This window comes from Salvelinus sp. IW2-2015, linkage group LG21, assembly GCF_002910315.2.
Source record: "Salvelinus sp. IW2-2015 linkage group LG21, ASM291031v2, whole genome shotgun sequence".
Taxonomy (NCBI): Eukaryota; Metazoa; Chordata; class Actinopteri; order Salmoniformes; family Salmonidae; genus Salvelinus; species Salvelinus sp. IW2-2015.
Window position 1 is genome coordinate 1,846,197 of NC_036861.1, and position 72,089 is coordinate 1,918,285.

The 72,089-nt window shown below is 42.9% G+C and overlaps 3 protein-coding genes and 1 long non-coding RNA gene across 11 annotated transcripts; 3 read left to right on the forward strand and 1 right to left on the reverse strand.

The window, feature by feature from the left end:
• Nucleotides 1-5,910: 5,910 nt before the first annotated feature.
• Nucleotides 5,911-46,306, forward strand: hap1 (huntingtin associated protein 1). Of its 8 annotated transcripts, none has more exons than XM_070433800.1 (17): nt 5,914-6,084; nt 18,745-19,092; nt 19,456-19,647; nt 36,171-36,247; nt 36,488-36,604; nt 36,954-37,051; nt 37,207-37,315; nt 37,403-37,481; nt 37,711-37,841; nt 38,132-38,206; nt 38,446-38,657; nt 39,009-39,248; nt 41,462-41,826; nt 42,090-42,296; nt 42,758-42,866; nt 43,612-43,670; nt 44,436-44,519. In XM_070433800.1, the coding sequence occupies exons 2-16, from the start codon at nt 19,032-19,034 to the stop codon at nt 43,649-43,651; spliced, it is 2,112 nt and encodes a 703-aa protein (XP_070289901.1). In that variant the 5' UTR covers nt 5,914-6,084; nt 18,745-19,031; the 3' UTR covers nt 43,652-43,670; nt 44,436-44,519. The 8 variants fall into 8 exon arrangements, with proteins under 8 accessions (XP_070289902.1, XP_070289901.1, XP_070289899.1 ...); XM_070433798.1 differs by lacking the exon at nt 43,612-43,670 and adding an exon at nt 44,066-44,192; XM_070433799.1 differs by lacking the exon at nt 44,436-44,519 and having other exon boundaries at nt 43,612-44,158.
• Nucleotides 46,307-46,486: 180 nt separating this feature from the next.
• On the reverse strand, nt 46,487-47,188 carry LOC111982483 (cholecystokinin-like). The gene is made up of 2 exons (XM_024014052.3): nt 46,847-47,188; nt 46,487-46,663 (listed from the first exon to the last, which is right to left on the reverse strand). Exons 1-2 carry the CDS (start codon nt 47,118-47,120, stop codon nt 46,593-46,595), a joined length of 345 nt encoding a protein of 114 aa, XP_023869820.1. The 5' UTR covers nt 47,121-47,188; the 3' UTR covers nt 46,487-46,592.
• An 8,888-nt stretch (nt 47,189-56,076) lies between these two features.
• Nucleotides 56,077-61,799, forward strand: LOC111982316 (keratin, type I cytoskeletal 16-like). Its single transcript, XM_070433773.1, has 6 exons — nt 56,077-56,709; nt 58,005-58,133; nt 60,102-60,184; nt 60,401-60,557; nt 60,902-61,057; nt 61,659-61,799. Exons 1-6 carry the CDS (start codon nt 56,401-56,403, stop codon nt 61,797-61,799), a joined length of 975 nt encoding a protein of 324 aa, XP_070289874.1. The 5' UTR covers nt 56,077-56,400.
• Nucleotides 61,800-62,451: 652 nt separating this feature from the next.
• Nucleotides 62,452-64,077, forward strand: LOC139022726 (uncharacterized). Its single transcript, XR_011473765.1, has 2 exons — nt 62,452-62,543; nt 62,659-64,077. It is a non-coding gene; the product is annotated as an uncharacterized lncRNA (long non-coding RNA).
• Nucleotides 64,078-72,089: the final 8,012 nt, after the last annotated feature.

Consider the following 72,089-nt stretch of genomic DNA (forward strand, 5'->3'; position numbering starts at 1 on the left):
TACTTTAAAGTATTTTACTTAAGTACTGTACACCACTGCGCACAAATACACTCCACAAACGTCTGTGACTTTCACCATGGAGACAGCCCACACAAATACACTCATACAAACCACAAACATCTGTGACATTCACCATGGATTTAACGTAACCAGGCACTTTTGCTTTGTTTTTGTTGTCTGCTTTTTCTGCTGAGGAAAATCACACAGACTTCATCCAAGACAGTGAGGACGGGGTGTTGTTGCCGCTAGACACCCATCTAAGGTCATGAGATAGGGAGAAGGAGAAAGTGCAGGAGACAAGATAAATCTGGATCCATAATTTTAACCCACATTCACGCTCTCATTCGTCTTTTTGAAAAAACCTTTCTCAGTGGGCACAGAGAGAGTTTTAGTACCTTGTGGATGAAAATTCAGTGACACCCTGCATGGTGTTAGGAGTCTAGAAAGGATTGAGAATGCGGTTACGTGAGGAAAGTGACAGAGAGAAAGTAAGCATGTGGAAAGTGTTTCTCTCTCCCATGCTGTATGACAGACTGAAATAGGTCAGTCCATATCCTGCCTCGGGGTGTATTGTTGTCAGGCTAGTAGCTAGCTGTCCATTGTGACAGCCATATTCTATCCCCCTAGACTGGATGAGACAGGGGCCAGGGTCGGTGGCACGGGATATTGGGTCAGTGCTGCTGATTATATAGGCCATCCGTCTGGGTGTAACAGCATGTGTGTGGTTGACAGATGAATGTCTGGGCTAATTGACGCTTCTCGTCACAAATTTACGCTTCTCTTGTGTACTTTGTGACTGTGTTGCCTAGCCTACTCTTAGTAAATTGCCGCTGTGAGTGAACCTATTAGAACCTAACATGTAAACCTATTAGGAAGAATGTATCAACAACTTGCTGGTCAGGGAACCTGCAATTCCTCCCAAAGTTGAGATTTGGTTTGACCGGTTCATTCGTGAATCAAAACTTAGACTTTAGCTCAAGAGATCACATGATTGTTCATATCACAATAACTCACTTTAAATTCATTCTGATGCTGTGTAACATGATTACAATTGTGTATTACAATAATAAAAGGCCCTTCATTTGTTTTAAATCAGTTCTATATCATTAACTCTGCTAAGCTTTCTTTACAGATTACTGGATATTGTGGATAAGTGGCCGTAGGATTTTCAGTGAGATGAATGGTCCTATTGTTTAAACACTGCATGCCTTGTCCTTGAATATTAGCCAGGAGGAATTAAAGTGTGGGGTTCATGTGGGTTTCTGACTCGGTCTTGCCACCTGTTTTGGGGCCTTCAAAGACGGGTATTGACTCTTTGTTAAAATGGGACCATTGAGGTAGAGTTTCAAAAGAWTTTCTCCAGAATCAAAAAYAGAACATCCATCTGGTTTTCTTGTATGGGCAAGCATAACACACCCTGTTCCTCTGTCCTCTCTCTCTCTCTCTCTCTCTCTCTCTCTCACGTACCCTTTCTCTCAAGCTGGCGAGGTTGGGTGACATGAAAAATGTAATTGGACACAAGCAAACAAAAGAACAGAACCTTTTAATATCCTCTACAGACAGGGATTATGGAGGTGAGCAATGTTCCGCTGTAAAAGCTGAAACACTTGCGACCGAGGACAGTGTTGGCCACCCAGTGGGTAACACTTCCTCCTATTCTCTGTTCTCCTAACAGCGTCTCTCTTACTCTCTAAAATCGATCATACCTCTCTCTCTCTCTTCTCTCCTCGTCTCTTTCTTTTCTTTCTTTCTTTTCTTTCTTTCTGCGTTCACAAACGCATGCACGGCACACACACCACAATGCCTCTTCTACGCGATATCCAGATGTTATTCATTGGCTTGTAGTAGGGCTTGTAACTGCTCTGAACTTTCTACATAGGGGTCATCTGAACATTCTGATGACTGCATTTGGGTGCCAGTGACAATCATAGCCCCTCTCCGACCTCAAAGCAAATGGACGCAATGAATCTCAGTGTATATGACTGAGTCAGTCTTTCACTCCAAGGTCACTGGTCTGCTGCATATGATGTATCCTGCCTCACAATACTCCGACTGTTCTCTTGCTTTACACCCGAAGGAAATGGCCCCATTTTCCCTTGGGAGAGGATGAGGCCGGGACGACCAGCCCAATCGGCCCTCACTGGCTGGATTGATGGAGAGTGTTGTAAATTATTAATGCTCGGTTTCCCCAGATTGAGACACTGTAGTCTTGTGTTTATCATTGTGGAATGATGAGGGGACAGTGGGAAGCTATATAGAGTATCTCACACCACAGAACAGAATTAGACTACTCTGCTACTTTAAAACATGTTCGAGTGATTATAGTGTGAGAGAGGTTCAAGGACCAATGCTTTTTTTGGTGGATTAATATGGATAATAATATTGTCTATAAAGCGGATTGTTTAGCATGCAACAGCTATGACAGAGTACGTGTGATAAAATCTATAATGTCCTTTGTAACTCAGTTGTAGTAAGGCATGGTGCTTGTAACGCCAGGGTAGTTGGTTCAATCCAGTGCCAACCATATGTAAAATGTATGCACGCATGACTGTTGGCTTTGGATAAAAGCATCTGATAAATTTCATATTATACACTATGCTCAAAAAAATAAAGGGAACACTTAAACAACACAATGTAACTCCAAGTCAATCACACTTCTGTGAAATCAAACCTGTCCACTTAGGAAGCAACACTGATTGACAAAAAATTTCACACATGCTGTTGTGCAAATGGAATAGACAACAGGTGGAAATTATAGGCAATTAGCAAGACACCCCAATAAAGGAGTGGTTCTGCAGGTGGTGACCCAGCACGACCACTATTCTCTATGCTTCCTGGCTGATGTTTTGGTCACTTTTGAATGCTGGCAGTGCTTTCACTCTCTAGTGGTAGCATGAGACAGGAGTCTACAACAACACACAAAGGGGCTCAGGTAGTGCAGCTTCATCCAGGAGGCACATTTCAATGCGAGCTGTGGCAAGAAAAGGTTTGCTGTGTCTGTCCAGCGTAGTGTCCAGAGCATGGAGTGGCGCTAATGATAGGAGACAGGATGAACCAGACCTCAGGAGAAACGAATCCGCCGAAGGAGGCCAGTAGGAGGGCAACAACCCTAGCAGCAGGACCGCTACCTCCGCGAATTAATGAGCACAGGAGATGCACTGCCAGAGCCCTGCAAAATGACCTCCAGCAGGCCACAAATGTGCATGTGTCTTGCTCAAACGTTTAGAAACAGACTCCATGAGGGTGGTATGAGGGCCCGACGTCCACAGGTGGGGGTTGTGCTTACAGCCCAACACCGTGCAGGACGTTTGGCATTTGCCAGAGAACACAAAAGATTGGCAAATTCCGCCACTGGCGCCCTGTGCTCTTCACAGATGAAAGCAGGTTCACACTGAGCACATGTGACAGACGTGACAGAGCCTGGAGACGCCGTGGAGAACGTTCTGCTGCCTGCAACATCCTCCAGCATGAACGGTTTTGGCGGTGGGTCAGTCATGGTGTGGGGTGGCATTTCTTTGGGGGGCCGCACAGCCCTCCATGTGCTCGCCAGAGGTACCTGACTGCCATTAGGTACCGAGATGAGATCCTCAGACCCCTTGTGAGACCATAATGCTGGTGCGGTTGGCCCTGGGTCTCTCTTAATGCAAAGACAATGCTAGAACCTCATGTGGCTGGAGTGTGTCAGCAGTTCCTGCAAGAGGAAGGCATTGATGCTATGGACTGGCCCGCCCGTTCCCCAGACCTGAATCCAATTGAGCACATCTGGGACATCATGTCTCGCTCCATCCACCAACGCCACGTTGCACCCACAGACTGTCCAGGAGTTGGCGGATGCTTTAAGTCCAGGTCTTTGGGAGGAGAATCCCTCAAGGAGACCATCCGCCACCCATCATAGGAGCATGCCCAGGCGTTGTAGGGAGAGGTCATACAAGGCACGTGGAGGCCACACACACTACTGAGCCTCATTGTGACTTGTTTTAAGGACATTACATCAAAGTTGGATCAGCCTGTAGTGTGGTTTTCCACTTTAATTTTGAGTGTGACTCCAAATCCAGACCTCTATGGGTTTGATAAATTTGATTTCCATTGATAATTTTTGTGTGATTTTGTTGTCAGCACATTCAACTATGTAATGAAAAAAGTATTTAACAAGAATATTTCATTCATTCAGATCTAGGATGTGTTATTTTAAGTGTTCCCTTTATTTTTATGAGCAGTGTATATAATATATAATATATATTATTATACACTGAGTGTACAAAACATTAAGGACACCTGCTCTTTCCCTGACATAGACTATCCAGGTGAAAGCTATGACACTTGTTAAATCAACTTCAATAGTGTTGATGAAGGGGAGGAGAACAGGTTAAAGAAGGATTTTTAAGCCTTGAGACAACTGGGACATGGATTATGTATGTGTGCCACATTCAGGAGGATGAATGGGCAAGACAAAAAAATCTAAGTGCCTTTGAAACGAGGGTATAGTAGTAGGTGGCCGTGTATGGTTGTCTGGTTTGTGCAAGCGGCAATCTGATGGATTTTTCACTATAGCTAATTGGTAAGTTTCCCGTGTGTATCAAGAATAGTCAATGCATTGCTTTGTGTTCTTACTGTAACATTTCTGTACATGACTTTAGCCACTAGAGGTAGACAGTAGCCTACGCACCAAAACACTCAGACATTTCAAATACTGCTTCTTACCCCATATATCAGTGCCGCCATGTGTGTGTGTGTCAGTGGAGGCTGCTGAGAGGAGGATGACTCATAATAATGGCTGGAATGGAATCGATGGAATGGTATTAAAACACAACAAACACGTGGCTTCCACGTGGTTCATACCATCCATTGACTCCATTCCAGCCATTTTTATAAAGCGTCCTCTCTCTCAGCGTCCTCCCCACTGGTTGTGTTGTGTGTGTGTGTGGTGGTGTGTGTGTTGTGTGTGTGTGTGTGTGTGTGTGTGTGTGTGTGTGTGTGTGTGTGTGTGTGTGTGTGTGTGTGTGTGTGTGTTGTGTGTGTGGTGTGTGTGTGTGTGTGTGTGTGTGTGTGTGGTTAGGGTCAGATGAGATGCATTCGCCAAGGGGTTTGGTGGTTCTCTCTGGGGGTTAAAATAGTCTAGCATTTGTTGCTCCAACCCAGTGTAGGCATCTTAAGGAGTCTGGGAGAATCTAGATATAGAGTAGGAGAGAGATGATGCTCATCTTTAGAATGGGAGAAACATCAAGCCCATAAGAGTTCCTGCTGTTTTGGGAGGAGTGATACAATTTCACAGCAAATGGGTCTTTCACAATTTTCTCACAATATATATCTGTACCCTTGAATATGATTAAATCCTTCAAAAAGAAGTATGAATATAACCATAAATAATATCTAAGAAAGTCAATAAACAGCCTCAAAATGTAATATAGGAAGTAGGTCAAGCTTATTAATAATTTCCATGCTTGTAGTCTGCTGCATTCAGGTTGACTGCCTCCTTTAACCTACTAGATGAATGCCTGATATGTCAGATATAGTATCACCAAAATGATCCATGGAGCAGCAGGACATGACTAAAATACTTTTCATGTGACCGCTGGTTTGGACTGCCTCTAATTTGAACATGGCTGGGCTGCAAACTGCAGGGGCAGTTACTTTTATGACGTACCCAGGGAACTTCCACTGGAACTTTTTAGGTGGTGTGACACTGTCCTCAACTGGGTTGCTTTTCTATAATATTTTTTTGTCTGTTGAAATCAAACAACATGGTCTGTGTGTACATCTTATATCTACATTTGGAACACATTCTCAACACATAATACATACAATGTAATACATACAATTTCACTAAATATTTGTCATATTTGCGCATGAATGCGAAATTGTTGTGGTGTTCATCATGTCTGTTACTGTTCCTGGGGGCCACTGGTTCAAAGTATTCTCGCTAAGCAAGGAGGTTGCCCGTGAAACTACATGTTCCATAATGCTTCGCTTCCAAGATGACCAAATACAGACGGACCCAGCGCTTTGACAGATCGAAGTCCGGAGGAAAAGTTCCTGTCAAGTTTGCCGACAACGACCTTGAAGAACTTGGGTTAAAGCAAATTCGTAAGTCTCTATAAACTTGTTATCGTTTGTCACAGTATTATCTGTTGATAGTTGTATTTTGGTATTTACCTTCTAAACAAAGCAACGGGTGACCAACTTGATGAAGCGATGTTTCCATAGGCTCACACAGGGTGGAATCAAATGGTAGGATCCCTGCCCTTTTGTTGTCGGTGGAAATGCAAAACGCCTGTGCTCTTTGAAAATGTTCTCAAAAGAAACACTTATTTACCTCAATGAAGTAGGACAAATTAACTCATTGTACACGACTGTCACCCCTTTTCAGTTGCAGCATAGAGAAGTAATTATCAGCAGAAAAGATGAAGAGAGATGTAACGTTAGTAGTAGGCTACAATTTTATGGGTACAGTCCATGTGTCCTGTAGCGGTGCTTCCGTACCAGTCCTCTGTCAATGTGGTCATGTGGCCATGTTTTGAAAAAATTTGTTTATCAAAATAGGTGTATATGACCCTATTCTATCATCTACTGCATATTGATAATGTTAAACAACTGATGTTGGTCCTTGGAACCATCCAACACCACCCTTGACACTGACTATACCAACCCTACATATTGATGGGTGTTTGCAATATACTATAGCACCTTGATACAGATACAGTCAAGCGAGTCACTGTGTGTCAGATCCAGTCACCTCACTCTTTGAACGTCATAATCACTGTAGCCTAGGCTGTCTTGACTGCATCCTGTTGTGTTAGCTCGGGGACACAACAGGAGGTGGCGCTCTCACCACCAGTTTTGATGACTAAATAGAAATGTCCTTTTATGGCAGCCCTTATTACTCCGAGCTGTAACTTAGAACATGCTTTTTCTAAGTTGTGATACTTTTCCCATAAATGGCCTAACAGTTCATGACCAGCCAACTGGTTCAGAGTCTATGCCAAATAATGAAGCCTCTGGGATCACAGATCTATGATGTATTCATCCATTTCATATTCAGTGCCTTCCTTTTATTGTGCATAGTCTGATGCTGGCCTACCATATGCCATCGGCATGTAGCCGAAGTGTCCTCGTTTCCCGCTTAGTTTAATTGTCAAACTACAATGGGCAATTGTTTCTAAAACCTATAAGCCAGATTTAGAGAGCATTTTGGGCCCAAACAACATGAGCTAAGTTTATCTGCTGACTGTTGGTTGCACGTCACTGGTGTGATTAGGATCCGATTTGAGCATCATTGATTGATAATCAGTTATCTTCTACTTTTTAGAAAAACAGATTCATTATCATAGCTGTAGGTAATAGATGTTGAACTGTAGCGTAATAAACTAGTGCATGGGTAAGGCATTTGATTTGGCAAGTGTACGGCCGTGTGTAAAGCAGAAAGTGAGATGTCTGATTTGGCTAGTGTACGGCTGTGTGTAAAGCAGAAAGTGAGATGTCTGATTTGGCTAGTGGTTGTTGTGCTGGTGTAGGCAGCTGTGTGTAAAGCAGAAAGTGAGATGTCTGATTTGGCTAGTGTACGGCTGTGTGTAAAGCAGAAAGTGACTGATCTTGTTTGGCTAGTGTATTTGGCTGTGTGTAAAGCAGAAAGTGAGATGTCTGATTTGGCTAGTGTACGGCTGTGTGTAAAGCAGAAAGTGAGATGTCTGATTCTGAGCTGAAGCAATTGTATGGCTCTGACTCAGAGCACCAGACTGAGCCAGAGATAGTATGACAGAGAGAGAGGGGAGAGGGAATTCCTTGCCTGCAGCTGCAATACGACAGCGTGTACAAGTGCTGACATCACAGACTGTCTTCCACTCTCATTCTCTCTCTCTCTCTCTCTCTCTCTCTCTCTCTCTCATCTCTCCTCTGCTCCTCTCTCTCTCCTCCTCTCTCTCTTCTCCGTCTCTCGTCTCTCTCTCTCTCTTCTCTCTCTCTCTCTCTCTGTCTCTCTCTCTTCTCTCTCTCTCTCTCCATAATACAACACAATCTCTTTGTCTGTCACACACCCTCTCTTCGCTGTCCCTCCCCCACCTCTCTCTCCATTATAACCCACCTCCTCCCGCCTTCTCTCATCCTCACTCTCCCTCCCTCTCAGCCAGATCACCCACCTGGATGAGGCTAAGGTAGCTGACAGGAGAAGCAGCAGCTGTAGAGGCCATTGGTTTTTGACTCGGGCTCACTCACTCTGTAAGGAGAGACTGTCCTAGCACTGTACCTGCGTCCAATCAATGCAAGGATACTCCTAGCAGCACAGGAAGTAACTGTCATTTACAACAGTAAGTGATATACTCAGTTAGCAATACACGAATAACCTAAGTTATTAGCATTATTAGCATACCGTCTCTGTGTCTATGCTGCTGTAGTTAGCCTCTGACTCCGTTTGCGTTCTTATCCCTGAGAGAGCCGGCACAGAGGACTTTGTGTTTTTGTTCTTCCTCCCTCCTGCAACTTTGTAATGTCAATACATTGGGGCAGACTAAACAAATTGACTGCAAACTAGAGATGTGTGTGGTGTGTGTGTGTTTGAGAATGCTTGTTGCTTAATGAAAACATTGCAAACATTGACCAGAAGTACAGTAAAGAGGTCTGTATTTTGAAGATCATAGAGGCTTAGGTTCACTTCATAGCTGATGTATGTGTTGTCATTGTGTATTGTTTGGCCTTACTAGGTTGTGTAAGAGCCAGTCAAAAGGGCCTGTAGGCCTGTTGAACCACAGTACTTGCAAGATGGGGTTAACATATACAAGTTCGATATTTCACACTGATGCTGTGGTTGTACTTTATCAACTGTTTAGACTGTTATTATGATGGTATGGTTTATCTATCCTAATGTTTGTGGCTATGTTATTTATAACGCATGAGTTGGCTAATGTTGTGGCTATGTTTTATTATAAGAATGGAGTTGGCTAATGTTGTGGCTATGTTATTATAAGGGCATGAGTTGGCTAATGTTGTGACTATGTTTATTATAAGGCATGAGTTGGCTAATGTTGTGACTATGTTATTTATAAACATATGAGTTAGCTAATGTTGTGACTATGGTTATTATAAAAACATGAGTTGGCTAATGTTGTGGCTATGTTATATAAACAAATGAGTTGGCTAATGTTGTGGCTATGTTATTATAACGGCATGAGTTGGCTAATGTTGTGACTATGTTATTATAACAACATGAGTTAGTAATGTTGTGACTATGTTATTATAACGACATGAGTTAGCTAATGTTGTGGCTATGGTTATTATTGAAGGCATGAGTTTGGCTAATGTTGTGGCTATGTTATTATAACAACATGAGTTGGCTAATGTTGTGGCTATGTTTTATAAAAATGAGTTGGGCTAATGTTGTGGCTATGTTATTATACGGCATGAGTTAGCTAATTTGTGGCTATGTTATTATAACGGCATGAGTTGGCTAATGTTTGTGGCTATGTTATTATAACAGCATGAGTTGGCTAATGTTGTGATATGTTATTATAACAACATGAGTTGGCTAATGTTGTGGCTATGTTTATTATAACAACATGAGTTGGCTAATGTTGTGGCTATATGTTATTATAACAACATGAGTTTGGCTAATGTTGTGACTATGTTTATATAAACACAATGAGTTGGCTAATGTTGTGGCTATGTTATTATAACAACATGAAGTTGGCTAATGTTGTGGCTATGTTATATAAACAACATGAGTTGGCTAATGTTGTGACTATGTTATTATAACAACATGAGTTGGCTAATGTTGTGGCTATGTTATTATATACAACATGAGTTGGCTAATGTTGTGGCTATGTTAATATAACGACATGAGTTAGCTAATGTTGTGACTATGTTTAATATAACGACATGAGTTAGCTAATGTTGTGACTATGTTATTATAACGGAAATGAGTTAGGCTAATGTTTGTGGCTATGTTTTATAACAACATGAGTTGCGCTAATGTTGTGGCTATGTTATTATAAAACATGAGTTGGCTAATGTTGTGGTATGTTAATATAACAACATGAGTTGGCTAATGTTGTGACTATGTTATTATAACACAATGAGTTGGCTAATTGTGTGACTATGTTATTATAACAACATGAGTTGGCTAATGTTTGTGGCTATGTTATTATAACAACATGAGTTAGCTAATGTTGTTGACTATGTTATATAAACGGCATGAGTTAGCTAATGTTGTGGCTATGTTAATATAACGGCATGAGATAGCTAATGTTGTTATTATAAGGCATGAGTTAGCTAAGGTTGTTATTATAACGGCATGAGTTAGCTAAGGTTGTGACTATACAGGTGCATGTCACCATGTTCTCTTTCCTTGGGAGGCCTATATAGAAAAATATTCAATATATAGAAGTGTAGGGAAATATGTGTTTGGTGTGTGAGAGTGCAAATGTCTGAAAGGATTTATAGCTTCACCTGGCGGGTATGACTGACAGATGTGGTTGGCAGCACATTGCAGAACGTGTGTGTGTGTGTGTGTGTGTGTGTGTGTGTGTGTGTGTGTGTTGTGGGTGTGGTGTGTGGTGTGTGTGTGTGTGTGTGTGTGTGTGTGTGTGTGTGTGTGTGTGTGGTGTGTGTGTGTGTGTGTGTGTGTGTGTGCGCGCAACACATGCATTTGTATTTGTGTGTGGCCACTTAGGTTGATTATTGACCTGTGATACTGTCTTGTGAGCTGGCAGAGTGGTTTATTAGTAATAGCGTCTTCGACTTAAAAAGGGCCAGAGAATGTAATACGGTGTGCGGTCGTCCAAGGTATTTGTGCAGAGTCAAGTTGACCTGAGTTGATTGCATGTTGTGTAAAGTCTCTTTTAGCCTACGTCGCAACTGCAGAGCAATTCAACACTCGCGCAGCACAATGTGTGCATGATAAAGGATATAGTGTGAGCATTTGGCGTTCCAACTACCCAACCATCAGTGCACTCTCTTCAAATGCAACCATATGGATACATAGCAACTCTCGTCTGTTAGCATATTAGAGGTAGAATGCCACTCTGTTAAGCTTGAATGGTCCTACTTGTCTTCTTAATGCCGAGTTGTGAATGACATTACATTGATGAGAATTACCACTTGACAGACATAATGATGACAGTGTTCGACTCTCAATCCTTCAACCTCTCTCCTCACTTGTAGCTTTTGTTCACAGACTCTTGTCTCTATCTACAGGGTGTGCAGGCTTTTGTTGCAGCCCAACACTTAAGTCAACTAATTCAACCGATCAAGGTCTTTGTGAGTAGTAGATTGGTCCGATCACGACAGCGGGTATGTTAAAGCTGGGCTGGAACAAAAAATCCTGCACACCCTTTAGTGTATTAGCTCTGTAGGAGCAGGGCTAGTGACCTCTGGTCTACACAGAGATTCAGCTGAGACCGAGAGTGTGTTGGTATTTAGGTTTAGGTATTTAAGGCCACTTTCTATTCATACCGTAGTTGGAGTCCAGATATAGCTGCTCCAGTTGTCTGGGTGACTAGTGGGTTGTGAAAATAACTGGTCTCTGTCCAAGTAAAGGTTCTCCTGATACAGTGCTGTTGTCTCTCTCTCCCCTTCTGTCTCTTTTTGTGGCTCTGTATCGTCTCACTCTGTCCCCCCCCCCCCTCTTTATTTCTCCACTTTCCCATGCCCTATACCTGCCTCTGTATCATAGCTGTATTCATTAGCTTGTAACAAATCTTCTGGATAGAGGTCATTTTAAAGATAGATGCTGGTGTCTGTGTAGTGTCTCTCTCTAGCTTTCTTACGATTTCTCTCTCTCTCTTTCTCTCTCTCATCCACTCTCCTGTTTTGTCTTTCTCTCATACTATACCAAGCGTTTCCATTTGCTTTGTGGAGAGTTATCTCTCACCTCATATCCTGCCTTTTGTCATGACTCATGACAGGCTTGGTGATTTGCATTTTGCCTTGGTTTGTACCCGATCAAGACCCTGCTCCTATGATCATGTCAATAGTATCTGTGGCTTCATCTCTGTAGATCCAGAGGCTTCAACGTTTGTCCAGACTTTGGTTTTGTCTGTACCATCCATATGATCTAAAAGAGACAAACGGGCATAACAACAGACGGGATATAGACATCACACGAGTCATTTTCAAAGCATCCAAATAGTACATATTGTTAGATAGGCAGAGCCAGGAGAATAACTGAAATGTCGCATTGGAAATGCACAAACAATGATCTTCAAATGCTTTGTCGCACTCCTTTCCCCCTCTATTCCCGTGCCAGAGTTGAAACAATATACATTTTAAGAGACACCACACCTTTATCAGTGAGGTGGTTGATAGACTGGGTCTTTATGGGAAATAGTACAATGAGGAAGTTAATGGTTAACCAACCAGTGCTCCCAGTTTTAGTTAATGGTGACTGCAGGTTTGGGGGAGGTTGCTTCATAGGAATGAGAGTGTCTGTTAGAAGACCTATGTAGACAGGGTGTAATAGATGTGGTGTCTGTTGGATGGTATCTGTCAGTTTGTCTTCAAAGGGCCAAGGACATTCATTTGTTTTGTTATTCATCCAGAGCGACTTACAGTTGTGAGCACATACATTTTCATACTGGTCCCCCGTTGGAATCGAACCCACAACCCTGGCGTTGCAAGTGCCACACAGGACTATCTGAGCCACACAGGACTATATGTCACGGCAGTCTGTTTCCAGGGTCGATGGCTTTGTCAGCGGTTTTGATCAGGTAAGCAATAGCAGGGGGAAGCTTCTTGCAGCCACGGCGGCTGCTGACTGGGGAAAATATTAGGCTTTGAGGTGATTGGGGGGAATTTGGAACATATATCACTTTCCTCGTCCTCTGAGAAGCTTGAATTTGTTTTATTCTATTGGAATCAGGAAACTCTGCTTACTTTAAAGGTAGACTCAGCGATTTGACGAACACGCCGAAAGTAAACAGCACGGTGGGCCAATTTCCGCAACAACTGAGAGCGTTGAAGTGTGAGGCTCAACTTCTCTGCTGTTTTGGTGCCCTGTCTACCACGCTTTAGCAGCGTGAAGCGAACCCGTGCACATGTGCAGATGCTGTGTGTGACTGTGTGAGAGCGAAGTCTCGCGTCTCACTTATCTCAATATCTGCGGTGCTGCTCGCGGCGACGTCATTTCGCCGAGTCTGCCTTTTTTAAATTGAGATATCATTTAGTCGTAATTGCCGTGTGACTTGATGAATCAGGTTTGTAGTGAAGGCTGTTCAGCCATGGTAAGTGTGCAGAAGGTCTCGTAGGCATTGTTTATTGTTTGGGGAGTGAACACTGTGTCTAGATACTCAACTGATACAATACAGCAGCTTATCTCTGAACATGAGACAGTGGCTAAGGTCATCTCATTAGCTCTGCTGTTTGAAATGAGAGTGTAGTAGCTACATGTCTCTGCATACTCCTCACCGACATCAACGCATGTTGTCTGGCTGCTTGGCTCCAGAGATGCGTATAGTATTTACATACTTACTCAGGCCTTTACTCCTCCTGGATCATAGGCCATCAAACTATTTTAATAGTTCATTTCCTGCTTTTTATTAGTATAGTGTGTTGACTAATTATTGTCTTTTCTCGGAGGTTTGGTGGGTTTTCAGTATCTTTCCACAATTTAGTTTGAAGGCCTACCTAGTAGGAACTAATGTTACCTGTTCTATTTTGGGGGACCCCTCTCTATGGTCGTGTCTACACTTGACACTTTACATGCAACTTCTGCTATCAGAATSCGAAGATCGTATTGAAAAGACGGGTCTGGATGCATTGTGGTCTGATAACATCAGGAGGTGGTCAGGGATGCATTGTGTGTGTGGGTTTCGCCTCAGTCTGGATGCAGTCAGGCTACCAAAAGCGCACACAGTGGGTCATCAGCACTCCGCTATGAGTCTCCAGAAAATGTGTGCTTTGGGCCCGAGAGGCACCTTTTCATTATATTGTCGGAGGAAATACATTCCTAGCGTGTGTGGAACATATTTGCTGGCCTCATAAATGCTATCCAGCTAGTTCATATTTAGAACAATTATTTTTTTGTTTGGCTAGAGTTATGCTAACCCGTTTGCAATCCCTTTAATTCTGCTTGCTGGCTAGCTACAGAGGTCAGCCGGCTAGTTAGCTACAGTAGTTAGCTACTGCCATCAGTTGTTGTTGTGTTATTATCATATTTAGCCTATTCTATCGTTTGCAGAATGCATACTGGCATTTTAATATAGTGCGGGAAAAGGGAATCCGGACACAATGTGCACATGGTGGACACACATTTTAAATGTAGGTGTAGACGCGTGATGTGTTCGGAATTGCATGATCAGAACTCCATGATCAGAATACAAAAACTACATTAACTGTCAAGTCTAGTCACGGCCATATGGGAGCAACACTCCTATATGAGGCCACTATAATTAGCCTGAACCCCAATCATTAGAAAGGCTCTAATCTCGTCACCCATAACTAAATCTCGTGTGCATGCTGGCTGGTCAGCTCCTTGATTTAAGCCTATCAGGAGAGACCATATAGGCTACTATCTCATGGTAGTGTTAAATAATGAAATGGAAGGTATCATTCAAGCACTAGTTTATCGACCTACCTATCTATCTGATCTCATTATCCCATAGTGCCCTCACTGCCCTCCCTGGCCACCACAGTAATGGACAGTGTGGCACCACTTGAAGTAAATGAGGCCAGTTTTGGGGTCAGTTACACCCTCAGTGAAAGAACGCTGAAGCTCTTGGATGGAAGCCCTGTCCGGGTTCAGAAAACAAGTTTCATCACTGATGCATTGTGTATTAGCTTGTGTGGGGGGTGATCTGGCTTAGATTTACTAAAGCGATCTTAGAGGTGTACTTTCCTCTTTCCTGTTGTTATGTGGATGTCTTATATTGTTCTAGCTTTTCCTGTTCCCTCTGGGGGGGAAATGTGCAGATTTCGCTCTAGTGCAAAGGGTCTTGTAAATCTTGCCCCATTTTAGTACAGAGCCTTTCTCTGGTTTGTGGAAAAAGTACAAGCTTCTACCTTGAAGTTGAATAATTACGTACTTACCATTTGAATAAAATCTCTACTGGCAGAGGCATCAGTTGGGCTTTGTCACATGACCAAACTGTTGCCCGGGCGACCATGGGTCCCGAGTCCTTGGCCCTCTCAGCCAATTAGAGGCGAGATTTGCATTTGACAAGCTTCTCCCTCTCAGCCGGTTTGCAAATTCTGATTTGTTGGTGGTGACAGTCTGGTGTTGACAGTCTGGTGGTGACAGGCTAAATTGAGTGTCACCCATTCATCTCTTTCTTCCCTCTTTTCCTAAGTACCCTTCTCTCAAGGGCCCCTCTCCTCCCACCTGTGCCCTCTCTCGCCGTCTCAGTTTGCCCACTCTTTCCTACACCTACCTTCCCACTTTCCTAAGTACTGTACCCTGCAAGTGTCCCTCCTCAACCCTCACTGTCTCTTTTCTACCCCTCCCACCTTCCCTCGCTTCTTTCTGTAGCACCTTCGTCTGCCCTTCCTTCCTCTCTCGTTCCTGTGTGACTCCACACGCGTACACACCCCTTCTGAACGGCCAAAGAGCACCAAAGACGGGCTCTTCCAACCGGCATTGACGAGTTCAACGTGAGTCCTCTGGAAGGTCAGTCAGACTCAGAATGACATCCATTAGAGTTAGAGTTAAACATATACGTGACTTATTGAAGTTCACTCGGAAAAGTCTCCTTGTTATTCCTTTACTTTTGGCACGGCTCATCTTGGATGAACGGGCCCTGTGCAACTGTAACACATTAAGGTAACGTTTCAACTTCTCATTTACATTAGGAAAGTAGTTTGCGATCCTTGAAATTCAGATTGAAGTAACTTTCCTTGTTTGAGTTAAACCACGTAGCATACTGCTGTGCGTATTGCTGTGCATTCCACATCTCTCAAGAGCAACTTGTGTAGGCTACACAGAAAATAGCCTGCGTGTTTGATTATATCCTTATGGATATACTGTACAGAACACATCCTCAGGAATCAGATGTTTTTGGCTTTGTCCTTAGTGGCCCAGCCTTCCGCATCCCACTGTGTGTTTGTCTAGGGAACTGGACAATTGTTTTCTCACAGTTCCTGTGGATTCTCTGGACTGTTAATTTGCTGGCCGATCTGGGGAGCGAGGGCCTGGTGGAGCCCAGGGTTGTACAGTGGGCACACTGGACAGCGTACCAGGGTCTTTCCCTTGGCATTCTGCCTGGCCCAACGACAACCACACAGAGAAAGAGACAGGGGGAGATGGCCAATAACCATGCTCACTGGTGACCCACTCTAAATGGGATACAAGGCTGTGCTTGGCTGGGTAGATAATAGACCCATAATGTGACAATACAATGCCTGCCAACTTGGCCTTGGCAGCATGTAAATATGACAGATAAAGAGACGATGTGTTTGTGTGTGTGTGCAGCAGGTTAGTTGAGTGCCAGTACCAAATGCCAATTGATTCCCCTCAATATCTTTTTATTTGTCATTTAAGACGTGGGAATAAGACATTTATAATTGTATAATAACATGATATTTTGGACTGCATCCATTTAGCATCCTAGTGAAAACACAAGTCCTACTTATTATTCTAGTCACTAGACACGACATGCTACAGAACTACCAGACATGCATCATGGTGGTGGGGGTGGATACAGTAAAAGCCAGACCTAGAGTATGTATACGACCCTGCTGCTCCCTCTGACAGCTGTAAGTGGAGGGAGTGGATGGATGGATGTGGCAGGAGTGACCAGAGCAATACACTCAGTTAATTAAGGGGGTTGGAGAGGAGGAGAGATTGTCATTCTCATCTGTCTCATCTGTCTCTCGAGTGGGTGTGTGGCGAGGTGCGCACAGCTGAGTGTGTGTGTGTGTGTGTGCGCGCTTGTGCGCATGTCACATGTTTTGTCTACCCACATGCACGGTCAGTGCTTTGTTAACCCAATAGTCCTCATATAATGTGTCCTTGACCCAGACTGCAATGCATAGCTAATGTTTTGTATGATATCCACTGTCCTGTACCACTGGCCTTGATATTGCCTAGGTCTGATGTATCCAAACACTAACAACCGCAATATGACAAAACTGGATGTGACAATTGTTTAGAGTTCCAGCAATAAACTAAGGCTACTTTGCTGCCCATTGTTAGAATGTCCTGAACCCCCCCCCCCCCCAAACCTAATTTTATTTTTGGATTACGTCACTAGCCAGGCTATTCAGTTACAGAACGATGGCCCGCAGCATTTCCTGGCGGACATGTAGGTGAATGTGATATGCCTTATGAAGAGGGACATCATGCTGTAACTGAATAGCCTGGCTAGTGACGTAATTCATAGATAAAATGAGGTGGGGCATAATAAAAGTCATTCCAACTGGGACCGTGTGCTAAGGCTAGCTGTTTCTGTTTGCTTTCGTAAACAGAAAGAATTAGCATTTACTCTAATACAGGTTGCAGCTAGCCTTAGCACACGGTCCTAGTTGGAATGTACAGTACTTTTATTATGCCTCGTAAAGCTTTGTTTAGTAACTGTGTTGGTTTAAATGTCATAAGGTGGTGTGTTGTGCTCCGGTTGTAACTTGATCTGTGTGTGGCTAGGGTAACTAGTTTTCTGACCCTAAAAACTCTGGGGAAAGGCCAAGCCTAGTGAGACAATTGGAGCATGCATGACACTGTACATGGCTTTAAAAAGATGAAGATGCTTGTAAATTCGTGGTTCAAGTGTCTGAAGTTAAAAAAATAAATAATCTTAAACTTGACCTATATCGATATGTCTTTTAACCAGGCTGTTATAGAATATGAGAGCATCATTTCAGTATCTCACCTGGAAAAACTGGTGAAATACATTTCAGTGAAGGGATGAGAGTTTTCTTGATACATTCATATTTGATGGCATTCCATGTTCAAACGTAAAACGGCATTTAATGTTATGCCATTCCGTACTAAAATGTAAAATACTATGATGTTGATGAATTAAAGATAGTCGGCTTGAATTAATCTTTCTAAGCAGGTTTCCGTCCAACCTTTTTATGAGAGTAAATTACATGTCGGATAAAAACAAATGTAATGACAAGACTGATGGAAACAGAAAATGTTTCAGTCAACTTTTCAAAAATAAACTAGACAAGGTGGGATCTTTTTGTGTCTGCAAAATGAATTATGCGAGACATGTCGTTTGAAACGCTTTTATGCAAATATTGATATAATAACCACAATGTCAAAGTAAATTTGGAGTCACGCATGGAGTTTATTAGGCTACAGATTAAATAAGGTATAATGAACTTCACAGGGTGGTGAAAGTGCAAAGCAATGAGCTTTCCAATAAATATCGAAGGTCTCATTCTGGTGACATCATCAATGCTTGACTGCCGTTTGACAAATAAAAACAATCTTACCCTTTTGTCGTAGATACAGTATCTGGGCCCTGTGCGGCGTTGGCTAGAGTGCACGTGCCAATACCAGAGTTGCCACATTCGCTATTTAACGCAATTTTTGTTTAGTGATAAACCCATCAATAGAGTTGAAAATGCCATGGAAACCCATTTAATTTGTATTTTTTATTCAGTACATGGGAACTTAACTGCAAAATGTATTTTGATGTGCAAAACGTCATCACACATCTTTCATCTGCAACAAGTCAATTTGATGGAAACACATCTCTGGTGGCAAAATGCTTGTGTTGTTGTTATGCGGATTTTAGAATATTTGCATGAAAATCTGTCACAAATTGGATGGAAACCTAGCAACACTCACACTTTTTTTCTCTCTCTCTCTCCCTCTCTCAGACCAGCTTTGGTACTAGATGTGCGATCAGCCTGCTGTTTCTCCCTGATCCACCAGGGGGCCTCAGTCCCTCACAGGGACCAGCCCTGAGTCCTCCACCCGCACCCTGAACACCCCGGCCCCAGTCAAGCTGTCCCACCCTCATCCCTCTCCCTCTCCTCCTCATCTCTTCTTCTGGCCCCCACATTCCCCACTGGACCCCCTGTCGACCCTCTCCCTTTACGGGGGGCAGGGGGAGGCGTCCGGGGGCCTCGATGCAGAGACCCTGCCCCTATATGAGGGCCTTAAAATGGAGTGCCACCTCCTGGAAAGAGTGGATAGAGGAAGCCATGATGTGTCCACCCTCACTGGTAGGTCACAGTTAATGAATGTAGTAGACGGGTTATAGGGGATTGGATAATGGGTTCACTTTCATGTTGGACAGCACTTGTTAGAAGCTAGTGGGAAGATGGGTCTCTTAGTCCAATCTAATGTCCCCTGCAATGGTTCTATCAACCTGCATCCAGGAACATTGTTAAATTACATGTTTTTAATGTAATGCATTATAATGTGATGAGTGGGAACTGTGTCATCCGGTCAGTGCCTCAGGGGGGCAGCAGAGACTTGTAGATTTCAGAGCGCTCAATCCAATGTGATGAATGCTGTCTCTTTGTTCTCCCATATCTCCCATTCCACACCCTCATACACCTCCCTCCCTCCCTTTCCACTGTCAGAACTTTGTTCAGGTGGCGATAGTGAGGTGGAGATAGTGAGCCTGCTGTCTGAGGGACTGCCTAACTACACTCTGCGGGCGGACTGCATGTTTGGCTACGACCACGACGACTGGCTCCACACCCCTCTGCTGCCCCCGGAGGTCGCCCTGAGACTCACACACGATCAGATAGAAGAGACGCTCAAGTACTTCTGTAAGTCCACCACTCTGTCCACGCTAGGTATCGAACACAGGAGAAGACTCGGGTACTGGTGTGCCAAATGTACCGTACCTGTTTTACTAGTTAATCACCTCGCCAACTTAGATTGGAGGGAATCAACTTCTTAAATCCAATGATGAGTTGACTCATGTGGTGCAGCTGCTGGCTTGAGTGAAAGCACCTACCTGGTCTCCTAGATATATAAATCGGAGGCCGTATTCATAAAGAGTTTTAGGCGGTCCGGTAGGGTGTCCCAGCAAAATAAATAGTGGGGGTACGCCTTACCGGTAAAACATGAGCCTATTCAAATAAAATGTCAGGCTATATTACACCATTATTTATCAGTACCGCATGTCAGAGGCATGAAGAATTTGCGGATGGACTTGAAAATGTCTGGTATAGCCTACGCTCCAAATTGCGATGTGATTCGACGAAAACACAGACATTTTACCAAGGCAGACATGAGTGGCTGACACCGAGGACGTGGACAGCAGTGGACGCTTAAATTCGGGCTAATGACAAACGCCAAATGTTATTATACTTTTTGGTGTTTCGTGTAACAGATGTTTCTTCCAATTCACCACTGTTTGGAGGCTGGAAATATGTTACCAGTGGATAAATGTTCACAGGTAGCCTAGAAAAAAGGCCCTTTGAAGCAGGGTTGGATTAATGCAGGGGCTTACCAGGGCAGAAGCCCCTGGGCCCAGGACCATGGTTGGGCCCAAGAGGCAGCAAAACAAAACAAAAAATGTATTTCAAAAATTTAAATGCATACAGTGCATTCGGAAAGTATTCAGACCACATCCCTTTTCCACATTTTGTAACATTACAGCCCTATTAGAAAAAAAATATCATCAATCTACACACAATATCCCAAATGTATAAAAAACATTTACCTTATTTACGTAAGTATTCAGACCCTTTGCGATGAGACTCGAAATAGAGCTCAGGTGCATCCTGTTTCCATTGATCATCCTTGAGATGTTTCTTCAACTTGATTGGAGTCAAGTTGGAAAAAAAAACAAGCCATGAGGTCAAAGTAATTGTCTATAGAGCTCAGAGACAGGCTTGTGTAGAGGCACAGATCTGGGGAAGGGTACCAAAAAATGTCTGCAGCATTAAAGGTCACTAAAAACACAGTGACCTCCATCATTCTTAAATGGAAGAAGTTTGGAACCACCAAGACTCTAACTAGAGCTTGCCGCCGGGCAAAACTGAGCAATCTGGGGAGAAGGTCCTTGGTCAGGCAGGTGACCAAGAACCCGATGGTCACTCTGACAGAGCTCCAGTGTTCCTCTGTGGAGATGGGAGAACCTTCCAGAAGGACAACCATCTCTGCAGCACTCCACCAACCAGGCCTTTATGGTAGAGTGGCCAGACAGAAGTCACTCCTTAGTCAAAGGCACATGACAGCCTTCTTGGAGTTTGACATAAGGCACCTAGGACTCTCAGACCATGAGAAACACGATTCTCTGGTCTGATGAACGGCAAGCGTCACTTTTGGAGGAAACCTGGCACCATCTCTACGGTGAAGCATGGAGGTGGCAGCATCATGCTGTGGGGGTGTTTTTCAGCAGCAGGGACTGGGAGACTAGTCAGGATGGAGGGAAAGATGAACGGAGCAAAGTACAGAGAGTTCCTTGATGAAAACCTACACCAGAGTGCTCAGGACCTCAGACTGGGGCGAAGGTTCACCTTCCAACAGGACAACGACCCTAAGCACACAGCCAAGACAACGCGGGAGTGGCTTCGGGACAAGTCTCTGAATGTCCTTCAGTGGCCCAGCCAGAGCCCAGACTTGAACTCGATAGAACATCTCTGGAGAGACCTGAAAATAGCTGTGCAGTGACGCTCCCCATCCAACCTGACAGAGTTTGAGAGGATCTTCAGAGAAGAATAGGAGAAACTCCCCAAATACAGGTGTGCCAAGCTTGTAGCGTCATACCCAAGACTCAAGGCTGTAATCGCTGCCAAAGGTGCTTCAACAAAGTACTGAGTAAAGGGTCTGAATACTATGTAAATGTGATATATACACTACCGGTCCAAAGTTTTAGAACACCTACTCATTCAAGGGTTTTTCTTTATTTGTACTATTTTCTACATTGTATTAGAATAGTGAAGACATCAGAACTATGAAATAACACATATTGAATCATGTAGTAACCAAAAACAAATCAAAATATATTTTATATTTGAGATTCTTCAAAGTAGCCACCCTTTGCCTTGATGACAGCTTTGCACACTCTTGGCATTCTCTCATCCAGCTTCACCTGAAATGCTTTTCCAACAGTCTTGAAGGAGTTCCCACATATGCTGAGCACTTGTTGACTGCTTTTCTTTCACTCTGAGGTCCAACTCATCCCAAACCATCTCAATTTGGTTTAGGTCGGGGGATTGTGGAGGCCAGGTCATCTGATGCAGCATTCCATCACTCTCCTTCTTGGTAAAATAGCCATTACACAGCCTGGAGGTATGTTGGGTCATTGTCCTGTTGAAAAACAAATGATAGTCCCACTAAGCCCAAACCAGATGGGATGGCACATCGCTGCAGAATGCTGTGGTAGCCATGCTGGTTAAGTGTGCCTTGAATACACAGACAGTGTCACCAGCAAAGCACCCCCACACCATCACACCACCTCCTCCATGCTTTACGATGGGGAATACACATGCGGAGGTCATGCGTTCACCCACACCGCGTCTCACAAAGACACGGTTGGAACAAACCATATCCAATTTGGACAATAGACCAAAGGACAAATTTCCACCGGTCTAATGCCCATTGCTCTTGTTTCTTGGCCCAAACAAGTCTCTTCTTCTTATTGGTGTCCTTTAGTAGTGGTATCTTTGCAGCAGTTCGACCATGAAGGCCTGATTCTCACAGTCTGTCTCCTCTGAACAGTAGATGTTGAGATGTGTCTGTTACTTGAACCCTGTGAAGCATTTATTTGGGCTGCAATTTCTGAGGCTGATAACTCTAATGAACTTATCCTCTGCAGCAAAGGTAACTCAGGGTCTTCCGTTGCTGTGGCGGTTCTCCTGAGAGCCAGTTTCATCATAGCGCTTGATGGTTTTTGCGACTGCACTTGAAGAAACTTTCAAAGTTCTTGAAATGTTCCATATTGACTGACCTTCATGTCTTAAAGTAATGATGGACTGTCGTTTCTCTTTGCTTATTTGAGCTGTTCTTGCCATAATATGGACTTGGTCTTTTACCAAATAGGGCTACCTTCTGTATACCACCCCTACCTTGTCACAACACAACTGATTGGGTCAAACACATTAAGAAGGAAAATTCCACAAATTAACTTTTAAGAAGGCACCTCTGTTAATTGAAATGCATTCCAGGTGACTACCTCATGAAGCTGGTTGAGAGAATGCCAAGACAGTGTAAAGCTGTCATTAAGGCAAAGGGTGGCTATTTGAAGAATTTCAAATATAAAATAGATTTAGATTTGTTTATCACTTTTTTTTTTGGTTACTTTTTTTGTTACTATATGATTCCATATGTGCTATTTCATAGTGTTGATGTCTTCACTATTATTCTACAATGTGTAAAATAGGAAAAATAAAGAAAAACACTTGAATGAGTAGGTGTTCTAAAACTTTTGACCGGTAGTGTACATTTGCAAAAAATTCTGAAAACATGTTTTTGATTTGTCATTATTGGGTATTGCGTGTTGATTGATAAGTAGATTTAATTTAAAAAAATATATATATTTTTTAGAATAAGGCTGTAACATAACAAATTGTGGAAAAAGTCAAGGGGTCTGAATACTTTCCGAATGCACTGTATATCTTTTTTTTTTTTTTTACTGCAACCGCCAACCACAGGAGGACTCAGGAGCCCGCTGTCAATGAGTGTAGACAGCCTGCTGCTGCTGCTATGCTAATCGTCAGATGTGGGGAGGAGAAGGAGGTAGGGGGCCCACGTGGGTAACTGGGGGGCCCTGTCTTGATTGGTTAACTGCTTAATCAACTTTTTTTTAAACTGCATAATAAATCAATGTTACTGGTCAGTTGTGTGAGTCAGGTGCCCAACCCCTTAGGAAGCCTACCACAAGCTGCCAGAACAGCTACAATGTGCCTTGGCATAGATTCTACAAGTGGACCTAAACCATGCCAGACAAATGCACCCGACACCATAACATACTGTTTAGTTTTTATACCTCATAAAAAATACAAAATAAACCCGTGGCTTATGATTTCTTCATCCAGCCCAGCTTTGAAGTCATTGTTTGACAATCAGATCAAAACATCACCACTGGTTGTGTTTATGCCACAATAAAAGGTCATACATTTTTCAAGTTAAATTACAAATCTTTATGACTAGGCCCACAAAGATCATGTTAAATTGATTGGGATTCTATATTTAATTCTATGTTTAGGCCCATACATTTTTTGGGGAAAACATGCAAATGCATGCACATATAGGAAGTCCCGTACCGGGAAGAAATTAGTTCTGCTTTCAGCCCTTACGGGAACTGATGCTTAAAAATACTCAACTTGATGTACTGTACCTGCGGCATTCAGCACCAGGGCTACCTACTCCCAAAGCTATTGCATGTACCTCTGTGGAGGCATGTGTTATATTTCAGGTTTGAGAACATGCTTTCCTCTATTTAGTGTCCTAACCTGGTGAAATGAAGTCAATACACGACCTTAGTTGAATATGCACTGAATGTGCTATTCCTATAGGGCCGAAACACTTCTGTTTTGCATCCTCTCTTTCTAATTAGGGACTAATTAAGACCTGGGACACCAGGTGAGTGCAATTAACATTTACATTTAAGTCATTTAGCAGACGCTCTTATCCAGAGCGACTTACAAATTGGTGCATTCACCTTATGATATCCAGTGGGATAATAATTAACTACCAAGTAGTGATTTAAAAAAAAATATATGTTTCGGCACTCCAGGACTGGAATTGAACAGCCCACTAGTGTTTTATAGGCAATGTTTTAGCCTACAGCAATTCCATCTTAAAGTCCTACTGTGAATTGACCCCTCACATATGCTTTGGAATTGGTCAATGGAAACTTGTACACAGATTACACATATCCTTTAATCACTAGGCTTTATAGTATAACATTGATGGGATAATCTCTCTCTCTTTTGCCATTATCAGGTCATCCATATGGTGTGGATCTAAAGAGCTTGTGGTCTGACTCCTTGCCTGTAAGACAAATACGATTGGAAGAAATAAGATATCTTAACACACAGTGTATGCATTAGCAGTGTCCACAAAGAGAAGACATTGATTGTGAATGTAGCAATATGTCCTGCAATAATATATCTGATATTGTACCAATTTATCCTGGTGTGTTTAAGTCACACTTGAAGACACACTCATAATAGAATCACACAGTAGTGGTGACTAAATGATTGGAGTTAGATGGGGTGGTATGGGTCCAAAGGGTTTGGTTGGCGGCACGTTGCCAACAGGAAGGACCGTATATAATGACCATGGTAAACTCCTGCCAGTTTATCTTGAACTCTAAATCGGTCTGACGCAGAATCCCGAGTTAAGGTCTGGCTGAAGATGATATCTGTTTCAATTGTCCTTTCAACAAAGTGTTTTCGCTTGACTCTCCTACGTAGATGTGGAAAAACAAATCGAATGAGATTTGTGAATGTTTTTTCAACAATATTGTGATTGTTTTAATGGGGTAATGTTATAAAGGTAAATGCTCAAATATGAGCTACAGACAGATATGGGTGAAATTGATCATAGTCACAAGATTGTCTGATTCTAGGGAGAAACAATTGATTCGGTACATGGAAGACTGCATACTGTATCCCTCAATCTAACATAACAAACACTGAGTTTACCCAAACCCAACACTGAACATGATCATGCTACTGACTATTACAATGCTACTCTACTTGTCATAATCACCTTAACGGGACACTATAATATCAGAATCTCCATTTATCAGTACAGTACAGTAGTACACACATGTATGTATGGTCTGTTTAGTAGGGGAGCTAACAGAAGCTCCTCCCCTCCTCCCTCTGGTGACTTTAGGGGAGGTGTCATATCCTCTAGCCACACCCCTTCCCTTGATGCTTGGGGCCACAGATGCCAAATGCCAATAAACCGATTAGCCTCTTAGCTATAATCAGTTTCCTTCTGCACCTCCAGTTCAGAACTGACTTTTAACAGTAGCCTTTTACAAAGGGCTTGGCCCCGAGCACTCACTGCTCTTCAGACGTCGCGGCGACACTGACCGTACTCTCGTCACTGTGTACGACTTGGTCGTCTTAGCAACCCATCAGTAGTGCATATTTGAAAGATATCTTTCAAGCAGAGAGGTGTCAGAAAGGTGACAGGTTGAAAGCTCAGAGATTGGGTTTGCTGTGTAAACATTGTGTATTTGTGGCGTTTGGTGTAATTTTTAGAGAGACATCCTGAAGAGGTGAATTAGTGTGAAAGCAAGTTGGAAGGTCTCAAATATAGACGGACGTTTAAGATTGGTTGAACATTTTGCCCAGGTCTCCTCTGTTTGTTTGTTTTACCCTAATGGGACAGCCTGGTGACATAAAGGTTGAATAAATACAAATATACGTTGCCATGCATTCGCAAAACAAAACAAGTGGGCGCCGGCTAAACAGACGATATGCCAGTCTTTTCTGACATTATGATATCATCAAAGATGGCATTTTCTTGTAACTGATGCGGTCTATGTTATTAGGAAAGCATACAGAGCTTGAGTTGGGCACAGCGACCGGATTTCACGTGTTGACATTCATTTCACATTGGCACAGAAGTCTGAATTGGTGTTAACCTTAGTGTTAGTTGAACATGTTCAACTTCTGACCTCATCAGTGCACTACTAGGGTTGCCAGGTTTCCATAGGATTGCATGGCTAACTCCCCCATTAGGCAGGATAGGCTATACCGTCCTTTCACTAAAGTAGAGCTGGGACGATACCAGTATTGCAATATTTAAAAACCAGCTGTATGTAAAATATTGTGCTGTAGCTTGGAAAATAAATAGATGTGACTCTGGATGACAACATCATGATGTTTGTTTCCAACATTAGGACTGTTTTCCTAAAGAAGTTAAATCCGCTCTGTGTTTTGTTTCCTTGCCAAGATACTAACGAGTATCGCAAGACTGCTTTTGTCCCGGCCCTACGCTCAAGCCGATCGTGACTAGGGGTACGTTGCCATGTTGGTTCCCATAGGATTGAATGTAAGACAGGATAGACTGTACTCTCCTTTACTCAAGCCGATTGTAACTGGTGGTACAGTGCCAGGGATACTAGGGTTGCCAGATTCCAATAAGATAGTGAGAATAATCCCCCATAAGGCACGATAGGCTGTACTCTCCTTTCATTCAAGCTGGTTTGGATTGGGGGTACAGTCAGTGCCAGAGTCGCGATGTCCCATAGGATTGTATGGCTTACTCCTTCATAAGGCAGGATAGGCTGTACCCTCCTTTCACTCCATTTTCTTTGCAGAGCACAGGTCAGACAGGTACACAGCCAGTCAGCCGACACACAGCTGTGCCTTATGCCTGGTCCCGTGTTGACATTCGCTTCTTAGCACGCGGCACGTGCCCTAAACTTCTGTACATCTCTTATTTGGTTGTCCTTCTTCTGGCAATCTGCCTTGGTGCACACCTGTTCTGATCTAAATCTGTTCCCTCCCTCCTGTTTTTGCTCTCTGTTCCATCTGTGGGTTGACCCATTCACTGCTTCTCTCACTTTCTACCTTCCTCTAGCTGTCTCCTTTATAGCAATTCGGTATGTTTCTCTACTCCCTTTCTCTGTTATGTCCTGCTCTTTCATGCACCTTCTGTCTCCTGACTTCTTTTTTCCACCTCAAAGGCTCTCTCTCCGTCTCTGTCACCCTTTTAAACGATTCAACTTAATTCCAGTTACAGACGTATTAGTAAGTAGTCTGGCTCTGTGTGTCTGGCTCTGTTGCTTGAAATACCGGTTCAGCTTACAGTCTTAACATAATTGGCAGGGATATGGGTGGATGCCCATGGAAGTAAATAGACACACCTGAAAGGGAGCTAACCCCTATGATAAACAACCCAGTCTCTGGATGCGTCTGAAACGGCATCCTATTCCCTATGTAGTGCGCTACTTTTGACCCGGGCTCTGTTCAAAAGTAGGGCACTAGACAGGGAGTAGGGTGACATTTCAGATGCAACCTTTGTGTTTTGCCGTTGCGCTGGACGGCTGACCACTTCAAAGAGCAGAACGTGACTGATTCCACTCTTCATATGTCGTTGTTGATCAAAGCGTATCTAGCTATGTGATCACTTCATGGTGTACTTTACACTGGATCAATCGCTCTTTATCTGGTCAGTGATATGGAGCTCACGGTGTTGTTTTGCTCTGACTGTGTTTCCACGGAAACCGTAGGCGCCCATAAAACTATTTGGCCATTGACCTCTAAGGGTGTGTTCTTTCCATTGGTTGATTGCAAGGATGGTGATATCAGTGCAAAGTGATTTCTTGTGTCAGTATTGATTAGGAACTTATGTTTTTGTCCATATCTGCAGAGGCAGAACGAATTTGTCCTTGAATTAGTGTAGCAGCTCTTGGTAACACTTTACTTGATCCTTCCACTGTTATTAGCATGATATTACATAAGTCATGATAACTGACATCATCTTATGTCAATATAACATTGTCAGGTCTCGGATGGTTGAGGGGCAGTACTTGGGGAACTGTGTGGGGGGGTGGGGGGTGTCTTAAAGGGCTGGTGGCCTGGCGGTTGGGAGCTTGGGCCGGTGGCTGACGGATCGCTGGTTCAGGTCCCCGTTTTTAACCTTGTGGGAGATCTGTCGACGTCCCCTTGAGCAGGGCGTTGACCCTGGTTGCTTCTGTGTGTCGCTCTGGATGGGAGTCTGTTAATTGACCACTGTGATGTAGTTGTTGAGCGACTTCACTGCAAGTATATTGTATGTTTTAAATATTCGATGAAAAAACAAAACAATGGCTAGGTTGGCATAGTCATGACTGTGTCAAATTAGTCAGCTAATTATGACTGCTTAGTGCTTATGGTATCTGTTATGTCATGCCTTTGCAAAAACGTCAGGTTTGAGATGGATGATGTGAGGGAAATGTAACCCAACTTTACTACTACACAGGTTTTAATGAGCTTTGTGTTGCTGCACTTTTTATTGGAGACAAAGGGCCTGAGACCGTATATTCTGTACTGTAGCCTTCTTCAGCCATCTTGGCCCTAGCTTAATCTAACTTTCCACTCTCTTTCTAATACTGTGACTCAACAAATCCTATTGTAGCAGCGACCCGTTTCTGTTAACTGAATTAATCAGTTAGGTTTGGAAGGCTAAGGAAGTCTAATTGTATTGGATGGGCTGGGCTGGTATTTTTAGGGAGCTGGCAGCCTCCGCTTTGTCCTGGCTGGCTAAAGCGTTGTGTTGGGGCGCTCAGTAAACAACCCTGGTAGGAACGCGACGTGGATAGAGGGATGAAACGGGATAGGGGGGTGTATAGAGAGGAAGGAAAAGAGACGGGGGGGACGGTGAAAGTTGTGTCCCAGCCGCCCCTTGCGTGGCGTACTCAACCAGAAAGAAGCCGTCTGCGGGTGAAACATTTATGAAGGGGAGGYTAATATTTGATTGGGAGAGGACACTTGCGTGCCAGGGTAGCAACAGGGAGGGCACTGGGTGGATGAAGTGATGATGATGGTGGTGATGAAGGCTAGACTTCAGGGGTGTGTTTTTCTCGATACTAAGTTGCTATATGTCAATAAAGCATACCTGGCATATATCGTTTTGACACGTATCAGTTGATGTGAAATAAGCAGCTTTTGTACTTTGGGATAACTTTATTTGAACTCTGTCAATACAGACCATTAATTGGAAAACATGAAAACAATGGGCATCTCCAGTTTGTACATTCATCAAGTGTATTTGCATTGAGAATTGAGGAACTATTGTGTTTGCATTATTTTACTGTGCATGTGAGGATTGTGCAGTGCTAATACACTGAAGAGTAAATCGAGAGGCCCTGCTGAAAACCCAGCTTGACATCAATTCATATATCACTTTCCCTCTCAGACACCTCCCCTCTCTCCACACAAACATCAACAGTCGATTTACAATCTCAGTCTGTGTGTACAGTGTCAGTGTTGCATTCCTCTCCCTCTAGAAGGGGGTGTGGCTCAGTCTGCACCAATATTATGTGTGCAGGGAGACACCAGTCATGGCCTTGGCTGGAGCGTACCATCTCACTCTGCCTCACGGGGGTGCAGGGACTAAGTGCATTCTCTTGCTAAACCAGATTATAATTCGTATAGTGTTTTATATTAAAGCCTTGCATTTCTATATGTATAGTTCTTAGGCAAAGTTAGGTATGATCTATTTTAGCTTTCATGCGTCGTTCTGGTCTCAAGCTACCTCCGATACCCCTCCTCCTCTTTTTGCGCTGTCCCGTAGTCCAGTGTGGCCAGGTCGATATAAACAGGAGGGTAAGGACAGATGGACCTCCCAGTCATAGGGATTACATATTAACACGAAGGACAGCTCAGTCTCCTCTCACACACACGTAACACACACTCACACAGTCACAGGGACACCCAGAGGAAGATACTGTGTCGGACACGCAACAGAGCATCGGTTTATTGGGATGGGCGTAGAGCTGAAGCAGGGAACAGAAGAACAAGAATAAAAAGAGCAATATAACAGAAGGAGGGATGGAAGAGGGCTTCTGTCCGGTCACCATGGAGGTGTGGAGTTCCTCTGCTTCCGAGGAGGAGGAGGAAGAGAAGGAGAGTGGCCACGGGAGCCAGGAGGAGGAAGAAGAGATGGAGGAGGGAGGAAAGCAACACAGTAAAGAGAGTCTGTGCAGGGAACTGATGCAAGGTGAGGGAGTAAAGGGAGGATGAGAGACGGACAGAGAGAAGAGAGTGAATGAGAGAGGAGCAAGGATCGAGGGAGCAATGGAGGAGGTTGAGAGAGAGAGAGGGGGGAAAGAAGGGAGTTGCAGGCGACCAGGGTGATTCTGCAGCCATAAACCTGTCTTGTTGGCAGTGTTGCTGTGCTGTAAACATACTGTAGAGTCTGTGCAGCTTACGGTCAAGGCTAAGTGAGGGATGGTATGGCTGGGAAGGTGCTTATGCATGGATTCTTTGTTGTATGAATGGTTCGTTCAGCTGTGATTTCATTCACATACAGTAACACATGGTTAGGTTATTGACGGGCTGCATGTGTGTATATGAATATCCGAAAGCCTGATCTTTGTCTCGAAGTCACATATGCCAAATGTATAACTTACCTCCAGTGAACACGGGCTGCCAGGTATACTGAGCTTGCAGTTCTCCCCATAGAGTGTGAAGGTCACTGTGCCACGGTGTGTGTTCTTAGCAGCAGTTTGTGTGTTTTCCGTCAGCAGCAGCAGTGTTTTCTGTGGTGTATTGTCTCTGTGCCTTTTGAGTGTCATTGACTTTGGGCTGCAGCAGACAGACTGGCTGGAAAAGGTTTGTGGACTTTTAGGACTCACTATGAAGGTCAGAAACATGGAGGTACTGGCTACCCACTGGGCACAGACGTCAGTGCAACATCTAGTTTTGATTTGCCTTTGGTTAAGTTGTCAACTAACGTGAATTCAACGTGAAATAAAAAAGACATTTCACATGTTATTGGATTTATGTTAAAAGTTGGGTGTCTAAATGCCCTTACGCTGATGATGACTTTTTGCAAATCCAATTCGTTTTCCACGTTGATTCAATGTCATCACATAGATTTTTTGTGGTTGAAATGACAGGAAACAACGTTGATTCAACCAGTTTTTGCCCAGTGGGTATGTTCTGGTACTGTCCATTTGCCCTGATGAGAACGATGTTTTGTAAAGATGGGATCTAATCATATCATCTTAACTACATTGAATTAAGAAATTGAATCAACCCCTCATGTTTGAATTGGGTAATTGTCCATTGAATTTTCAATTCATACCCTAAATTGATGAAATGACAAGCTGATCCCAATCATGCTGTTTTGTTATGGTCCTTCAATGTGGCAGGTATCATGATGATGCCCTAGATTCACATCCTAGTTAATTGTCTTCACTCAGTACCTCTAGCAATATTCCATATGCTGGGTTACAGTATAATATACACTCAGTGGCTAGTTTATTAGGTACACCTCCCCATTCACGAAATGGTTCTCTCCTACAGACAGTGAGTCACGTGGCCGTGGCTTGCTATATAAAGCAGGCATCGAGACATTCAGTTACTGTTCGATTGAATGTTAGAATGGGCAAAACGAGTGACCTAAGCCACTTTGAGCGTGGTATGATCGTCGGTGCCAGGCGCGCCGGTTCCAGTAGCTTGGAACGCACAACTCGTCGGTCCTTGTCGGGGATGGGCTGTTGCAGCAGACGACCACATCGGGTTCCACTCCTATCAGGTAAAAACAAAAAGAAGTGGCTCCAGTGGGGACGTGATCACCAACACTGGACAATTGAGGAGTGGATAACATTGCCTGTTCCGACGAATCCCGGTTCCTGAGTCAGAGACCATGACCTCATCCTGCCTGGGTACAGGCTGGTGGTGTAATGGTGGGGGGGAAGGTTTTCCTGGTGCACGTTAGGTCCGTTGATACCAATTGAGCAACATGTCAATGCTCCAAAGAATTCAGGCTGTTCTGGAGGCAAAGGGGGGTCCGACTCAGTACTAGATGGGTGTACCAAATAATCTGGCCACCGAGTGTATAATAGTGATACTACTATAGTATAATACTGAGCATATGAAATAAGAATACGGCAGATTATTCATTCTACCTCAGAATATTCTAGATTGATTCTTTGCAATGTAAATCAGAAAGGATTGTACCCTATCAAGGGTTTAACTTGCAGATAAAAGGGGCACCCTGCTTTGACACACAGATATATAGTTGCTAAGAAGCGACCTATTTCAGCTGGAGAATGTCTTTCTTTTCAGCCTCCATTTGGTTCTTTGTCTGAACAGGCTGCGTGTTGGCTGGCTGGCACCTTTTCTGTCAGTGTACTGCGACACTGGCAAAGATGCTGGCACAGACCCAGAAAACGAACAGACTTTTCTAGAAAATCTCTGGCTGTAGATGACTCTTACACAATGGCTAAATCAAATTGGATGAATTATAATATTCCATTACACAAATACAGTACAGCTGTAATCTGTAGGCACTGCTACTCAAGGGATTTTACGCAAAGGATTTGATGATTTGACGATGATGTCATCAGGGCTGCCACAGACAGGCAGAAACTTTAACCTGGGTGCAGTTTCTGCCACAAATTATGATTTATTATCTCCCTTGTCATCATTTAGTATTACATGGAATTAACTAGGCTAATGATGTAATCATAAATTATGTAGAGCTAGAGGCTGGATATATTTGTCTAGGTCTAATATTTCATACCAAATAGTCAATTGGGTTTTATTGTTTATAGACACAAGTTCAATCTTGCGATTCACTGGCTCTTTACTGCTATTCTGCCTTAAAGCACCCATAGTAGGCCTCAATGACCCACTAGGCAGGACATTGTTGTACTGGCTGTCTCTTTCTCCCTGACCCCTGCAACACACAGCTAAATGGATCAGGGCAGGAAGACGGAGGAGGAATTGTGATGTCACGTGCAGGTTTCTGCGACCTGTCCCAGGCAGATACAATGGTCAGCCTTGTATTAGTAGCCTAATACCTCAGAATGGACGTTTCCAAGAAGATCGGGATAAAGGCTTATGATAATCTCTGTAGGGATGCGAGAATCAGACTGACAGAGGTTGTGGGTTTGATCCCTATGGATCCCTGTTCATCCTGTAGGCTCCTATGTACTGTACAGGATCTACTCTCAACTGTCACGCCCTGACCATAGTTTGCTTTGTATGTTTCTATGTTTTGTTTGGTCAGGGTGTGATCTGAGTGGGCATTCTATGTTGTATGTCTGGTTTGTCTATTTCKATGTGTTTGGCCTGATATGGTTCTCAATCAGAGACAGGTGTTTTGCGTTGTCTCTGATTGGGAACCATATTTAGGTAGCCTGTTTTGTATTGTGGGTTGTGGGTTATTGTCTATGTGTAAGTTGCCTGTGTCTGCACTTGTTTATTATATAGCGTCACGTTCGTTTGTTGTTTTGTAAGTCTGTTTAAGTGTTCTTCGTTTTGTTATAATAAATAGAAGAATGTATTCCTATCACGCTGCACCTTGGTCCTCCTCTCTTTCTCCCGAAGACGATCGTGACATCTCAACCCTCTTGGTTAGGGTACAGTCAGCTAGGGAATCCCTCAGTCAAAGAGCCCCTTGAGACCATCTGTAGCGTGGACTTAGACGGCAATATAGGACAGTATGTATTGCACACACAGTCAACTGCACTGTACTGTGGCATAGCTTTTAAAGGGACAGTCCTCTCAGATGTCATCCTTCTAGAAACATTTTCTTTCCAAAAGAAATCAATCAAGCTTGGCACTGTACTGTGAAAATAAATTAAGAAAATAAGTTGACAGCTAGATACAAATTCCGCATTAGTTCGTCTCGATGGTCCAACGCAATGTTCTGTCTGCAGTGTGTCTGTATTAAATACCTTTTTCTTGTCTGGAAAGTAGTCCAGTCTATAATGTTTGTTTTTTTAAGCCTGATTACAAAAAAGGATAACTTGAGCTTGTAAAGATTGAGAAGCTATTGGGGAAGCTAAATGGGGAATTAGCATTAGCATAGGTATGTACTCCCAGTAAATTACCATGTAACCATCGGATTTGCAGGATGTTAGCCAGTTAGCTTGTTAGCTTTTGTTCTATGGATGAATCTATTTGGATAATAGTACAATTAGGAATTGTTACATGGATAGAGCTATTTCAATTGTAGTGACCTGATTTTATAATGAGTCTTTTAGAAAATGTGCCTTTTGTTCTATGGAGGAAGCTATTTCAATTGTAGTGACCTGATTTTATAATGGGTCTTTGTTCTAGGAAGCTACTTTAATTGAAGTAGGCCTAGCCATATTAGAAAATGTGCCTTTTGTTCTATGGAGGAAGCTATTTTAATTGTAGTTCCAGGTGGGAACATTAGCAGTTAGCCTATCCCAGTTAGGACAGCAGTGTTTTAGGAAGCTATACTTACTTAGGGTCAAATATCCATGTGGCTATGTAATGTTATTATCGAAAACTGGACACTCTTGCTCTACCATTGATACTTTTACTGCAATGTATTGGCACTTCTTTTGGTGCATAAGTAGCAGCGCTGTCTGTTGCAGGGGTTAAGTTGGCACTGTAGCTGCAGTCTGCTAGTGCCCGTGCTCAGTGCTGCAGGAAGCCGTTGGATCCAACTCAACCACCACCCGTTTCTGTGGACCGGTCTCAGTATCCTAGAACATGTTATTTCTCTTTCTCTCTCAATCTTTCTTTCCCCTCTTTCTCCTTTTATTTCATTCTCTGTTTCTCTCCTTCTCTATTTCTCTCCCTATATCTCTTTTTTCCCACGCTGCAGACCCCCCATCACCTCTAAACAAGGACACACACTATTTTCTTAAAGGGTTTAAAGGATTAATGACTGTAGGCATACAGTAGATCAGGACCATTTCATTCCATTAGATAATTGGCTCACGGATACTGTTACACAGTCACCCCATTTTCAGCCAAATGCTGCCCCTCACTTTAATTATTTTAATCTACTGTACAGCCAGGATTTTGATCAAATGGAGATTTGAATGGCTGATTTGAACATAGGGGTATGTTACTGCATGTACCTGAGACTACGTCTGCAGGATGTATGCTGATGAAAATACATGTAAACTTGATAGTCCCGGCTGGTCGGGATAGAAACATATTTTGGATTACACTTCGTTAGGTCACCAGAATGGTTACTATGACGAACAAATCATCAACTGTAACTCCACGATGACTCGGCTTCCAAACAGGATGACCACTATTCACCCACCCATCAGTCCTGAACAGGGTCGCAGTGTCCATTCACAAACCAGTAAAAAAACGGACCTGTCGATAACCAGACCTCTCTATAATCACGGCCATAGATAACCAGCCTAACTTCCTACTGGGGGTTAACTGTTCTCATTACAGTGTTCTACAGCAGCTTGTGCTGAGGTATATTTATATCAGAGGGGAAGAGAGAGATGGGTCTTATCCCTGTAATGAGGATCAGGCTAAGAGGATAAGCTCTGACTGACTGGCTATGTGGTAATGTTGTGGTCAGCGCCTCGGTCTGTTTCCTTTTAACTGTTTTTGACCATGAGTCATTCACAGAAAGAGAGGGGATTAGAGAGGACATAGTTGCGGGACAATAATGACCTGATCCACTGGGCAGTTAGCGTTTACCTGTCAAAAGTTTTATTTCCCGATATCGTGGTCAAATTAACTGAATTGTGTGGTCAGTGTACGCCAGAAATTATCTTAGCTCCCGTGACCAATTAAGTTTCTAACCAGAAAGTTACTGTCTCTATACTGTCCGAATAATTCACTGTCCAATGGCCTCCTACTTTTCAGTGAACTATATATTAACCAGGTTTTTTTCTTTTCTCCCTCCATTCCCATCTTCCCCCCTACAGTGCTGTGTTCAGAGAGAGTGGGTCAGGTCACTAAGACGTACCATGACATCGAGGCTGTCACCCACCTACTGGAAGAGGTAAGTAAATATAACGGGATTGTTTTCATACGTAAACCCTTAATCGCCCCCGGGGACGAATTAACTTGTATTGAATCGAATTGAATAATGTGTAACTGGGTATATTATACATTTTGAGTAAGTCACGATAGTCATCAGCCATAAGCATGTTGCTAGAATGGTAAACAAGTCTTCTGCTAGAAACTAGACTGTAACGACATCACAGAATGAAGAACATCAAACCGTTTTGTCGTCTTGCAGAAAGAGCGGGACCTCGAGTTGGCGGCCCGGATCGGCCAATCACTGCTCAAGCAGAATCGGGATCTAACGGCACGGAATGAGTTAATGGACGAACAGCTGGAGATCGCTAAGGAAGAGGTATGAGACCATCACTGTAGCCCTACTTTGATATATCTCACCTATTACAGACAGAATACAGTAGTACTGGAGCATAGCATTTAGCGAGAGAAAATACACACTCATTTTGGTCTTGGAATATGAAACTTACAGTGTATGTAGTCTTTTGTTCCAGCCCGGCATTAACACAGCTGGTTCAACTTTGATTTAGACCTTGTATCACTTGAATCATTGCATTAATGCTAGGCAGGATCAAAAGCCTGCACACCCGAAAACTCTCGCCCAGACCAGGAATGGGGACCAATGTACATGATAGATCCTAGTTCAGTACTCTTACCCTGGTTCCTACTTCCTGTTTCCCATTCACCAGATAGCCCAGCTGCGACATGAGCTCTCCATGAGAGACGACCTGCTCCACTTGTACGCCAGCACAGAGGAGATCGAGAACGCTTCCGACTCGCACGCACTGTGAGCACACACACACACACACACACACGCACACACATACACTGCAGAGTACACATACACATCGTACACCCCCCCAGGCATATCAACACAACTTGTGTTGGCAGGTAAACGTAAGACTTCAATTCTGACCGCCTTCTCCCTCTCCTGGTTTTCAGAATGAAGAGGAACGAGTCATCTAACTCCCTCAGTAGCTTTGTCAATTATGACTTCATACAGCAGAAACTCAAAGGTCTGGAGGAGGAGAACCTCAAACTACGCTGTGAGGTGTGGAACACTGACTACTTCGAAATACCTGAAGTCATTGAAGTGGATTGGAAACTTGCTAATGCAATTGATGTTGCTACTCCACAGGCCAATGAACTGACGTCAGAGACCGCTAACTATGAGGAACAAGAGCAGGAGCTGATGATGGTGTGTGTGGAGGAACTCAGTGAGTATACTATAATGTACTACAGTGTAATATTATACATATTTGTTAATGTATACGGTATTACTGTGTTCCTGAGGGGAGAGGTAATTGGTGAGTGGGTGAATACAGTGAAAACAGTATGTGTTCGTACTGTGTATTCATACTAACCCTCTCCGTCTCTCTCCCTCCTCTTTTTCTCTCTCTATTGTCTTCTCTCCCTCAATCTTTTTGTTCTACCTCCCTCCCCCAGCCTCTGTGAATAAGCAGGTGGTGGACATGTCTGATGAGTTGGCCCGTAAGGTGGAGGACACTCTCAGGCAGCAGGAGGAGATCAGCTCCCTGCTCGCACAAATAGTCGACCTGCAGGCACGCTGCAAAGGGGTGAGTGATCACAGACACAACCAGGCAAACGCATACACACACCTAAATACATACCCACACACACACACACAAGCATGCAGTGCACAGACACACACAGAGTTGACATGGCACTCCTCTCGTGCCTTGAGGTTCCACAAGGACAAAAAACTCAAGACTCACCCACACCGAATGCTTCTATAATGGAGGACATTAAATATTTACATGTGCACTTAAGTTGGTATCTACAGTATTAAGTTGGTATACAGTATCACTGATACGATCATGATATTAACTCTCCACTCTTCCTCTAGCTCACCACTGACAATGAAGAGCTGACCCAGCACCTGAGTGCCTCGCGGGAGAGCCAATCACAGCTCAAATCAGAGGTAAGACACGCCCTCAACACTCTCCCCACAATCCACAACTCATTACCCACCAGTGAGCTATCTATAACTAGTAGGATAAAGTTGCTTTAACAGTGATCCAAGGTCGGTTTTGTTAATTATTGTTAATGCAAGGATTTGGGGAGGCTAAGCTGATCCTAGATCTGTCCCTCAAGGCAAGCTTGTACATAACCGCAGTAGCAGTGTGTATTTAACTGACCTCTGGCACTCCCTGGCTGCAGCTAAACTACCTGCAGGACAAGTACTCRGAGTGTGAGGACATGCTACGGGAGGCCAGAGAGGACATTAAGAACCTGCGCAACAAGAGCCTGCCCAACAGCACGGTGCAGCGCTACAGCGCCCTATCAGCCGTGTTCCCCATGGACTCCCTGGCAGCCGAGATAGAGGGCACCTTCCGCAAGGGCCTGGACGTCCCCGCCCCCTTCGAGTACAAGTGAGTGATGATGTCACTGTGAAAACATAAAACACCGGTGACAATGTGCTTTTTCCAACCTGTTAAGCTCAGTTGAATGACAATACCGGTATGTCAGTTATGTGCCATAACATGTTTTATGTTATCAAGTATGTTTGATTGAACAAAGACAGCATGACATAACAAAGCACATCTGTTGATGAAAAATATAGAATAAGTCAAATACAATGTTTAAAATGTTTCCAGAATTACACTAAAGAAGATTGAATATTCAAGCAGAAATACACTGACATAAACATTGAAATGTTAGACTTACTACCAGGCACTTTGTCACCACCACTAATCTATATGGTTTATCTATGGTTGTCAAAGGAATCACCCGTGGCGCGTGTTTGAGACGGTGAAGGTGGTGAACCAAGCTTCGAGGCTGCGTTCGCGGTGCCACTCCCCCGGCCAGGTGCCCGGCTCCAGCCCTGTGTCGCTGCGCTCCAGCCGTGCCTCCACCCCCCGTACCAGCTACTACGGCTCAGACAGCGCCAGCCTCACCTTGGAGGACAAGCCCCCTAGTGCCGTATCGAGGCTGGCAGAGGTGGCACACATTGAGAACAACAGGTGAGACTGGCAACAGTGTGTAAATATACACTACCGGTCAAAAGTTTTAGAACACCTACTCATTCAAGGGTTTTTCTTTTCTTTTTAGTATTTTCAACATTGTAGAATAATAGTGAAGACATTAAAACTATTAAGTAACACATATGGAATCATGTAGTAACCAAAAAATGTGTTAAACAAGTCAAAATATATTTTATATTTGAGATTCTTCAAATAGCCACCCTTTGCCTTGATGACAGCTTTGCACACTCTTGGCGTTCTATTAACCAGCTTCATGAGGTAGTCACCTGGAATGCATTTCAAATAACAGGTGTGCCTTCTTAAAAGTTAATTTGTGGAATTTCTTTCCTTCTTAATGTGTTTGAGCCAATCAGTGTTGACGTGATACGGTAGGGGGGTATACAGAAGATAGCCCTATTTGATAAAAGAACAAGTCCGTATTATGGCAAGAACAGCTCAAATAAGCAAAGAGAAACGACAGTCCATTTTTACTTAAGACATGAAGGTCAGTCAAAACGGAAAATTTCAAGAACTTTGAATATTTCTTCAAGTGCAGTCGCAAAAACCATGAAGCGCTGTGATGAAACTGGCTTTCATGAGGACCGCCACAGGAAAGGAAGACCCAGAGTTACCTCTGCTGCAGAAGATAAGTTCATTAGAGTTACCAGCCTCAGAAATTACAGCCCAAATAAATGCTTCAAAGTTCAAGTAACAGACATTTCAACATCAACTGTTCAGAGGAGACTGTGTGAATCAGGCCTTCATGGTCAAATTGATGCAAAGAAACCATTACTAAAGGACACCAATAAGAAGAAGAGACTTGCTTGGGCCAAGAAACACGAGCAATGGACATTAGACCGGTGGAAATTTGTCGTTTGGTCTAGAGTCCAAAATGGAGATTTTTGGTTCCAACCGCCGTGTCTTTGTGAGACGCGGTGTGGGTGTACAGATGATCTCTTTGTGTATTTGTCACCATAAAGCATGGAGGAGGAGGTGTTATGGTGTGGAGGTGCTTTCAAGTCACACTTATCCAGCATGGCTACCACTATCACGTTTCAGGTATGACCCAGATGCAGAGTTTCTTTCTGAAACAGGGGCAGGCAAACGACAGGTTAAAGGCAGGCAGGGGTCAAAACCGGGAAGGACTAAAAAACAGGAACAAGAAACGGGCAAGAGTAGGGGAACAAACGCTGGTAGGTTTCATGAACAAAACGAACTGGCAACAGACACAGAGAACACAGGTGTAAATACACAGGGGATAATGGGGAAGATGGGCGACACTTGGAGGGGGGTGGAGACAAGCACAAAGACAGGTGAAACAGATCAGGGTGTGATAACCACAGCATTCTGCAGCGATACGCCATCCCATCTGGTTTGGGCTTAGTGGGACTATCATTTTTTTTTCAACAGGACAATGACCCAACACACTTCCAGGCTATTTAAGGGCAATTTTACCAAGAAGGAGAGTGATGGAGTGCTGCATCAGATGACCTGGCCTCCACAATCCCCCGACCTCAACCAAATTGAGATGGTTTGGGATGAGTCAGACCGCAGAGTGAAGGAAAAGCAGTCAACATGTGCTCAGCATATGTGGGAACTTCTTCAAGACTGTTGGAAAGCATTCCAGGTGAAGCTGGTTGAGAGAATGCTAAGAGTGTGCAAAGCTGTCATCAAGGCAAAGGGTGGCTAGTTTGCAGAATCTCAAATATAAAATATATTTTGATTTGTTTAACACATTTTTGTTTACTACATCATTCCATGTGTGTTATTTTATAGTTTTGATGTCTTCACTATTATTCTACAATGCAGAAAATAGTAAAAATAAGTTTAAAAAACCTTGAATGAGTAGGTGTTCTAAAACTTTTGACCGGTAGTGTACATGGGTATATGTGTGAATTACATTAACTCTCATACAGAGTCTACAGACATCAGACACACAGAGTATTTACTTTTCAAATCAGATTCATTTGTATTTGTCACATGCTTTGTAGACAACAGGCGTAGACTAACAGTGAAATGCTTTTCCATAGTATATTAATGGACTTCTGTCCTTCATACATGTTCAAACATACAGCTTCCATTTCTCTGGTCTATGTGTACTAACAGCAGTGCATTTGTATCCAAAACCTATTCTACCTCCTCTACTCTGAGTGTTAGTGCATCAACAGTGTACAGTATATCATTAACCTGCCTTTATTTCTCTCTGATCTCAGTGTGAGTGGCCCTAAGCGTCTGGGTATGCCGGGCATGCCTGGAGGCCAGGACCTTGAGGCCGCGCTCCGCTGTTTATCTGACCGCCAACAGAGCCATGCCTCAGAGCGCCCCTTCTTTGAGGTGGAGCGTGAACGCAAACTCCGCGCCCTGGCCGCCGCCTGCCAGGGGTGCAGTGAGGAGGGCGAGGAGGTGGGCGAGCTGGGCTCCAGCGGGTTCCTTACACCCAACGACAGCCTGGTGTCCAGCTCGGTGGCGTCGACAAGCACCAACTACTCCAATGGCAGCTCGCTGCACTCCTCGGCCGGATCGGGGGGCTCGCGCTCCTACCTACCCGATCGCCTGCAGATTGTCAAGCCCCTGGAAGGTGAGGAGGGACGGGGAGACCCTGTGTGTGTTCTTAGCTGAGATATTAGGTGTGCGGTAACTCAACTGTTAGTTTTACGGCAACTTGCCTAAGGTTGCTAGACTCAATTACAAGTGAAAATAGACACTCTTTACAATTGTTTCCTTCTTTCAATATGAAAAATATGCATGATTAGAGAAATACAGGTTATTACATAAATAAATAAATGTGTTATTCCCAACATACAACAATGTTAACTATATCGCCCTTCCTCTCCACCCCAGGCTCAGTGACCCTGCACCACTGGCAGCAGCTGGCCAAGCCCAACCTGGGAGGTATCTTGCACCCTCGCCCGGGGGTCCTCACCAAAGACTTCCGGGAGCTGGAGATCGACCTCCAACACGTCTACAGCCTCAATGACCTGGAGGAGGACGACCCTGACCTATCACAGCTCTCCCACAGCCTGGCTGCCGGAGCCCACGGCACCATGGGTAAGAAAAGAGGCCACAGGGTAGTGTTTAGTTGAGTTCAGTAGATACGGTTGAAAGGGTCTCAATTGTGAGTGAAAACATTCACACACAGTACACACTCATTCCTCTGGTCCATCTAGTCTGGTGGGAAAATCTGATCGTTTTCCCTTCTCCCTCCGACGGAACTCTTTAGGTCCGTCAGATTGGGTAAGGGAGAACGATCAGGCATTGACACTGGAACCTTCTATTTGGATAACATGTCTACTGTGGTCCTTTTCCCCTTAAGTTCACCTGTGTGGTAGGTGTGATGTTACTAAACAGTTTGTGTCATTCCAACTCATACTGTCGTTGTGTATCGTACATTCTCCCATCTGTGTCATGTGGTGGGTGGCTCTGGGATTTTCCTCATCCATTGTGAGTAGCTGTATTTGTTGTTGTGTGTGTTTTTGTGTAGTTGTGTAAAGTGTGTCCATCACCCACAGTCACTCCTCCATCCTCCGGCCCCAACCTCCCCCAGACCCTTCCCACCCACACCGTCACCACCTGTCGGCGCCACCACCCCTTCCTCCTGCTCCATTCCTTCTCCACCAGGTAAGATCTGCGAGTCCCTCACACACACCACTTTATTTTACAGTCCGGTTTCACATTTTATTTTATGCATGATTTATTTAACCAAAAAGCAGCGTACAGTCAAGTGCAGAAAGTTACATGTTTTTTGTCTGGTATTTACTAAGAGTGTATTTATGGTGACAATGAATTCTTCCTGGAAGGTTCGTCAAAGACGTCGAAATAATAGGACACCTGGTACTAAATGGTGTTTGAAATGAATCCAAAGAAACATAAGTAATTACCAGGTAGTGGACTGTTGAAGGTCGACTGAACTAAATCTACTATTAAAATAAATATGCATCTGAATGGAAGTGTGAAGAGACTTTTCCCTGTTTCTCCAGTTTTCGATCAGTTTTCGATCCAGCACCATCACTAATCGGTTTTGTGTGTGCGATAGATTCTGACTATTATCCCCAGGTAGTGGACTGTAAAATAAAGTGAAATCCATTTATTTTTCATTCATTTGCCTTTTGGCATGCATTCATTCATTCAATCATTAATTAATTAATTCATTCATTCATTCATTCAACCAAAGCCCAATATTAGTAATGACGTGAAAAGGTATTTACGATAGGACTACAAAAGACCACCACTCTCAAAACAACAGCAGCTTTGCTGCCCCATTTTTCTCCTCAAAAGTACCTTGCTACTTTGTGTGTGTGTATAGCAGTCCTTCTCTCCTCCCTTACTCAATCCGTCTCCCCTTACCCCATGTCTCTCCCCTCAGTGGTAGGAAACGCTGGTCCAAGCACTTTCTCCAGCTCTAAAGGGGGCTTCCTAGGCAAAGTAAGAGCCAACAGGCATGGACAGAATGGGAATGATGCAGGAAAATCCCATATGTATCCCCTAACTTTTCTAAACCATGCCCCTTCTAACTCTGACCCCACCCAACCCGGAAGCAAAACTATTGATCATACCCCACGCTAGAGCCTTAAACAAACACCACTACAAAGTCACGTGAATGAATGCACTCGCAGCTACGACAATGCTTCAACTTTCCATGCATCAAAACAAATGGATGTTCTTTTGTCTATTTAAATGACTTTGAGGTTTAGTATTCGTTTTTTGGGGCGAAATCCTAATTTAAGATAACACACATAAGATAACACACACACATAACTCAAACGTTAATACACTCAGGTCTCCCATTCCAACATCTTAATGCCTGCTTCTCTATTAAGGATTTGGTCCATTATCTTGAAGCTACTTCGTAAACAACATGTCACACACTTGCTTGGCTTGCTAACGTGGACACCATGGCCCCTGTGCTCATCTTAACAGTTCCTGATCCCTTCCAGATTCTTCCAGGTAAACTGTATGAACCAACAGAAATCCTCTTTTTAGTTCTCAGGCTGACTAACTAACTGACTAACACAAYCTCTAACCCACCCTTACAGGCGTAATCCAYCACTGGGAGCAACTAAACTAACTAACCACTCTTAACTAATGCTGCACTGTTACTAATGCYCCTAAGCTTCTAGCTATGTATTTATTATATATAACAGAACTCCTGTGTCTGATTGGTATTTTTCTCTTTTGCTGTATTTCCAGCCTTTGCTCTCGCAGCCTGTCCGCTTGTGGGAGCTGTGAGCATCTGAGTACCACATCACCCTCCTCCTCCAATCAGCAGCACTGTGTGCTGACCTTTGACCCTAGCCAGGGCGGTGGCCACCACTCCACCTCCACCCAAGCACCTCCTCTATCACTGGGACTCCTGAGGCTGCTGGAGGAGCAGGGCATCTCCGCCTCCACCCTCCCCTACCCTTACCACCAACTGACCCCACACACTGCCCACACACGCCCCACAACGGTAGAGGAAGAGCGGGGTGGAGGAACATGCACTATGGAGGAAGAAGGGAGAAGGAACATTTTCAGCTTCAACCTGGTAGAGAAGCTGAGAAGTCTGGGACTTCACAAGGTGGCAGACCGAGGCGTGGTGGATTGAAGAGAGAATGGAGAAGAGAGAGAAGCAATCAGGCAATACAGACATCCACCTAGAGTCTGATAAAGACTGGGAAAACTTCTTCTCCCCTTCCTCCTTAATGGTCATTGACTTCAATCCATATACTGACTATGCACTGTACCGCCATTTTGTGTTTGGGGCCCACAGCAATACATCGTAAAATGGAACCTCAGGAGAACCATAGAGCCATACGTTGAGTTTCTGTTACGTGTATAGTCACTCTTCTGTTTGTAATGGACTCATGTATTGTAGATACTAGGTCTCCAAGACAATGTGTGACATCATGATCATTCTCAGGAGAGTCACCTGATCACCGGTCCGGCTGGCTTGAACACGCGCAAGTTTTTTTTTTTTTAAATAAAATTTAAAGATGAGGAACATCACAAAGAAAAACATGCGTTTCTTTTTTATACCTGTGTTTCGTGGGTGTCGGATGGTTTTACACGGTATGAAAGAAAGGGAAGGCTTCTCGTGGTGTTTATTATTATAGATTTTTTTTTGAAAGACCCCCACTGCTATGCTTTTTTAATATATATTTTTTTACCATCAAATACAATCACATGACCTTTTCATTACTTTGGGAAAGATTCAAGGTATCGTTATTTAAGAACCACCAAACTGACCACAGTTTGTCACACTTTAAAAAAACAAGATGCACTGGAATTCAGTATGATCTTCTGCATATTATCTGCTATTAGAAAATAAAGCATTTGTGGGTATTAACCACATTCACTTTACTGTGGTAAAACCACACTTCAATCACTCCCCGTTACAGAATGGTAGAGAGATTGATACACTGACTGAACTTCCTGACCGTTTGGGACATTATTGACATTCACTGAGGTATACTAATCTGCTCTTTACCCAAAAGTCCTCATTTAGCACTCGTGGTACTGTGCGTTTGCATGGCATCACACATCACCTGCTGCAAGTCACTGTAAAATGCTTTACTTCGAAATGCTGTCAATTATGTCAGTCATTGTAAACTTGTGCATTTAGTCGGATCTCACCAAAACCATTCAGGTAGTCTACCATGCTGTATGAAAGACAACAGAAAGTGACTGTAAAAGGTCTCGTCATGAGTCTATTGTGCTGGATCTGTGTTAACAGACCTTAAACTAAAGTGTTGTTGGTACAAATGTAATTCATGTCATCAGGAATAATGAAAGTGAGCTGTATGAACATTTTTTGATCATGGACTGCATGCTTTTTTGGATTCTCCTTCGGGTGTCTGGACAATCAATTGTAGATAAAAGGCGTAGGATACTGCAGATCAAAAGGGAAAATGATAGCAATTATGACCATTTGAATACAGAAGAAAATGAACCAAACAGCACTACATATATTTCAGATGTTGAAATTGACTACTCTTTGCTGAATTTTATGTTATGATCACTGAGATGCATGTCTGTATAAATTGTACCACATGTACATTAAAAAGTACATTGTATTTCCATCAGCCACACATGCATGTGTGTTCTTTTTCTACTCAAAGGGACGGTTTCCCCGGACACATTAAGCCATTAGGAACACTTAATGTAGATTCTACAACCGGCCCATGTCCTAAATGAAGTCAAGAAATGTCCGTAGACATAGATACTGCAAACATGTTTATTTTGACACTTGGATAAAAAAAACTCATGATATAAGCCAATGAAAATATATACAATCTATTTCAAATAGGGATGTATTCCTGAGTAACGCCAGTGCAGGCAGACGTTCCTCAGTTGGCCTTTGGTACGTCTCTACTCTGCACTCCGCCGTCCAAAGTCGACCCATCCTTGGTAGTCCCGGCCCGGACACTCGTTCATCATTTCTGCGGACAATACAAACCTACATGAACCAAACAGAAAAGTTCAATGGGCATTTAAAGCAAACGACGATACATTTCACATTTGTCACGGTAGATTAGGTTAGCATCTCTCTCTCTCTCTCTCTCTCTCTCTCTCACTCTCACTCTCGCACACACACAAGCACTTGACTCGACACCACCACGTACCTGAGATGGCCTGCATGATTTGCTTGGACATGGACTCGCGCTGGTCCTCCGACAGGTGCGCCATCCTCTCCATCCGTGCCATGCTCGTTTGAGTGTCTTGCTCCCGCTTAGCGACGTTCTCCGCAGAATTCCACACTGCCTCCCTCCTGGAAAGTAGCTGTGGCAGTATCCCACCCTGTTTGGTGTTGCCATCCGACTTGGATACGGGTGATGTCAAACCAACCCCCACTAGCGCTGCCATGAGGACGCACACCAACAATCCACTCATTGCCATGCCTGGACGCAGAAGAAGAGTTTTCTTACAATATAGCTTTAGATTATTAAAAGTAGGGAATACAACAAAAAAAATTTTGCATGGAAGTGACAGTGGCAATTACCTTAAAAGAGAGGTGATAGTCCATACAAAACGAAGTCAGCAAGTGCGAATGATATTGCCAGTTGTCTGTGTCAGGTCTTTTATACACAAAGGTCTATCTAACCAATATGGTCAAAGAGCAATATCTGATAACAATGTCCAAGATAGATCCCTTGATTGATTAAAAAAGACGATGGAAACGCCATGCGTAATGGATACTTGCGTCCCATTCTGCACCATCAATATTCTAATCGTTCACCTGGAAATGTGAGACAATAAAGTATAACTCAGACGTTCAATAGTGGTTGTTGTTACAGAAGTCTACAACCCTGTCATAACACCTGTATCCAAGGACAAGGTCCACCAACTTAACTTCCACTTGCATTGACATGCAAGGAAAACCATGAATCGATCATTAAAAATGCCATGGAAAAAAATGGCAAGTTAGAAACACATTTGAAACAAAGGCACCATATCATTACTGATGTTCTTAATATAGACCTAGTTGTAAAAGGATTATGACAGCGATATCGTTATGGCCTAAACAACGGATGAGGAAGGGTTTGAAGTGGACAGTGTGTGATGACGTACATCCTCCACTCTTATCTGGACTAAAGGGAGCCTCATTGACTGGAACCAACATTCTCGATTTTCTAAATAGTTAAGGAAGTATCTTCTGTGTATAATAGTCTTTAAAAGCAGGAAAACATTTTAATTCAATTCATACAGATATGATATCCAGTTAGAATGTTGTCAACGAAGCTTGTCAATATATATATATATATTTTTTTAAATGCTGGAATTGTTGTCAGGATACCACAGCCAAAGTGACATGCTGTTATGGAAATAGGAAACAAGAGATAATGGTTTAACATGGACCTGATGTCTCTTTTCATTGTGCACTTCACAGTAATGTAAAGTATCAACTCATTTATATAGAACAACTGTAAGCCAGTCTGTCAGTTTCTGGCACTCCAAGCATGATGAGAATGGATAGGTGGCTCTTTCCTAGGAAGACTGGAGGTGTGTTGTGTGTGGTATTTGGGGTATGTTTGAGATGTTGTTCATTCAATTTTGAGATGTGGGTGTGGAAGAGAGTCTATTGTAGAGACTGATTATTAAAGGGAAATGAAAAGGATAATTAAAGCAAAAAAGCATGTAAGATTGTTGATGTCCTAGATTAGAAATAAACCCATTTTGTTAGGGTCCTTCCACCTCCAGCCGTCTAAATTGTGCTGGCCCAGTCTGTGCTGTGTCCATCTTTTTTACTGGTGTAACTTCCTGTAAAGGAGGTATACCACTCCCTTCCATACTTGCTTTATCATAATAGCCCAGACACACAGGCATTCCAGCTGACATTTGGAAGTAATTGCTCGTAGGCCAAAGACATATAGGACTCACCCTTTTGTTATTGTCTTACCTAATCGAGGCAGAACATCTCTACTTGTGATGATAGAACCAAAGAAAACAGTAGAAATAACAGAATGCCTGCCAAGTGATTAGGCACGCAATGGTGTCTTGGTTTCCCAGACATTCCTTGGGTATACCTCTTGTCACGCGGTGCCAAAGAATAGTCAAGTCAAACACTTCCTTTTAACCTTTAGTGTCACCAGAGAATACACAGAAGCCATCAAGTTAAGTGTTTTTTTCATGTACAAGTGTATTGGCTGAATGAGGGGGCTTTGGGGTTTCAATGGGTGGTGGTTTGAGGATAGCGACAGTGAAGTCTTGATGGGGATGGGTTTACATAGCGAGGCATGTGGATCATTCATCACGTCGTCTTGTGGGTTCACCGTGTATGAATGATTTGTACTTTTGGGAGGTAATTTCTTATTTTTTTTTATCTGCTTACAGGGCCTTAAGAATGTATTCACACCCCTTGACTTTCTACACATTTTGAGTTGCAGACTAAATTTAAAATTGATACAATAAACATTTTGTGTCACTGGYCTACACAAAATAAACCCACGATGTGAAAGTAGAATTATGTTTGTATTATATAATAAAAAGTGAAAAGCTGAAATGTCTTGAGTCAAAAAGTATTCAACCCCTTTGTTATGGCAAGCCTAAATAAGTTCAGGAGTAAAAATTGCTTAAAAAGTCACATAATAAGTTACATGGATAAGTTACATGTACAATAATAGTGTTCAATATAATTTTTGAATGACTACTTCATCTCTGTACCAGACACATACAATTATCTGTAAGGTCCCTCAGTCAAGCAGTGAATTTCAAGCACAGGTTCAGCCACAGAGACCAGGGAGGTTTCCAATGCCTCGCATAGAAGGGCACCTATTGGTAGATGGGTAGAAATTTAGAAAAGCAGACAGTGAATATCCCTTTGAGCATAGTGAAGTTATTAATTACACTTTGGATGGKGTGTCAATACACCCAGACACTACAAAGATACATGTATCCTTTCTAACTCAGTTGCCGGAGAGGAAGGAATCTGCGCAGGGATTTCATGAGGCCAATGGTGACTTTAAAACACTTACAGAGTTTAATGGTAGTAATAGGAGAAAAGTGAGGATGGATCAACAACATTGTAGTTACTCCACAACATTAACCTAAATGACAAAGTGAAAAGAAGGAAGCCTGTACATAATACAATTATTCCAAAACATGTATCCTGCTTGCAATAAGGCACTAAAATAAAACTGCAAAAAATGTGTCAAAGAAATTAACTTTATGTCCTGAATACAAAGCATTATGTTTGTGGCAAATCCAACACAACACATCATTGACTACCGCTCTTCATATTTTCAAGCATGGTGGTGGCTGCATCATGTTATTGGTATGCTTGTCATCGGCAAGGACTAGGGATTGTTTTTAGGATTTWAAAAAACTGAATAGAGCTAAGCACAGGCAAAATCCTAGAGTAAAAGCTGGTTCAGTCTGCTTTCCAACAGACACCGGGAGACAAATTCACCTTTCAGCAGGACAATAACCTAAAACACAAAGCCAAAAATACACTGGAGTTGCTTACCAAGACAAAATTGAACGTTCCAGAGYGGCCTAGTTACAGKTTTTTTTTTGCTTAATTTGGCTTGAAATACTATGGCAAGACTTGAAAATGGCTGTCTAGCAATGATCAACAACCAACTTGACAGAGCTTGAAGATTTCTAAAAAGAATATGTGCAATATTTTACAATCCAGGTGTGTACAGCTCTTAGAGACTCTTAGAGCCAGAAAGACTCATAGCTGCAATCGCTGCCAAAGGTGATTCTAACATGTATTGACTCAGAGGTGTGAATACTTTTGTAAATGAGATATTTCTGTACTTCATTTTCAATAAATGTGCAAACATTTCTAAAAACAAGTTTTCACTTTGTCATTATGGGGTATTGCGTGTATATGTTTGATACGTATTKTTTTATTCCATTTTGAAATCAGGCTGTGACACAAACGTGGAATAAGTCAAGGGGTGTGAATACTTTCTGAAGGCACTGTATCTGTGTGCTATTCATCACTGATGATTTTTGTTCAGGTGAAATGGCCCTGGGGATGTGTCTGTGTATGCTCTGACAAGGTAGAACTCATTCATCATCATTACATGGAAGAGGCAGGGCTCAATTCAGTCTAACCTGCCTTGCAGTGTTTACACAGCAGCTCACTTTCCCCATGATCAAATAAAATCCTAGAATGTTTTTCACTACTGTAAAAATCCAACTACAGACTCCTCTAACAGGTTGATGCTTSATGGTTTCAAATCAAATCAAATCAAAATGTATTTGTCACGTGTGCCGAATACAACAGGTGTAACCTTACAGTGAAATGCTTACTTACAGGCTCTAACCAATAGTGCAAGAAAGGTGTTAGGTGAACAATAGGTAAGTAAAGAAATAAAACAACAGTAAAAAGACAGGCTATATACAGTAGCGAGGCTATAAAAGTAGCGAGGCTACATACAGACACCGGTTAGTCAGGCTGATGGAGGTAGTATGTACATGTAGATATGGTTAAAGTGACTATGCATATATGATGAACAGAGAGTAGCAGTAGCGTAAAAGAGGGGTTTGCGGGGTGGTGGGACACAATGCAGATAGCCCGGTTAGCCAATGTGCAGGAGCACTGATTGGTCGGCCCAATTGAGGTAGTATGCACATGAATGTAAAGTTAAAGTGACTATGCATATGTGATAAACAGAGAGTGGCAGGAGCGTAAAAATAGGGGATGGGGGATGGCACACAATGCAAATAGTCTGGGTAGCTATTTGATTACCTGTTCAGGAGTCTTATGACTTGGGGGTAAAAACTGTTGAGAAGCCTTTTTGTCCTAGACTTGGCACTCCGGTACCGCTTGCCATGCGGTAGCAGAGAGAACAGTCTATGACTGGGGTGGCTGGGGTCTTTGACAATTTTTAGGGCCTTCCTCTGACACCGCCTGGTGTAGAGGTCCTGGATGGCAGGCAGCTTAGCCCCAGTGATGTACTGGGCCGTACGCACTACCCTCTGTAGTGCCTTGCGGTCAGAGGCCGAGCAATTGCCGTACCAGGCAGTGATGCAACCAGTCAGGATGCTTTCGATGTTGCAGCTGTAGAACCTGTTGAGGATCTCAGGACCCATGCCAAATCTTTTTAGTTTCCTGAGGGGGAATAGGCTTTGTCGTGCCCTCTTCACGTCTGTTCTTGGTGTGTTTGGACCATTCTAGTTTGTTGGTGATGTGGACACCAAGGAACTTGAAGCTCTCAACCTGCTCCACTACAACCCTGTCGATGAGAATGGGGGCATGCTCGGTCCTCCTTTTCCTGTAGTCCACAATCATCTCCTTAGTCTTGGTTATGTTGAGGGATAGGTTGTTATTCTGGCACCGGCCAGGTCTCTGACCTCCTCCCTATAGGCTGTCTCGTCGTTGTCGGTGATCAGCCCTACTACTGTTGTGTCATCTGCAACCTTAATGATGGTGTTGGAGTCGTGCCTGGCCATGCAGTCGTGGGTGAACAGATAGTACAGGAGGGGACTGAGCATACACCCCTGGGCGCTCCAGTGTTGAGGATCAGCATGGCAGATGTGTTGCTACCTACCCTCACCACCTGGGGGCAGCCCGTCAGGAAGTTCAGGATCCAGTTGCAGAGGGAGGTATTTAGTCCCAGGATCCTTCGCTTAGTGATGAGCTTTGAGGGTACTATGGTGTTGAGCGCTGAGCTGTAGTCAATGAATAGCATTCTCACATAAGTGTTCCTTTTGTCTAGGTGGGAAAGGGCAGTGTGGAGTGCAATAAAGATTGCATCATCTGTGGATCTGTTTGGGCGGTATGCAAATTGGAGTGGGTCTATGGTTTCTGGGATTTTGGTGTTGATGTGAGCCATTACCAACCTTTCAAAGCACTTCATGGCTACGGACGTGAGTGCTACGGGTCTGTAGTCATTTAGGCAGGTTGCCTTTGTGTTCTTGGGCACAGGGATTATGGTGGTCTGCTTGAAACATGTTGGAATTACAGACTCAATCAGGGACATGTTGAAAATGTCAGTGAAGACACCTGCCAGTTGGTCAGCACATGCCCGGAGCACACGTCCTGGTAATCCGTCTGGCCCCGCAGCCTTGTGTATGTTGACCTGTTTAAAGTTCTTACTCACGTCGGCTACGGACAGCATCCGGAACAGCTGGTGCTCTCATGCATGCCTCAGTGTTGCTTGCCTCGAAGCGATTATAGAAGTTATTTAGCTCGTCTGGTTTAGCTCGTCTCRTTTCAGAATTAGTGTGTGAGCTTGGGCACATTTTATTAAACTAAGACAGTGTGTAAACATACTGTACAGGTTTGACTGAAATCCAGCCTCAGCATGTAGGAAAGTAAAGGTCCAGCTGGCCATCAGTAGACATCATTTGATTTGATCATGGAGATGTATTTGAAAAGATTATTTCCAAAACGCTATATCCACAAATTTTTCGAAGTGTTTTTTTCATCAGAAACGATTGCTTATGGGTATCTTCGTGTGTTTGTAAAATATTTATGTTCTCAGATTTTTCATTCCTAGATTTGAGATTATAAAAATGTTTTTTGTTGTAAAATGTTATAAATCCATTGTTATTAAGCTTGAATGGAATTTTCGTATCCTTTATATTTGACTGTGATATCCCAGCTAGCACATTTGTTTCTTTGGAAGTTGTGGGAACGTAAGTTTTTGGCTTCCCATTGGTTCTGGGAACAAAGCCATACTGTTAAAACGGACAGTTTTTTAAACGAAAGGGAAATWTTCTCCTATTCTGGGAACATACATTTTTAAGTTGCAGGGAGGTTCTGAAAWCATTTTACTATGGTTCCCTGAATGTTTTCCTGGGAGGTTTTATTAATGTTCTGAGAACGGAAACTATAGCTTATTTGAAGGTAATTAAATAACGTTCTGAGAACATGTTTGTTTCAGTAAGATTTTAAATTACACTGCTAGTTTAGTTATTTCCAACTCCAACACACCTGAACACAATTAACAAGATAGAGGATGAGAGAGAGTGGTTGATGCTAAGATCAGAATGTATATGTTTTTAAATAACATTCTTAGAAYGCTATTTGAGCATTACTCATGTTTTCTTGTGGATTTTATGGAAMGTTTTCTTAATGTTCTGAGAACATGTCTTTAAATAGAACCACAAGGAAACCTKCAGAAAACGTTATGCTGAAGTATTGAAATTCCCACAGAAGAACGTTGTTTCATAACGTTCTCTGAAGTATCTGCGAACATTACTTTAAATAGAACCATGGGGAAACATGCGTAAAACGTTATGCTGAAGTACTGAAATTCCCACAGAAGAATGTTGTTTAACGTTCTCTGAACATTCCGAGAACATGACTTGAAATAGAACCGTGAGGACACCTGTAGGAAATGTTATGGCAGCATTCCCCAAACTACGGGTCGCCTGATTAAAAAATGGAGAGAGAAACTCTGAAATAAATCAAAAAGATTGGGCTTGGTTCATAGAGCCGGGGTTACGTTAGTAACCTCTCGTAGCCCCTAGATGCGGTGGCAATAAACAGAGCGGTTTCTGTTTTCTTTCTAAAAATGTGACTATCTTTTGAATGGTTTCAGCTACAAAATATTATGACCCCATCACTGAAAGACAAGACTCTCAGGAACACATATAGGTTTTATATTTCCCTCTACAATGCCCACAAGCCTCATCAGAACAGAGAGGAAGAGACCAGGCACTAAATCAGACTGGGGGGGAAATAATCAATGATGATGCTCTTTTCTACACAGAAGATTATACAAAATGATTGACTAATGATCTTCTTAACTTTCCAATACCTTTCTGATGCATTTCAGACACTTCAAACCAYACWTCCTTCAGATTGAAATACTGTCAAAAGTATTGTCAGACTTATTTGTAATAGACTGTCATACCCACAATTAAAAAAGTAAACATTGACCATTGATTTACATCACTTTCTTTTACATGGTGGGGTCGCAATCATTTCTTGATATTAAAATGAGGTCATAGGCCAAAAAGGTTTGGGAAGCCCTGTGTAATGAGAAGGTTGAATGCAAAATAGCCATAGGACAACCACACTCTCACCAAGCTCTAAGGTTCTCAGAACGTTATGTGCTAGCTGGGATGTGGTTGTCTCACCTACATGGTTTGAAATGAATGCACTTGCTGTAAATCGCTCTGGATTAGACTATCTGCTAAAGACTAAAATGTCAAACGTAAACATTCCCATATAGATGTCATATTACTATATTGAATAACTTTTTTGTAAAACATTTTTAAATATTGATGTCACAAATGTATAATTTGTAAATTTCTTCGTAATTTTTTATTTGATTTGTTACATTTGACTGTGTGAAACCTAACAGTAGTAACAAATACATGTCTGTCATTGAACAACCTCATTAGATTGTGAAAAAACACCAATCTCTTTCATAATTTCTTGAAACAATAAAAGATAATTGACCAACATTTCTGAAAATGGATATAGAGCGTTTTGGAATGAAACTGTTCAACTTATTCAGGCTGTTATGTGGCTGTTTTACATATACATGTCCCTTGAGTAAAACACACTATCCAAACCAACATCTGGGAGCAAATACTGAGTAGGCAAAATGGAATGTGAGGAATTACGAGGTTTATTCATATTTCAAATAAGGGTATAGTTACTGAACAGTACATCTGTGAATTCAGAAAGAAAGAATGAGAAAATCATCAAAGTGACTTAGGGCAAAATAGTAAGAATACCTACTACACATCTTTGACAATGATTGAACACACTATTCAACCAACTAATCTGAGAGCAAGTATACGGAGTAGACAAAGTAACAACATTGAATGTGTTGAATTTATGAACAGTTTATAGTGGTTATCTATATTTCAAAAAGATGACTGTTACTGACCATCTTTTCAAATGGATAGAATGACAGAAAATCATCAAATGTAAGTGATGGAGTGACTTGGTGCTGTCACGCCCTGACCTTAGTTCCTTTGTTATGTCTCTATTTTGGTTTGGTCAGGGCGTGAGTTGGGGTGGGCATTCTATGTTTTTGTTCTATGTTTTATATTTCTATGTGTTTGGCTGAGTGTGGTTCTCAATCAGAGGCAGCTGTCTATCGTTGTCTCTGATTGAGAACCATACTTAGGTAGCCTCATCCCACCTGTGTTTTGTGGGTAGCTGTTTTCTGTTGTGTGTCTGCACCAGCCAGAACTGTTTCGGTCGTTCTTTTTGTTATTTCAGTGTTCATGAAATAAATATGGACACATACCACGCTGCACCTTGGTCCTCTCCTTCCAACAGACGTTACAGGTGCAACATTTTAGTTTGGTAAAATAATAACACATACAATATTTAGCCTACAAATCCTTGACAATGATATATTATTAAAATATATAAAAAATATTGCAAATTTCAGTAAACAAACCAACATGTAATTGAAAATGGATGTCTGAAACCATGGAATGCCAGCTTTTACAAAACACATTCAGTAAAGCTGTCTGACTTGCCAGACTATACCTGTCAAACACACTGCCCTTCATAAATCACAACATTTACTGAACCATTCATTTCCTTAGTTGTTGTAAGCCCTGTACCCACCCACTGAACAAAACAATTAGATATACCTTCGTTCCAAGGAATAATGGTGACGCAGTCAATCATTCTTAATCCAACTGTATAAAACGCTCGAGGACACAAAAGGGGTTATTTTACCTGACGCCTCAACTACGAAGAACGCACTTTAACCTCCCAGGACGCATCGCCAGACTATCTCTCGCCATGTCCATTGTAGCCAGTAGCAGTAGTAGCCGTAGATATAGCTCAGGTAGCGGTGTCGTTACGAGTAGCCTCAGTTCGTCCGGTGGGATGCAGTTTTCCAGCGGTTTGGGATACGGTAGGTCCCGTATGAGCGTGTCCTCTGTTGGGAGCAGTCGCTCGCCGAGTGTATATGGAGGTGCCGGGGGATACGGCACCCGTATCTCTCAATCTTCTTTCTCTACGGACGGGCCAGGCCAGACCACTATTGTTGCCAACGAGAAGCATACCATGCAGAATCTGAACGACCGTTTGGCCACCTACCTGGAAAAGGTAAGGAAGAGTGATGGGGATGTGGATGGAGATTAGGCGCGCTGCGGGATATTACGCACAGCCCACATTATGGAGACCGAAAGACAAGGCAGAGTGATAACTCTTTTCAAAACACTACATAGTCGATGATACAGAATTGTTTTATTAGAAAGTGATCTTTAATCTTTCTTAGAAAGCATTTTTGTTTTAAATAACCCCTTTCATCAATACTATCCACAATGTTCAATTTAATGTGATAATACAGTAGGCTACAGTAAATTGACCCTATAATATATATATATATAAACAACTTTTACTTAACTTGTAACTTTTTAAAAACGATTTATTCCATCATTGTTTCTAATTGTAAAATTGCTATTGAGAAGAAACAGTAACCTATAGTTTGCCTGGTAAGCTCCAAGGAAAGCCTCATTATTATTAAAAGATACACCTGCATTACTATTATAAATGCACGTTCCTAAATACATAATGAGGACMAGTGGTGTAAAAACTACCCAATTGTCATAAATTACCTTAATAGAAAATGACTCAAGTAAAAGTGAAAATCAAGTAGTAAAATATTACTTATTACTAATATTACTATAAAAGTCCAAGCCTTTGGTTTTATATATACTTTAGTATCAAAAGTAAAAGTGGAAATCATTTCACATTCCTTATATTAAGCAACCCAGACGGCACAATTATTTGTTTACATTTTTTGTACTGATTGTCTGGGGCACACTCCAACACTCTGACATCATTTATAACCAAAGCATGTGTTTAGTGAGTCTGCCAGATCATAGGCAGTAGGGATGACCAGGGATGTTCTCTTGATAAGAGTGTGAATTGGACCATTTTCCTGTCCTGCTAAGCATTCAAAGTGTAATGAGTACTTTTGGGTGTCAGGGAAAATCTATGGAGTAAAAAGTACACTATGTTCTTGAGGAATGTAGTGGAGTAAAAGCAACAGTTGTAAAAAATATAAATAGTAAAGTAAAGTAAAGATACCCAAAATTCTTACTTAGGTAGTACTTTAAAGTATTTTTACTTAAGCACTTTACACCACTGATGAGTACAATGACATAGCAGGATTTGATAATTTATTTTAAATTCCATTATGTTGGGGATTATCTCATGGGAGTGCACAGATTCACATAACGTGATGGGATGCGCCGCAAATGGCCTCCTATTCCCTATGTAGTGCATAACAGGGCCCATAGGGCTCTGGCCAAAGTAGTGCTCTATATAGGGAATATGGTGCCATTTCGGACAGACCCATGAACTGAACTGATTCCCTCCACTCTCTGTGTACACAGGTGCACTCTCTAGAGACAGCCAATAGCAAGTTGGAGTTGCAGATCAAAGRGTTCTACGAGATGAGATCACCGACTCACAAGAAGGACCTCAGTGGGTTCTATGCCACCATCACAGACATCCGCARCAAGGTACTTCTGGGTAATGTAGTCTTAATGTAGCAACCCACTGGGCACACACTGGTTGAATCAACATTGCTTCCATGTCATTTCAATGTAATTATGTTGAACCAACATGGAATAGATGTTGATTTGACGTCTGTGCCCAGTGGGAAGGGAGGTGGGGATAGGATTGAGAGGATGCCAACAGGTTTGTGAAAGAAGAGAGTCACTAGAATGAATTACAGTGCATTCGGAAAGTATTCAGACCTCTTGACTATTTCCAGATTTTGTTACGTTACAGCCTTATTCTAAAATGTATTAAATCGTTCCCCCCCCCCCCGTCATCGATATACACACAATACCCCATAATGACAAAGCAAAAACAGGTTAGTAGATATTTATGCAAATTTATAAAAAATCAAAAACTGAAATATCACATCAACATAACTATTCAGACCCTTTACTCAGTACTTTGTTGAAGCACCTTTGGCAGCGATTACAGCCTCGAGTTTTCTTGGGTATGACGCTACAAGCTTGGCACACCTGTATTTGGGGGAGTTTCTCCCATTCCTCGCTGCAGATCCTCTCAAGCTCTGTCAGGTTGGATGGGGAGCTTCGCTGCACAGCTTCTTTCAGGTCTCTCCAGAGATGTTCGATCGGGTTCAAGTCCGGGCTCTGGCTGGGCCACTCAAGGACATTCAGACACCTGTCCCGAAGCCACTCCTGCATTGTCTTGGCTGTGTGCTTAGGGTCGTTGTCCTGTTGGAAGGTAAACCTTCGACCAGTCTGAGATCCTGAGCGCTCTGGAATCGGTTTTCACCAAGGATGTCTCTGTTCTTTGCTCCGTTCATCTTTGCTTCGATCCTGACTAATCTCCCAGTTCTTGCCGCTGAAAAACATACCAAAGCATGATGCTGCCACCACCATGCTTCACTGTAGGGATGGTGCCAGGTTTTCTCCAGACGTGACGCTTGGCATTCAGGCCAAAGAGTTCAATCTTGGTTTCATCAGACCAGAGAATCTTTTTTCTCATGGTCTGAGAGTCTTTAGGTGCCTTTAGGCAAACTCCAAGTGGGCTGTCATGTGGCTTTTACTGAGGATTGGTGGAGTGTTGCAGAGATGGTTGTCCTTTTGGAAGGTTCTCCCATCTCAACAGAGGAAGTCTGAAGCTCTGTCAGAGTGACCATCGGGTTCTTGGTCACCTCCCTGACCAAGGACCTTCTCCCCAGATTGCTCAGTTTGGCCGGGCAGCCAACTCTAGGAAGAATCTTGGTGGTTCCAAACTTCTTCAATTTAAGAACAATGGAAGCCACTGTGTTCTTGGGGACATTCAATGCTGCAGAAATGTTTTTGTACCCTTCCCCAGATTTTTACCTCGACACAATCCTGTCTCAGAGCTCTACAGACAATTCCTTCGTCCTCATGGCTTGGTTTCTGCTCTGACATGCATTGTCAAATGTGGGACCTAATATAGACAGTTCTATGCCTATCCAAATCATGTCCAATCAATTGAATTTACCACCGGTGGACTCCAATCAAGTAGTAGAAACATCTCAAGGATGATCATGGGAAAGAGGATGCACCTGAGCTCAATTTCGAGAATCATAGCAAAGGGTCTGAATACTTACGTAAATAAGGTATTTCTGGGGGTTTTCCTTCTGAAAACCAGTTTTCGCTTTGTCATGTTGGGGTATTGTGTGCAGATTGCTGAGGATTTAAAAAATTTTTTTTTTTTGAATAAGGCTGTAACGTAACAAAATGTGGAAAAAGTCAAGTAGTCAGAAAAATTTCCGAAGGCATTGTAGGTAAGTGCTAGATTAGAGGTGTAATTCCTATAGTCTTTCAGTACTTATCTTGTTGATTGTCGAAAAACTGTCCTGTTGTATATGAATGAACAGTAGACATGAACCAGATCTGCTGATCTAAACACATGATATCCCATACATAGTTGACTCTGTTATTACATTCCATTGACTGTGGCTGTCCTCCTGTTCCTAGATCCATGCCAGGTCTGTGGAGAACGCTCAGATGATCCTGCGGGTGGATAATGCCAGAGTTGCAGCTGATGACTTCAAGATGAAGTAGGTGCACTTCCTGTTTGTACTGTACACAGCCTCTGTGAGTGTACTGTTTCTGTTTGTAGCTTTGGCCTATAGGTTTGAGATTGAGTAGATCCAATCCTCCCAGATCTACAGAAATGTTTATGGGGGTATGCAGAGGCTATGGATCAGTTTATGGTTGGGCAAGTTGCATCTTGTTTTGTTGTGAGAAGGAACTAATTGCCTAAACCCCTGTAGGTTAGAGACGGAGGCTAACATGCGTATGACGATGGAAGGGGATGTGGCTCGTCTGAGAGGAGTGCTGGACAGCTTTATGCTCACCAGAGGAGACTTGGAGATGCAGATTGAGGGGCTGAAGGAGGAGCTGGTCTACCTCAGGAAGAACCATGAGGAGGTAACCTCCTCAAGTCTTAATTCTTGTGCTGTTGGCTAAAGTGCCAATATGCCAGGACAGCCACATGTGGTTTTTCATTTGGACACAATGGCTTYCCTTGTAGTTTTTGTAATATTTTTGCACTTGAATTTATTAATTAATTCTCAGTGAGTTTGAAACATTTCCATGTTTGCCCACAAGGCGGCAAAACCCACCCCCAACAAATCTAGGGCAACTTCTCTGTTATTTGTCCTCAAATATACGGTAACTGATTGTTTTCAGGTGCTTTTGCCCTTCCCTGTGTATACGTGAACTACACATCTCAGGTATTATAGCACAATTTGTGCCCCTTTTCCTGTTGTTAGGAGATGCATTTGATGCGGACGCAGCATTGTGGTGCTGTGAATGTGGAGATGGACTGTGCTTCCTCAGTGGACATGAGCAAGGTGCTGGAGGAGATGAGGACCCAGTATGAGGGCATGGTTACGAAGAACCAGAGAATGCTGCCAAGTGGTTTGAGAGCAAGTGAGGCAACCTCTGAAAATAGGACAGGGGGCCTCGAAGGGTGGCATGGGTCTCTAAATGTGTTTTGTAAGAGCACAATTACATGTATTTTGTGAAGTGGTACTATACTGACTAATACAGTGTGTGTGTATGAGGTGCTTCAGAGCCAGATCACCACCAGCACCACAGAGGTGAAGACCTCTTAGTCCAGGTGACCGACCTGAAGAGACCTTCCAGAGCCTGGAGATTGAACTGCATGCCTGCTCACTCAGGTATGATGTCAAACCATCTTAGTGAATCAGCATCCCTAAACATTCCATTTCTCTTTACCCTATCTCTGTTCCTAAAACATGGAATTCCTTTAGGTCTTTAAAGGAACATTACACTCCAAAATCAAAGTTTGTTAGATGTTCCAGACCTCCACAGTGGTCTAATGTCAAGTGTCTAACCGCTTCATGCACACCCAGTCAATCATCTCTACCCTTCTTCATCTCCCTCTTTATACATTCTACTACCCTCTCCCTCCTTCCTCTCCTTTCTTCATCCCTTACAAACATAAACACATTCCTAGAAGGGGTACCTGAGCAGAGCGTCGCTTGATATAAATGGCCGCTACAGCTCCCAGCTGAGCCAGCTGCAGGTTTGTATCAACAGCATGAGGAGGAGCTGCAGCAGCTCAACGTCAGCATCCAGCAGCAGGCCTCCGAGTACCAGATCCTCCTGGACATCAAGATGAGGCTGGAGATGGAGATCGCCTGAGTACAGGAGGCTTCTGGATGGAGAGGGATTCAGTGAGAGGGATAATGATTGGCAGGAAAGAGAGGGAGGGGAAGGGATGGGGGTGACAGCTGTTTATTGGCACCTCATTGCAAACACAGGTGAAAAAGTACCCAACTGTCATACTTGAGTAAAAGTAAAGATACATTAATGGAAAATGACTAAAACAAAAGTATGCTAAAATATGCTTAAGCATCAAAAATAAAAGTATAAATCATTTCAAATTCCTTATATTAAGCAAACCAGATGGCACCTTTTCTTGTTTTAAATTACGGAAAGCCGGCACACTCCAACACTCTGACATAATTTACAACCAAAGCATGTTGGTTTAGTGAGTCCGCCAGATCAGAGGCAGTAGGGATGACCAGGAATGTTCGGTTGATAAGTCTGTGAATTGTACTATTTTCCTGTCCTGCTAAGCATTCAAAATGTAACAAGCACTTTTGGGTGTCAAGGAAAAGTACAATATTTTTACAAGCAACGTAGTGAAGTAAAAGTAAAAGTAGTCAAAAATGTAAATACTTAAGTACAGATACCCAAAAATGACTAAGTTACACCACCGATTGCAAACTAGTTGAAAGATGTGTGTTGGTGAGTTTAGCTAACCGTGAGTGTTCTTCCACTTTGTGTCTTCCAGTAAGCATGTGGAGACCAGACAGGAGGTCAGGAAAGTGATCGTGGTCGAGAAGGTCCAGGAAATACAACAAAGTCAAGAAGTGGTGGAAGGTGAGCAAGCAGAGAATAATTAATCAAATGAATGAATCAATGAAAGAATCAAGTGTTGTTCCCATAATACACACAATTAATAATGAATGAATTCCATGTATGGCTCTTTCCACAGAGTATAATCCACACATGCAGAAGCGGGTGAGGGTGATCGTGGAGGAGATGGTGGATGGGAAGGTGGTGTCCACCTCAGTTGATGAGAAGGTCCAGGATATTAACTAACTGAGAAGGTCAGATAGTTCTGGGATYTGGTGAAGCGGTAACGGACCAAACATACCCCTGGACCACACATACYCCTGGACCACCCATACCCCTGGTGACGGGTGTTCAAGCCCCATCTATATATAAATAAATAATGTCATGGCTGCATACTGTAATATTTCCCTTTTGACAGGATTGCATCAGCTGAAAGATAACTGATGTAATTTACTCATGTTACCTTATAACTCTTATATGGATCTATCATGTTGCCAATTTAATATTATTTCTMGTGTGCTTTTCCTTTTGTTCCATTTGTTGCCACCAGGTGGCGTCTCTCATTTTATCATCTTTGGCCAGTGCAATTAAAAGTGAAAATGATTGTGTGAAAAGTGGAAACAGATTATTCCAGTTACGTAAGTGACATCAGGGAAAATATGATTTACGTCATCAGCCATTATAAAGCTATTTTAGCTCCATTATATCCTTCCAGGACCACAAGCTATGTATGTTCTCTGCACTCTATGACAAGGTTAAAATCCATGTTCTGTAGGGTTATGACACTGACACTACATGTTACATTTGGCTGTTGATTAGGCGCTGATATCATAATTGAGCGTGCGTTGTTGTCCTCTAAAAAGCTGAAAAGAAACACCTTTACAGCAGTGGCGGTCGGTGCCATTTAAGATGAGGGAGGATGACAATTGTTTTTATAAGCTTGGYCTTATTTCTATTGCAGCATATTGGATGACTGTCATTCATATTCCATTCACCCAGTTCAATATAACAATGACAGGTTAAGGCTTCTACATGAAGCTCACATTTTCCCTATAAACGTCATGAGGTAGCTACAAGATAGTCTATGAATGAAAGTTTACAACTGTTATGGGATTTTGATGAATAATGACTAAATTATGTATACATTTAGCTTAAAACTATAACTAAACAGAATACTACTATGTTACTGTATGGATGTCTGAACATTATTCTAATCATAGTGCTGAATATAATGTGTGTAATTTTAATCAAGAATTAAAACAAGGACTGTCTGTTCCTTGTTAGAAACGAATGGAGTTATCATCAGACAGGCTGGAATGCTGTGTTCCTTACAGGACATTCTGTCTCTACCCAGGGAGGGGAGAGACCTTGGGCTGGTCGTAGATTGTTTAACAGGTGGCAGACAATGTAAGAAGGCTTGTGAACTGTATTGCCATTGTATCCGAGAGGAGGAAGGACATTTTAAAACCTATGACGTCATTTTTATTATATAACCTGATGTAAATTGTACTATGATCAGTATTCTCGAGAATAAACACTATTGATTGATTGATTTTGAGACTGGTTTCTGTCCATTTTATGCAAATAAGTATCTTACAAATTCTTATGAATGGGCAGAGTGTTTTAATTGAATTGGTTGATAAACATATAGGAATGAAATTCCTTTAACAACAACGTAGGTGCACCAGAGAAAACATTTGAGGTGACAGACAGTGACACATTTAACTTGCACACTATTGCCTGCATCTAGCTGATCTAGGGTGTAATCATTAGACCAACAGTGGCAAACGAGAGTTTCTACTGGCCGAATTCAGGTATGTTTATCCCCGTTTTGTTCGCTTCCGTTTAAGAAAAGTTTTTCAACAGAATCGGCAGAATGACTCCTGAGTGGCGCAGTGGTCTARGGAACAGCATCACAGTGCTAGCYGTGCCACTAGAGATTCTGGGTTTGAGTCSAGGCTCTGTCGCAGCCRGCTGCGAACGGGAGACCMATGGGGAGGCGCATAAATTGGCCCAGCGTCRTCCGGGTTAGGGGAGGGTTTGGCCGGCAGGGATGTCCTTGTCCYATCGCRCACTAGCGACTCCTGTGGCGGGCTGGGCGTAGTGCACGCTGACACAGTTGCCAGGTGTACAGTGTTTCCTCTGACACATTGGTGCGGCTGGCTTCTGKGTTAAGTGGGCATTGTGTCAAGCAACAGTGCTGCTTTGTTGGGTTGTGTTTCGGAGGACTCTCRACATTTGTCTCTCTTGAGTCCGTACGGGAGKTRCAGCGATGAGACAAGACTGTAAGTAACAATTGGATACCATGAAATTGGGGCGAAAACAGGGTAAAAAAATGTTTATAATAAAAAGAATCGGTGGAATGAATACACCCCATATCATGTGAAAACACAGTTCACTTTCATAGCAGCCACGTTGCATTCCTTCTCACATCTACGTGCTTTCCTCCTCTCACCTTTTCCCTTTGCTTGTGGACTTCAATGCACAACACATCAGCTATCTGGGACCAGGGGRAAAAAACAGCCTACATCGTAGTCACCATATTAGGTGAAGTAACATCATAGTCAACATAGCTAATAGAAGTAATGCGTTAGTAAACCCGCAACAAAATATGCAGTACAGTGTACAGACAATAAGCAATTTAGCAGTTACACCGGGGGATCCCGGTGGCAACAAATTAATAACAACCAAAAGCTAAGTAAAAGCTAAATAATGAAAGTGAAACCAAAAAATACTTCTCTCTCTAAGGGGGTGAGAACCATGAGCCTAGGTTTTGTATTGAAGTCAATGTACCCAGAGGAGAACAGAAACTAGCTGTCYACTGGCTACACCATGGTGCTGTTGAGGCTACTGTAGACCTTACTTGCATAACAGTGTTTTAAATCAATMATTTGTTGACGTGAATATATTCAGTATAGTTTTATCTAAACATGATAACATTTGAAATGTTTCACAATTTAAATTTTTATGAAATTCACTGAGGAKGATGGTCTTCCCCTTCCTCCTCTGAGGAGCCTCCACTGATTGAAACAAAGTATGTGCAGAGAATCAGTCKGTACAGTTTCAGCAGAGAAAGTTTCAGTTACATATATATACGTTTAAACAGCTAAGAGTATGACATGGAGTAGCTCTGGTCCAGGGCGTTACATGCAGCTTGAGCCATCAAGGCTCAAACCAGATATAAGGCCTTGGACCAGAGCTTGACACAGTAAAGGCAGGTTTGTCATGCAGAGATATATTGGGCCTCATTCCCCATCATTCAAAACGTTTTAGAAGTTCTCCACAGTGGTAGTAATTGCATCCATAACTGCAAGACTTGATTACTTATTCAATTTCGAGCGTTACAACAATCTTTCCTCTCGTCAACAGGTGATACATAAGAACCATTACATTTTCAGCTAACATCTTTATGTGCCTGGTCCATTACTTCAAGCTTAAGTTAATTTAACAGAATGGGCCCTGGTCAAAAGTAGTGTACTATATAAAATAGGGTGTCATTTGTGATGTAGCCGAGGGTTGTCTGAAAGCAGAGGTGTCTTCTGGTCCTAGCTATATCTTCCTCATCTGAGCCATCAGCTCCTCTAGACTCGGTTCCGTCTCCCCTAAGAGGAAAATGTTTCATGGTCCATGTCCAAATAACTTCACAGATCTTCATTGTAAATTGTTTAAACACTGTTCCCCATGTTTGTTCAATGACCCATACACAATTAATGATCATGCGGGGTAGCATCTCACAGCAAGAACTGGCAAATCTGGTGCAGTCTATTTGAGGCAAGGAAGATGCACTGCAGTACTTAATGCAGCTGGTGGCCACACCAGATACTGACTGTTACTTTTGATTTTGAACCCCCCCCCCCCTTGTGTGTCAGGACACATTATTCTCATTCTGTTTGCTTGAAAATAAACGCAGTTGACAGTGAGATGTGACTGTTCGCTGTTGTAAACCTGGAGCGTTAGGCTAATGGCAGTGACCATTTCAGAAATTGGCGCCGTTTGCAGTATCGTGCCTCCTAGAAGTCGGCACGGAGTCGGGTCCACTGGTATCGTTGGTCTCCCCGCCTGGCGCTTGTCTCCAGTCTGTTCGGTCTGCTAGATGTTCTCAGTCATAGGAAGGTCACGTGGGAATCACGACTCGCAGGTGAGCAAGAAACAGAGACCCTGTATCTGGATGGAGTGTGCGACAAAGAGGTTTTAAGACAAGCACTGAGAACGGTAACGTTGAAACCTACTGACGCGTTTTGGGACAACAGCCCAAATAAAGTTGAAAATCAAGAGATGGCGGACTACCGCAACAGCAAATCCGTTGGGGGAGTTCAATTTAGATGAACTCTTTCGGCACATGAGGAAGAATATAAGAACTGTTTGCATATTGTGCCGTCACTGGGGGCAACTTCTTTTGTGTAACTGAATCGCCCGCAACGAGTAGCGGTTCAGAGGATAAACAACCGAATAGAGATATAGGAAAGGACAGGGAGCATGAGGCTGCACTGGGCTAAGTCTTACTAAAGTATAGGCGAGGCGAGGCCACGTGACGAGAGAGCATGGGAGCAGTCGGCGGAAGATATACACGCAGTGAAGACGCAAGGGGGCGAGCGAGCCAACGGACATAAACATGCAAGACATCTGCAAGGGTGTGGATCACACGTCCAGAGATAGCTCAGGCGCAGCTCCAGCCACCTTGTCGCACATAATTATCTTCTCAGTGGATCATAAATACTCGGCAATCGGCACAGCAGCGAGGCACGCGAAGGGTAGTGTCCGGGTTGCTAAGTATCCTAAGGCACCACGATAATAAAAGTATGTCTTTTTATCTTTTCCGCCTAAATTCACGAACACCGTTTGGGATAAGCCCTTCTCAGCACTCGGATAGTCTAGAGAGTAGTTGCGTGTTACACTCGACGCTTAGGTAGAGATCCATTCGAGATTTGAACAATAATTGCATATAAAAGATTTGGATATGGCTTTCCCAATAATAATATTCGTTCCCTGATCTAGAGCGTGTAAGATCACATAGAGTGGAAGTGACAGAGAAAATATATCATGCAACCATCTTTAACTAATTAAGATCCTTTTATAGATATTAGTATAATTTTAATTTGAGATTTAATTGGGTAGCTCTAACTCTTTATGTCCGAAATCCATTGGTATCGAATGCAAATTAACGAACAACAAAAGAAACTATATTATTTTTTGACGGATTTGTGATTCCACCCACGCCAAGTTACGTACGCAAGTAAAACGACGATGCATGCAGATTACAGTAGAAAGATCGTAGCATGCCTAACATGAATGCCTATTCGGAAATTATCGTACGCCCGCTTCGAGATCTTTAAAGACCGCAACGGATTGGAGCGAATACCCACCCAATTTCCCACGCGTCTAAGTTAGAGGTGGCCGCCAGATGTTCATGCGTAGCGCAAAGCAGGACTGATAAAGGGAATCGAACACGCGTGATTACAACAAGAGTCATCGGCAACAGGGCAATACAACGATCTGACAGTCAACAGGTTGATGGTGGTATTGTTATACCTTCCGGACTAGACATTTCCCTTCCAGTTAACACCATTTTCTAAGTGAGTGATGTGTCTTTGTGTGCGTTAGCTGGTCTTTCAGATTGCCAACGGCCTCTCATCTTCAGGCTTGCTGGCTCCCGAAGTTATCGCAGACGAGCAATTACAGGCAATAAAAAGTTAAGAGATAATAATAACAATAATAATTTAAAAACAATTGTAGATGGGTATAATTTGTTTTTATGTATACAAATGGGTATAATTTATAATATTTTAAAATTACTAACTGGTAATTTTGTATGCATTTATTTGACATTGCATCGCTGCTTCTGGGGGGATTCTGGTAAGATGCCGCAAAGTCGGCGCTGAATTCCGGTAGAGGGAAATGGCCCGATGTACTTGGGCCGATCTTGGGCATTCATTCATTTTGATTCCGGCCGAGTCAGACACCCGAAATCGGCCGATTCAATCAGTTTCCGGCCCCCGGCAGAGGGAAGCTCCGTCCGTATTCCCAGGCGAATTGGCTATATGAGCAGGTTCAATTAACAACAGCCTTACCTGAAATCTGCTTTTCTACTACTGGGACAAGTCTCCTGATGCCCTTGAGTGGCCTGGACTTGAACCCGATCGAACATCTCTGGAGAGACCTGAAATAGCTGTGCAGCGACGCTCCTCAATTCAACCTGACAGAGCTTGAGTTGATCTGCAGAGAAGAATGGAAGAACCATGGAAAAAGTCAAGGGGTTTGAATATTTTCCAAATGCACAGTGCCATTTTCCTCATTTTGTTAACAGCTTATTCTAAATTTGATTAAAATAGTTTTTTCCCCCTCATCAACTACACACAATACCCAATAATGACAAAGCAAACAGGTTTTTAGAAATGTTTGCACTTTTCTTAAAAGTAAAACTAAAATATTCATTAACATAAGCGTAGTGGCTAAATTGTCCAATATAATTGTTCCAATACAAATTCCATTCAAATCATTTAGCCACAATGGAGAGTGGTGAAATGTAGTCTAGACATAAATCCAATGTCCAGAGTTTGTTTCAAGTTGAAAATGAATAATACATTGTGTGTTCTCTGGATACAAAAAGTATATAATCTTCTAAAACGAATTCTGATCATCTAGGGTCTGTTGTTTCAGGACAGAATGGAGCACCTGGCGAATCACCCGAAGAGCCTTTCCTAGACTCCTCCATGGGTGGACGCCCCAGGGTGATTAAAACTCTGTTGAATTTCTCACGTCGTTTCACACTTCGATAGTAGATGCATCCTGGATCTTGCCTTGGTTTAAAGCATATAGAGCTTCTCTGAGTTCTCTCTCAGTACCAACAAAGTTAGTTCCATTATCAGATCTTACGGGTTGTACGTGTCTTCTTCTGCACATAAATATTCTTATGGTGTTGATACACGAGTCTGTGTCAAGAGAGTAAGCAATTACAATGTGTATTGCTCTACTGGACATACATGTAAAGATCACTCCATATCGTTTAACATCTCCTCTTCCTCTTTTGATTTCTGTAGGACTAAAGCAATCCACACGTATATTGGTAAATGGTGGGATGCCTGGCATGATCCTTTCAAGTGACTAATCTGCCATCTTCTGCTCACAAATCTGGCCTCTTTGACTTCGGCACACAACACACAGATGATCTTCCTTGCTGCAGAGTTTGCATTGGTGATCCAATACCTTTGACGGAGAAGTGAGAGCATGTGATTCCTTCCACCGTGTCCTGTTTGTTGATGTATGTGGCGGAGGATAAGTGTAGATATGTCAAGGTCTTTGGAAAGAATGACAGGGTGCTTAACTTCTTCAGGCATAGCTGCCTTACACAGCCGTCCTCCGACTTTGAAAACTCCATCCACCAACACTAGATCCAACTCATAAGTGATACTTCCTTTGTTGACTGTAGACGGCGTCATTGTCAAAGTCAAGAGCTCCTCTGGGAATCTTTGTCTTTGGGTGAAGCAAATGATCGCCTCCTCTGCTTTCAACAGTTCGTCCAAACTTACAGTTTGACCACTGAATGTTGTCTTGTGGGCTCGACTCTTGTCTTTCACCATCTGGTTCCGTGAGCGTGTGTGTATGCTGGTGAGATTGAGATATAACTAGATATATTTTCTTTCCTGTACAAGTGACTAACACTTTTTTCACTTTCAGGAACCAAGCAACTGCAATCTTCAACTACATCCAAGTAGAGAAATAGCTTGTTGGTGGAATTTTCAATCTCATTGACAGTAGCACTGCACACAACAATAGTATTTTTAATCTCAGGGTCAGCAAATGTGAGGGAAACTTAGTTCATGTGTTCCAGGGGCCACTGCACTTCTGGTTTCCAAAGAAACGTTGGGCCAYGGATCCACCTTTTGCACTCCAGAAACTTGTTTCCACTCAGTCCTCTAGATGCATCATCAGCAGGATTTTGCCTAGTATCCACATACCTCCACTGTGATACGGATGTGCTCTCTCTGATAACTGAGATCCTAWTTGAAACCTTGTACGCTCATTGGCTATGCACTTGAGCACTGACTGGCTATCTGTCCAGAACACAGAGTCGTGCAACTTCAGCTATAGCTCTGTATGCAGCATCTTGTCCACTTTTACACTCAGTACTGCAGCAGCCAGCTCCATGCGAGGGATGGTTATCTCCTTCAGAGGTGCAACTCTGGCCTTCCCCATGACAAGAGATACATGAACATCACCCCTTTGATTCATCAGTCTCACATAGCTTACTGTTCCATAACCTAGCTCACTGGCATCTGAGAAATGGTGCAGTTGAGCTTGAGTGGGTGGCCCAAAGTTAGTTGGCTTAAAACAYCTTTCAATCTTAAAGTTKACAATTTTTTCCAGATCCCGAGTCCATTTCTTCCACTTTTCAGAGAAACACCTGGGGATATTCTTATCCCAGCCACAGCTTCTTCTGCACAGCTCCTGTAACAGCAGTTTGGCAGGCAGGGTGAAGGAAGCGAGGAAGCCCAAGGGATCATAGACAGAACTCACCATGGATAGAATTCCTCTACGTGTGTGGGGTTGGTCTTTTATGGTAACATTAAAAGGTAAATGTGTTGCTCTGCACACACCATTGTACTCTCAGTGCTCTTTCAATGGGAAGTTTGTCTCTKTCCAAATTCAACTTTCACCTCTTTAGCTCCTTCAGCTTCTGAGATGGAGGCTGGTACAGTTCGGCTATTGCTCACCCACTTGGAGAGATGGAATCCTCCTTTATGACAAGTAGCTGTGATATCCTTGGAAAGTTGTATTGCCTCCTCTTCAGCAGACACAAATTTCAGGTAGTCATCAACATAAAAATGATTTCTGATTGTGTCAACCACCTACGGATGACAACGTTCCTCTGAAGTCTTATTTAATGCATAGCTTGCAYAGCTGGGTGACGAGGCAGYTCCAAACAGATGTACACTCCTGCGATACTCACCAGGTGAGAGGCTAGTGTCACCTCCAAGCCACCACAGGAACCTCAGGAAATCAACATCACTGTGTGATACCTTTACCTGGTGAAACATTGCTTGTACGTCAGACCATCATTGCTACAGGCCCCTGGCGGAATCGTGTGAGCGGACGTACGAGACTGTTAGTCAGATCTGGGCCTTTGAAGAAGCTCGGAGTTCAGTGAYGTGCCTTTGTATGTAGCAGCACAGTCAAACACGACTCTGATTGTCCCCTTCTTTAGGTGATATACCCCATGGTGTGGCATATACATAACTTTACCATCTGTACGCTCTAGTTGCTCTTCTAGCACTCTCTCAGCATACCCCTTGTAAATGACATCAGAGAGGAAACTCCTTATGTAAGTGTAGCCATACACTCAAATGTACCCACTAWTCACCCAAAAGTTTGGGCGCTTGYTAGGCTGCTTKACATAACCAAGTGCGTATTTTCTACGCTGTACTGTAGTCTTGAGGCTGCGCGAGTGCTTTGATCCTATGCGTCCTTCCAAACAATCCAGTTTTTAAATTCCAACAAAGTATTTTCCAGCGGAGTATTTTGACTAAGTGAAGCGGCTAAATGGCTAATATAACTGTCAAAATACATTTTCCA

Coding starts and splice junctions, on each gene's coding strand:
- LOC111982483 (XM_024014052.3), bottom strand. CDS start 47,120: ATGGCAATGAGTGGATTGTTGGTGTGCGTCCTCATGGCAGCGCTAGTG. Junction 46,664..46,846: donor AATCATGCAGGCCATCTCAG/GTACGTGGTGGT, acceptor TATTGTCCGCAG/AAATGATGAACGAGTGTCCG.